Genomic DNA, 72,089 nt, shown 5'->3' with positions numbered 1-72,089 from the left:
AAAATTTAGGTTTTTCCCTTTTCTTTCCTTTTCCCTTCTATATTTAGAATTTGAGCTTCAGAGAAGTGAAATATAACTCAAAGATCAATGAATTAAATATTCTTATTACCCATTTGAACTGATTCAGTATATCAGAATTGGGAGAAGCCTGAGAAATCCTTGGTTGCTTTTATTATTGTTTTAGGCCTTTTGATTTTATAAGCTTTGGATTTTTATCTGCAGTTTGGATACAAAAATCAACTTAGCCTCATTATTGCCATGTGAAATGCCATATGTGTTTTCCTTCCCTGCGCTTCATTTTTCTGCATTCCTAGTGTATGATGAATCTTGTTCTCAGTTTACAGGTATGTGGACTATTTCGGGTCATGTCCAGGCATTTAACATTCTAAAAAAGGCAGCAGTGTCTTAAAGGGCCTCTTCATGATCAGAAAATCTTTGAAATTTCAGACCCATACAAAAATGAAAGTTATTCTCACTCAAATTGCTTCATATTGTACTCATTTATTTGAAGTTGACATTTGTCTCTAATAGCATTATTTGTTAATTGAGTATTTTCCTTAAATTGAGAAAAATATGCCTGATAGTTCCCAGCTAAAAGAACATGTTTAAATAATATCTATATTATATCATGAGCATTAAAAGTATTATTTCTGTTTAGCTAATCCATTATTATATGACTTTTAAAAATTATTAGTGATATATTGCTCTTCAATATGTATTGACATTTTCCAACTGTAAAGTGGTAGTTTTTTTTCTTTTTAATGATGCTAAGAAGTTCAATATTTTTTGTGCATGTTTGTATGAAGTTTGGGAGAAGGCAATGGCACCCCACTCCAGTACTTTGCCTGGAAATTCCCATGGATGGAGGAGCCTGGTGGGCTGCAGTCCATGAGGTTGGTAAGAGTTGGACACGATTGAGCGACTTAATTTTCACCTTTCACTTTCATGCATTGGAGAAGGAAATGGCAACCCACTCCAGTATTCTTGCCTGGAGAATCCCAGGGACAGAGGAGCCTGGTAGGAGGCCGTCTATGTGGTCACACAGAGTTGGACATGACTGAAGCGACTTAGCAGCAGCAGCAGTAGCAGTAAGAAGTTTATTTACACATTCTGTGTAAATTGGTACTTGGCTGGAGAGGTGTGCTGAGGCAGTAGGAAGAAAAAATACATCTAGATCAATAATACTCTGATCCTTGTGAAGTCTGTCTGGTAAACTAATGCATGTTAAAAATATTACCATCAGTCTTGTATAACCTTTAAGCAGAAAAAGGATCTAACCGCTGAAGGACAGAAAAATTGATGAAGTAAATATACTTCAAGTTACTAAATCCTTCATTTTAAAAGACTGAGCTGTTGGTCATACCATTACATAGCTCTGTAACACTCTTAAAAAATAAACTTATAAGACCGTGGGTATTCAGTAAATGCCTGTACACTCTGCATTGCCCTAGATGTTCTAGAGTTCACTGCACAGCTAACGGTCTGCCCACAGTGAAGTTAAAGTCTATTTGGTGAGGTAAGAATTATACATTATATATATACACAACTTCCATATATAAATGGTATTATTTATGTAATGGTATGTAAATATCATTATATATGGCAGTTTAGAAGGAAATGGCAACCCACTCCAGTGTTCTTGCCTGGAGAATCCCAGGGATGGGGGAGCCTGGTGGGCTGCCGTCTATGGGGTCGCACAGAGTCGGACACGATTGAAGCGACTTAGCAGCAGTAGCAGCAGCATTTGATACTAAATGTGACACATTTATTTGGTACGGAAAAACAGAGAATAGAGCTGCATGTAAGTAAAGGATATATGTTGCATACAAAGTACAAAAGAAGGTACAATAAAAGGATATTTTCATTATCATCAGTGGGAGTAAATTGTTACAGAGAGATAATAAATTTTGGATTTTCAAGTAGTCCTGCCTGAGAAATATTTGTTCATCTTGGTGCTGAATCATAGGATATTTTAACACTGAGGTGAGATCACTGTGCCTTAGTTGCAATTCACCAAGCATTGCTATTTCTCGGTTTCTTTATTACCTTTGAAAGGGAGATGATAATGCCTACAGCACTGAATTATTTTCAGAAACAATTAGGTAATATGTTGAAAATTTCTAGTAAAACATATGGTAATTCTGCTACTCAATAAATGACTTATTATTATTTTGTGTATAATTTTGAATCCAGAGAAAACTCTAAACTGGAAAGATACCTGCACTCCAATGCTCACAGCAGCACTATTCACAGTAGCCAAGACATGGAAGCAACCTAAATATCCAGCAACAAAAGAATGGGAAAGGAGATGTAGTGTGTGTGTGTGTGTGTGTGTGTGTGTATGCAATAGAAAATTACTCAGCTATAAAAAAGAATGAAATAATGCCATTTGCATTTGCAGCAACATGGATGTACCTAGAGATTCAAACAAAGTTAAGTAAGTCTGACAGAGAAAGGCAAAAATGATATGATATAACTCATATGTGGGAGCTTCCCAGGTGGCATTAGTGGTAAGAAACTGGCTTGCCAATGCAGGAGATGTAAGAGATGTGAGTTTGATCCCTGGGAAGATACTGTGGAGAAGAAAATGGCAACCTACTACAGTATTCCTGCCTGGGGAATCCCCTGGACAGAGGAGCCTGGAGGGCTACAGTCCATAGGGTTGCAAAGAATTGGACATGGATGAAGTGACTTAGCACACTCACATGTGTACTCTAAAAAATGATACAAATGAACTTATTTACAAAACAGAAATAGATTCATAAACATAGACAACAAACTTATTATGGTTACCAAAGGGGACAATGGAGGTGGGGGGACAGATAAATTAGGAGATTGAGATCAACACATATTAACATATGTGTATATATATCAGTTCAGTTCAGTTCAGTCGCTCAGTCATGTCCGACTCTGCGACCCCATGAATTGCAGCATGCCAGGCCTCCCTGTCCATCACCAACTCCCGGAGTTCACTCAGACTCATGTCCATCGAGTTGGCAATGCCGTCCAGCCATCTCATCCTCTGTCGTCCCCTTCTCCTCCTGCCCCCAATCCCTCCCAGCATCAGAGTCTTTTCCAATGAGTCAACTCTTCACATGAGGTGCCCAAAGTACTGGAGTTTCAGCCTTAGCATTATTCCTTCCAAAGAAATCCCAGGGCTGATCTCCTTCAGAATGGACTGTTTGGATCTCCTTGCAGTCCAAGGGACTCTCAAGAGTCTTCTCCAACACCACAGTTCAAAAGCATCAATTCTTTGGCGCTCAGCCTTCTTCACAGTCCAACTCTCACATCCATACATGACCACTGGGAAAACTATAGCTTTGACTAGACAAGGATAGCCTTTGCCTTTGTTGATAAAGTAATGTCTCTGATTTTGAATATGCTATCTAGGTTGGTCATAACTTTCCTTCCAAGGAGTAAGCGTCTTTTAATTTCATGGCTGCAGTCACCATCTGCAGTGATTTTGGAGCCCAGAAAAATAAAGTCTGACACTGTTTCCACTGTTTCCCCATCTATTTCCCATGAAGTGATGGGACCAGATGCCATGATCTTAGTTTTCTGAATGTTGAGTTTTAAGCCAACTTTTTCACTCTCCTCTTTTACCTTCATCAAGAGGCTTTTTAGTTCCTCTTCACTTTCTGCCATAAGGGTGGTGTCATCTGCGTATCTGAGGTGACTGATAGTTCTCCCGGCAATCTTGATTCCAGCTTGTGCTGCTTCCAGCCCAGCGTTTCTCATGATGTACTCTGCATAGAAGTTAAATAAGCAGGGTGACAATATACAGCCTTGACGTACTCCTTTTCCTATTTGGACCAGTCTGTTGTTCCATGTCCAGTTCTAACTGTTGCTTCCTGACCTGCATACAGATTTCTCAAGAGGCAGATCAGGTGGTCTGGTATTCCCATCTCTTTCAGAATTTTCCACAGTTAATTGTGATCCACACAGTCAAAGTCTTTGGCATAGTCAATAAAGCAGAAATAGATGTTTTTATATAATATAATTTTTGAAAAATAATAAGCCACATGATGAGGGTTGTGGGATCTTAGTTCCCAGACCAGGGACGGAATCCAGGGCCTCAGCAGTGAAAGTGCACAGTCTTAACCACTAGACCACTAGGGAATTTCTCAGGAACCACTGATTCTGTGGGCTCCCTCCTGGTGACCCAAGTTTTGAGTTTGGGAATATATGTGAGACCTCCTACATAGTCTGAGAGATAAGTTGGAGAGGCTTCAGAAACTGAAACTGATCTCAGGTTCTAGGAAATGTGGGTGCGGGTGGAGCAGAACAAATTCAGTATAGAGACATATTGAGATCTGAGTTGTTTTTTTTTTTTTTTACTGTTCATTTTTTTTTTTTTAAACAGGTTTTAAATTTTATTTTATTTTTAAACTTTACAATATTGTATTAGTTTTGCCTAATATCGAAATGAATCCGCCACAGGTATACCCGCATTCCCCATTCTGAATCCTCCTCCCTCCTCCCTCCCCTACCTTCCCTCTGGGTCATCCCAGTGCACCAGCCCCAAGCATCCAGTACCGTGCATCTGAGTTTTAAACATAAAACGATAATATTGGTTAGCCAGTTGAAATTATGGGTAATGCTTTATTATCTTTTCTGAAAATTCTGTAAACATTTCCAAAATGGAAAAGTATTTTTAAAAGAATGCTAGTAATAACATTAGGCAAATTGTTTGAATAATTCATGTATGTTAACAAATTTTCTTCTATATGTGGAGCTATATATACATCTATAATACAACTGTGTATGTATTACATATTTCACAAGGAAGTTCAAGATATATAACTATAGCATTCAAGATATATAACTATACAACTAAGGCAAAAGATTGGCAAAAATAATTTCATAAAAGAGAAATGTAAAACTTGTGACTAACCCAGATTTCCCCATAAAAGTAGCAATTAGGTGAGGATTAGAGTCATCATTTCACATATAACTATTACTTAGACCTAGAGGATTGGACCTTTTAAGTATAAAAAGGAAATAAAATTCTCAACAGGGAGAGGCCAGTATATACATATTTTTTTCTGTGACAATGAGAGGCTGAAACTAGTTGTTGAGCTGGTTGGGAACAGAAATTAAATGCTAGAAAAACAGCAGCAAAAAGAATATATAGTAACCTTTACTTCTCCTCCCCTAAAGAAATTATTCAAGTGTATTTTATAATTATCTTGACTTTAGCTTTCTCTAAAATTATTACCTAGTGACAGGCAAACAATAACAGCATCATTTTATATAGCACTAAATGTTAGGAAAGAGAAATTTGACTATAACCTAGATGCTTCAGGGAGATGAGGCAGATAATGTCCACAGAGGTGTGAGACCAACTTAGCAAATGTTTTCCCAGTTAAAGTAGAATAAAAGTGCTTATTTACCTCAGTGAAGTTAAGCCATAAATCCAGTAATAGCAATTTTGTGAATTGTTAAAACTGTGTCCAATTTTGAAAAAACGTGCTTTAGCAAGCCCTCCTGCTTTCATTCTTGTTAAAGAAGACATGTGTGCTCTCATACATGCCAACAACAACAACAACAACAACAAAAAAAAACGCCATCCATTTCAAGAGCAAAAAAATGCATGGAATTTAAACTCAGTATAAAGAATGTGTTCTGGCCCTAGGATTGGAAAACTATTAATGATGGGGAGATGTATTGACAAGGGTGAAGGTAAACCTGGAAATGGTGGTAATTCTCTATTCTCTGTGTGTGTGTTTGTGTATACAGTTGTCTACAATAATTACCTATTTTCCAGACTCTCAGAGGAAAAATAAAACAAACGATACACCAATAAAGCTGGCTCCAACAATTTCAGCTTGGATTATGCAGTAATTATAATTTCTGTGGATGGATGTGATATGTCTCCCAAAGAATAGCCTCCAAACCCATGTAGCCAACTTTTCGGAAATCACTGTTATGCCCCATAAGATATCAGCCATTAATACCTGGCCAGGTATCCTTCTGCCATTCCTTTGGGGTATACAGTACAGTAATGCTGAGTATACTCATTGATTCTACCTCTTTAAACCCTGTTTGTTACAAGCTCATCACACTTCTGGTTGACTCTGAAAATTGGCAGCTATGCTTGGGTTTGGTGATGGTAGGAAAGAGTGCTTAAGCACTTCTAAACAGCAAAGTGTGTGCTAAATAATGCTCTGGTGTCATGCAAAATCTATGTGTAACTGGAGTATTAACAAAAAAGCAGCAAACAAGCTGTTCTGAACCAAGTAATAATTTAGCTTTTTTATTTACAGATGTAATCAATAATACAAGAGATATAAAGGATGTGGTATGCTTTTCAGCTTGCATACATTGGTAATGAAGAATGCTATGCTACATGTAATAGAGCTTGAACATAAAAGTTCAAGTATCAGACCTCTTAGATTGCTTGACCCCAAATATAACTGAGTATTACATAAGAGAATATATATATTTTAATACTATAGTGGTTGGCAGCCATTGGAAAATCAAGATTTTTTTTGACATATTAAAATAATTTTAACAGCATATTAATTATATTAGGTCTTCTATACTCAGTGGCATCATATAGCACTTACACGTATATTGTTCAGAGATATCAAAACCAATTAACAGAGAGGTTAAATAATTTGCCTAAGATTTTGCAGCCAGTGTGCAGTAGACAAGGCTTAGGGCTCAGAGCTTCTCATCCAAGAGTATGACCCTAAACTCGGTCTCTGATCTTTGGGGCAAAAGAAGAAAGGGACTCAGTGTTTAAGACCCTTTTTGGATGTGGGGATGCTTTGAATCCATTTTATCTCAGGTGGGTGAACTTATCTAGTCCCAGTGTTGCCATAGCCCTCGTGCTTTATGTGCATTGTGACAAACATCATATCAATCATGGTTGTGGAGAAGGGAATGACATTTTGGAATAGCAGATACAGTAAAATATGTGAACATGCAAAATTTAAATAATGTTATTTTAAATTCTTCATTTCATATATACAGTTACCTCAAGACTCAAGGCAAATCTGCTCTTTCATCATGAAACCCATGGATGGATGATTGCTCAGTCCTTCAAAGTACAACCTAGGGGCATCTCTTCTAAAGAGAAAGGGACGCATGCCCTTTTTTTCTTCAAAGGTGCTAATCCAGGGCTACTTTGTCTGGAACATCGACTCCACTTTCTAGACAAAGTGACCTTGTATCATCCAGGTTACTGTATTCTCCATTTTTAGCATAGGTAAAGAATTCTTTCTGGAAGTCATGTATGTTTTTTAGGTCTCTGTTCCTTCAATTCTGAAGTATAAAAGAGCTGAGGCTATTTTTTATGAATTTCCAAGTTTTCCCTAGTAATTACATCTATGCTGACTTTCTTAAAAAATGGTCTTTCATTTCCAAACTCCAAGGACAATTTTAGTAGCTAATTTTTACTCTCTCTACCTAGCTTTTATCTAAATTTTACTCTATCTATACATGTGTGCATGCTTTTTAGGTTCTGTAACCATAATGTTTCTCTCATTCTTGCTCACTAAAAAATATGCATCTTTTAACAAAGCAGGAGGCATAACCTTCCCAAGACTTCAGATGACACTACAAAGCTATAGTAACCAAAACAGCATGCTGGCACCAAAACAGACATATGGATCAATGGAACAGAATAGAGAGCTCAGAAATAAACCCCCACACATACAGCCAATTAATCTTCAACAAAGGAAGCAAGAATATACTATGGGGAAAAGACAGTCTCTTCAGCAGGTGGTATTGGGAGAGCTGGACAGCCATAGGTAAATCAATGAAATTAGAACACACTTTCACACCACACATGAAAATAAACTCAGAAGGGTTAAAGACTTAGTATAAGATATGCCACCATAAAACTCATAGAAGAGAGCACAGGCAAAATATTCTCTGACATAAAGTGTACCAATGTTTTCTTAGGTCAGTCTCCCAAGACAATAGAAATAAAGGCAAAAATATACACATGGACCTAATAAAATTTATAAGCTTTTGCACAGCAAAGGAAGCTATAAACAAAATGCAAAGACAACCTATGGACTGGGAGAAAATACTTGCAAACACAATGTAATCAATAAGTGCTTAATTTCCAAAACATGAATAGCTCATAGAACTCAATAGCAAAAAAGCAAACAACTCAATCAAAAAATGGCAGAACACCTATATAGACAGTTATCCAAAGAAGACATACAAATGACTAAAAGGCACATGAAAAAATGCTCAACATCACTAATTGTTAGAGAAATGCAAATCAAAAATACAATGAGGTACCACGTGACACTGGTCAGAATGGCCATCATTGAAAAGTCTACAAATAATGAATTCTGGAGAGGATATGGATTAAAGGGAACCCTCCCACACTGTTGGTGGGAATACAAGTTTGTGCAGACACCATGGAAAACATACAGAGATTCCTCAGAAAACTGAAAATAGAATTACCATACGATCCATCAGTCCCACTCCTGGGCATATATCCAGACAAAACTAAAATTAAAAATATACAGGAGCCCCAATGTTCATAGCAATACTTTTCACAATGGCCCAAATATGGAAACAACCTAGATGTCTATCAGCAGGTGAATGGATAAAGATGTGGTATTTTTTTTTTTTTCTAATTTTCCTTCCCCTGGCTTCTTAGGTATATCTATCAGGGAATCCCCAAAGGTCTCAGTGGTAAAGAAACAGCCTGCAATTCAGGAGACACTGGTCTGATATTCATGGTTCAGGAAGACCCCCTAGAGATGGAAATGGCAACTTACTCCAGTATTCTTGCCTGGGAAATCCCATAGACAGAGGAGCCTGGTGGGCTGTAGTCCATGGGGTTGCAAGAGTCAGAAATGACTTAGTGACTAAAGCACCACCACCACCAGATACCTATCATTTAAAAGTGGACATTTTATCTCTAAATACATGGGGTTTTTAAAGCAAAAATAAAATAAAATAAAATGTAAACTGTTTTAAAGGAAATATTATACATATGCTGAGATAATCTAATTTCCTGGTTTCATAAAGAAATGCAGAGTTGCATTAAGGTTATGTTATTTAGTCAATAAATATTTAGTTAAAAAAAAGATGTGGTATGTATACAATATATATTAATTCAATGGAGTACTACTCAGCCATAAAGAAAAACAAAATATACCATTTACAGCAACACTAAGTGAAGTGAGAAAGAGAAAGACAGATACCATATATCACTTGTATGTGGGATCTAAACTGTGGCACAAATGAACCTATCTATAAAACAGAAACAGACTCACACACAGAAGTCAAACCTGTGTTTGCCACGGGGGCGGGGGAAAGGAGAGGGACGGACTGGCTGCAAGCATTACATTTACGGTGGATAGGCCACAAGTCCTACTGGACAGCACAGGGAACGGTGTTCAATATCCCGTGATAAACCTCGATGGGAAAGAATATGAAAAAACATGTGTTCAACTGAATCGTTTTGCTCTGCATCCAAAACTAACACATAACACTAGTGGAAAGCACATTTTGGCCAGGTTTACTCAGCTTCAGGCAGGTTCATAATTCAGTTGAAATATATGGGGCAGAGGCATCCAAGGAAAGTCTAAGTGGTAAAAAATGGCCTCCAGGTTAAAAATTGATAATTCATATATTTTTAATCTATATGACTTAATGTGAGATGTTAATGGTGTAAACAATTTACAGAGTAATTTATTGAGGTGATATTCAGACTTATTTTCCATTTCCATGGGTTCCTATTTCACTTATTTTCATTCAAAGAAGATAAAACACAAACCAGCGTGATTGATATTGGGTATAAATTTCCTCCAATATGTCTGAATTTCACATTCTCATCTTTGTAATAACAGTGATTCAGATTCCAACAACATTTCTGTGTGTGGCACTGCATTAAATGCATTCAGTTTTACCCAAAGTTTAAAAAAATCTGTTTATAATATGCTTTATAAATGATTGAGTTAGAAAATGTACTCATTTGTAATCTGACTGGGGGGTATTAACTGCTGTCTCTCTCTCTCTCTCTCTATATATATATATATATATATATATAAAACACAAGGAGAAGTGACAGGAGGAATTGCAGTCTAAGCAGCTTTTATATTTAGATATATTATAGATCTACTCTATTATATGCTTGTAGAATAGCAAAACAGAGAAGGCAATGGCACCCCACTCCAGTACTCTTGCCTGAAAAATCCCATGGACAGAGGAGCCTGGTAGGCTGCAGTCCACGGGGTTGCTAAGAGTTGGACACAACTGAGTGATTTCACTTTCACTTTTCACTTTCATGCATTGGAGAAGGAAATGGCAACCCACTCCAGTGTTCTTGCCTGGAGAATCCCAGGGATGGGGGAGCCTGGTGGGCTGCCGTCTATGGGGTCGCACAGAGTCAGACACAACTGAAGTGACTTAGCAGCAGCAGAATAGCGAAGACCAAATATATTGTCCATTATGATCCAATTTTTGCCCACAAATTCAACTCCTCTCATAGACTTTTTCCTTTAATGCCAGTTTCAGCATCAGCAAAGGCCTTTCCAAAAGGACGGCACATCTGTCTGTCCTTAGCACCAAGCACTTTCAGTTCTTTTTTTCAGGAGAGGTTCCCCTGTTCTGGCAGCTGATTCTTCCCTTGTTTATTGTTTCTAAAGCAGGTCTCATAGGCATTTTTTTGGGCAGCATCATTTTTATTTCCTTCTTGGAACTTATTCCAGGTTGTATTGATCCCCATTATTGTTTTAACTGATTTATGTGTCGACCATCTGGTGATGTCCATGTGAAGAGTCTTCTCTTGTGTTGTTGGGATAGGGTGTTTGCTATGACCAGTGAGTTCTCTTGGTAGAACTCTATTAGCCTTTGCCCTGCTTCATTCTGTACTCCAAGGCCCAATTTGCCTGTTATTCCAGGTGTTTCTTGACTTCCTACTTTTGCATTCCAGTCTCCTATAATGAAAAGGATATCTTTTGGGGGTGTTAGTTCTAGAAGGTCTTGTAGATCTTCATAGAACTGTTCAGCTTCTTCAGTGTTACTGGTCAGGGCATAGACTTGGATTACCATGACACTGAATGGTTTACCTTGGAAACCAACAGAGATCATTCTGTCATTTTTGAGATTGCATCCAAGTACTGCTTTTTGGACTCTCTTGTTGACTACGATGGCTACTCCATTTCTTGTAAGGGATTCCTGCCCACAGTAGTAGATATAATGGTCATCTGAGTTAAATTCACCCATTCCAGTCCATTTTAGTTTGCTGATTCCTAGAATGTCGATGTTCACTCTTGTCATCTCCTGTTTGACCACTTCCATTTGGCCTTGATTCATGGACCTGACATTCCAGGTTCCTATGCAATATTGCTCTTTACAGCATCGAACCCTGCTTCTATCACCAGTCCCATTTACAGCTGGGTATTGTTTTTGCTTTGGCTCCATCCTGTCATTCTTTCTGGAGTTATTTCTCCACTGATCTCCAGTAGCATATTGGGCACCTACAGACCTGGGGAGTTCATCTTTCAGTGTCCTTTCTTTTTGCCTTTTCATACTGTTCATGGGGTTCTCAAGGCAAGAATATTGAAGTGGTTTGCCATTCCCTTCTCCAGTGGACCACATTCTGTCAGACCTCTCCACCATGACACAGCTATCTTGCATGGCCCCACATGGCATGGCTTAGTTACATTGAGTTAGACAAGGCTGTGGTCTGAGTGGTCAGATTGGCTAGTTCTGTGATTGTGGTTTCAGTCTGTCTGCCCTCTGATCTGCTCTTTCAGTGCCTACTGTCTTACTTGGGTTTCTTTTACCTTAAACAAGATCGGGAGCTGACTGTGGCTCGGATCATGAACTCCTTATTGCCAAATACAGACTGAAATTGAAGAAAGTGGAGAAAACCACTAGACCATTCAGGTGTGACCTTAATCAAACCCCTTATGACTATACAGTGGAAGTGAGAAATAGAGATAAGGGACTAGATCTGATAGAGTGCCTGATGAACTATGGATGGAAGTTCGTGACATTGTACAGGAGACAGGAATCAAGACCATCACCAAGAAAGCAGAAATGCAAAAAAGCAAAATGGCTATCTGAGAAGACCTTATAAATAGCTGTGAAAAGAAGGGAAGCAAAAAACAAAGGAGAAAAGGAAAGATATACACATTTGAATGCAGAGTTAGCAATCAGTGCAAAGAAATAGAGGAAAACAATAGAATGGGAAAGACTAGAGATCGCCTCAAGAAAATTAGAGATACCAAGGGAACATTTCATGCAAAGATGGGCTCAATAAAGGACAGAAATGGTATGGACCTAACAGAAGCAGAAGATATTAAGAAGAGGTGGCAAGAATACACAAAAGAACTGTACAAAAAAGATCTTCACGACCCAGATAATCATGATGGTGTGACCACTGACCTAGAGCCAGACATCCTGGAATGTGAAGACAAGTGGGCCTTAGGAAGCATCCCTATGAACAAAGCTAGTGGAGGTGATGGAGTTCCTGTTGAGCTATTTCAAATCCTGAAAGATTACGCTGTGGAAGTGCTGCACTCAATATGCCAACAAATTTGGAAAACTCAGCAGTGGCCACAGGACTGGAAAAGGTCAGTTTTCATTCCAATCCCAAAGAAAGGCAATGCCAAAGGATGCTCAAACTACCGCACAATTGCACTCATCTCACACTCTAGTAAAGTAGTGCTTAAAATTCTCCAAGCCAGGCTTCAGCAATATGTGAACTGTGAACTTCCTGATGTTCAAGCTGGTTTTAGAAAAGGCCGAGGAACGAGAGATCAAATGCCAACATCTCCTGGATCATCGAAAAAGCAAGAGAGCTCCAGAAAGGCATCTATTTCTGTTTTATTGACTATGCCAAAGCCTTTGACTGTGTAGATCACAATAAACTGTGGAAAATTCTTAAAAAGATTGTAACACCAGACCACCTGACCTGTCTCTTGAGAAACCTGTATGCAGGTTAGGAAGCAACAGTTAGAACTGGACATGGAACAACAGACTGGTTCCAAATAGGAAAAGGAGTACCTCAAGGCTGTATATTATCACCATGCTTATTTAACTTCTATGCAGAGTACATTATGAGAAACGCTGGGCTGGAAGAAGCCCAAGCTGGAATCAAGATTGCCGGGAGAAATATCAATCACCTCAGCTATGCAGATGACACCACCCTTATGGCAGAAAGTGAAGAAGAACTAAAGAGCCTCTTGATAAAAGTGAAAGAGGAGAGTGAAAAAGTTGGCTTAAAGCTCAACATTGAGAAAATGAAGATCATGGCATCTGGTCCCATCATTTCGTGGGAAATAGATGGGGAAACAGTGGAAACAGTGTCAGACTTTATTTTTGGGGGCTCCAAAATCACTGCAGATGGTGACTGCAGACATGAAATAAAGAAAGGAAAGTTATGACCAACCTAGACAGCATATTGAAAAGCAGAGACATTACTTTGCCAACAAAGGTCCGTCTAGTCAAGGCTATGGTTTTTCCAATGGTCATGTATGGATGTGAGAGTTGGACTGTGAAGAAAGCTGAGTGCTGAAGAATTGATGCTTTTGAACTATGGTGTTGGAGAAGACTCTTGAGAGTCCCTTGGACTGCAAGGAGATCCAATCAGTCCATCCTAAAAGACATCAGTCCTGGGTGTTCCTTGGAAGAACTGATGTTGAAGCTGAAACTCCAGTACTTTGGCCACCTGATGCAAAGAGCTAACTCATTTGAAAAGACCCTGATGGTGGGAAAGATTGAGGGCAGGAGGAAAAGGGGATGACAAAGGATGAGATGGTTGGATGGTATCACCAACTCTATGGACATGGGTTTGGGTGGTCGCTGGTAGTTGGTGATGGACTAGAGGCCTGGTGTGCTGCAGTTCATGAGGTCACAAAGAGTTGGATATGACTGAGCGACTGAACTGAACTGATTGTTTTAACTACATATCAACTGTTTCCCCATTTATTATGTAAGTTCTTTAAGCAGAGTCACCTGGTACATCTTGTTCATTTCATATTTAATATAGTGCCAAGTGTTCAGAATTTTTTTAAATCAAGGAATGAAAGGGCACACTTATTTCACAATAACCATTTTCTCTTGTTTTGTATTTGTGGAAACATGAGTACAAATTTCCCAAATACTTTAGGTTCTAAGCTTGAAATATATACATTTTATGAGACTCTAAACAGATCTATCTTAGTTTCTTTTATCTTAGAGCCCTTATTTGCATTTACTGTATAATATTTCTAGAGCATTTCAGGTTTTAGTAACAGATATTTAAAAACCATTAGAAACATTGTTGCTAATATCTATACTTATTAAAATTTATGTTCAGTTGGCTACTTTAAAAATTGTGGAAATCCATAGGGTATACCATAGAAAGCATACCATAAAATAACTATGGTATGTGTAAATACACAAAAATACCAACATAACTGCATAGGAAAAGAATTTAGAAGGAAATGTGCAAAATATTTACGGTGTTTACCAAAAGGTAATAGGATAATAGGCAATTTTCATTTTCTTCTTCATATTTTTCAATATTTCCAATCTACATACAATAAAATGAATGCATTGTTTTTATACTAAAAAACAAATATCCATAAAACCGCTGAACAATTAGGAAAATAAATTGCCTTTAAGAGCAAGACAAAGCTGCAGAGAAGAGAATGATTAATTTCTCTCATAACTACTTCTTTATAGAGTTTTATGTTCCTGGGACTGCTGCAGGATGTGCTCAGTATTCCAAAAGTAATATAATCTAGGTTCTACCTTTAACTGTGTAAGTCATGTTTAATTAACTGTAACGGAAGATGGAGTGTTGTAAATTAGCACAAAGAATATGAGATACAGAGATGGGAGATTCTTTCCTGGGATGCAATTAGAGAGTGCTTCTTGGGCATGGCCCCAGGACCTTCAAGAATGTTGACCCTGAGGGGAAGACCTTCTTGATCAAGGGTCTAACATCCAGACAAGTGGCCAGGCAGGCAGAGATCATGTGTTGGTAAGGGGAAAGAGGCAGAGACATTTGAAAAAAAAAAAGATGTATTATAAAGAAAAACAAGTTCAACCAATGAAAAACATGGAAAGATCCATATGTCCAGCTCATGGAGCCACTAGAAGCGTGATCAGGAGAGTAAAACTGCAGTCACTCTGAATTTTGATATGGGAGAAAACGCCCAGCTTGGCAGGGCATTGGATGAGTTGGGTTTGGGATAACCTTGTGTCTCACTTGAGAGATGTGCACTAAACTGTGAAATACATAAGTATAAAACTCAGGAAATAGATTTGGGCTGGATGTAAATACATGTATTGTCTTTAGAAAGAGCTGATTGAAGTCAGTGGACTGACTGATATCCTCTATGGAGTTAATTTAGAGTAAGGACTGAAGCTCTAGTATCTGGGCATTTTAACAGCCAAATAGAATGGGAAAAAGGGAAGCATGTAGAAGGTTCCTATAAAAGTTAGTGCTAATGAGGGTCAGATATGGCACCATGGCAGTGAATTGGAAGAGAACAGAAAGATTATTAGGGACAGCTCTCTTGCTGTTTTACCTTTCTGTTTTGAAACCAAGTAAGATTAGTTAATATAAGTAGTGTTATTTTATACAGACCAGGAATTTTCAAACCTTGGTACTTGTCAGAATCGTTTACATGGCTGTCTAAAATTTAATATACGTGACATATATTAATTGAGTGAATGAATAAACGAATGCTTCACATACATCTTGAATTATTATTACCAATTCCTTTTTCATTTTCATTAAATTATGGTATTAGAGAACAAAAATTATTGCTCTATTAGAAATAATAAAATCCAGTATACCTTTTGGGCCATAATTAATACACTTGATTTTAACATTTACAAAGAAAGAACACCATTTTAATTCATAAGTAGTTAGAGAGATTGAAAATGTACTGAATGTATACAACTTAAAGTTCTTAGTGGCATTTATCTGGCACTTTCCTTTCCTGTGCTGGCAAACTGACATTTTATTAGCAATTATATAGCCATGATGTCATAGTCAATTCACTGTTGAATCAAATTTGCCTGTCTTTGTATTTCCCAAATTTTACACCTGGCCATGGGTATTTTCATTGTACAAAATGCAAAAGCATAGTGACTCCTTGTCTTTCTAAATATACTAGCCACAAAATTAGCTGGTTTTTCAAAAATTCTTTTCACCACTAGTCATTGAGTCCCCTTTTCACACCTTCCCACTGCATTTTAAAACTCATGTTTACTTAAAGGGGAAAAAAAAGCAATGACCTCTGCAAAAGATTTTCCCACAACTCAATTGTTAATGATTATTTTTCCAAAATATATCAAGAAAAATGTTTCTTTGAAACTAGTAAGTCTGTGCCAATAGTTAATAAAAATTCATCAAGTTCAACATCTGTATATGATTCTATAAGCATGAAGTGAAGTGAAGTGAAGTGAAGTCGCTCAGTCGTGTCCAACTCTTTGCGACCCCATGGACTGTAGCCCACCAGGCTCCTCCATACATGGGATTCTCCAGGCAAGAATACTGGAGTGGGCTGCCATTTCCTTCTCCAGGGGATCTTCCCAACCCAGGTCTCCTGCATTGCAAGCAGACGCTTCAACCTCTGAGCCACCAGAGAAGCATATAAGCATAGTCATACTTAAATCAGCATAGCAAAACTGTCAGATGGGTAATTCTAAAATCCGAAATATTAAATTTGCATGTGTTTATTTTTCACTTACAACGTAAACACACTTTGATATGTAATTAGTAATGGCTAGAATCAGATTGCTTCACATTTGCTACGCTAGTATTTGATTTCAATTTTTTTCTTTCATACTCATTAGTATTAAAAAATACTATTGTGCTTATGACATACTTATTATTACTATTTTATTTCACTCCTAAAGGTTATGTGTTATATGTTTTAATATCATGGATTTGCTATTGAATTTTTAGAAGAAGAGCTATGAAATTGGCAAAGAGAGCCTTAAAGAGAAGAATTTTAAGTTTGAAGCACCTGAAATTATTAATACTATTAAGTTATATACATAGGAGACAAGTAGGAAACAAGGTTTCAGCGTCCTGAATTCCCTGCCCCTTTTCCTTCACTCTGCTACCTAGAGAAGGTGAGCTAGCTGAGGAGTTATGTAGTTGCCTTCGGAGTTTCCTTCTACCTAGGTTCCCTATAGCAAATCATACTTCAGACTTCTTATCTCCCTTCCTTCCTTCCCTCCTCCCCTCCCTTCCTTTCTCTCTCTATCTCTCTTACACACATGTGTTCATCTAATTTAACCTATGAGTTGTATGTTAAAGATTAAAAGACTGACAAAGTTTCTTAACCAGTTTTACATTATAAATGAGGAAACTACGTAGCTTGCTTCTGTCTATACCACAGTGGCCTTAAGATTTGAATTTAGGGATATGAGATTCCAAACCAAATATTTCAATATACAATGCTTCCATTTTTTTCCACCTTTCCCAATTAAATACCTCCTCCAAAAAGTTTTCTTTATCATTCCAGTTGGAATTTCTCTCTCCACTATGATACTTGGATTGTAATTGTCTTATAGTCCTAAACTTTCCTTATTATTATGTATATAGGTTTAGTGGGCAGCCAGCTAGATTAGACTGATGACTGAGTGACTGAATTGAGCAACTCAATGAGATTAGAAGTTCCTTAAAATCATAACTCCTGGGAAGAGGGGCTTTCCAGGTGGTGCTAGTGAAAAATAACCTGCCTGCCCATGCAGGAGGCATAAGAGACACAGTTCAATCTCTGGGACTGTGTCTGGAAGATCCCTTAGAGTAGGAAATGGCAACCCGCTCCAGTATTCTTACCTGGGAAGTCCTATGGACAGAGGAGCCTGGTGTCCTGCAGTCCATGGGGTCATAAAAAAGTTGGACATGACTTAGCGACTGAACAGCAACAACTGAATCTAAAGTACTGTCACAATTAGAATTGTCCTGAGAAGCTTTTTCTACTTGAACTTACTGGGATAAAATACAGATTTGTTTCCCTTAGGGAACGTTTGACAGATTTAAAAAAATTTTTGATCTTTGTTAATTATCCCATTTTCCTTCTTCTATAGTTAGCTACTGATAGTTCAACCAAAATAACATAGTTAAGAAACTCTAATATTAAAGTAAGAGATTGACACTTCATATCAAACAACAAGGATTTATTGTACAGGACAGGGAACTATAGCCTATTGATATAATGAAAAAGAATATGTAATATGTATAACTGAATCACTTTGCTATATACCTGAAACTAACACAGTATTATAAATCAACCATACTTCAATAAAACGAAACAAAAACTTTATATCAATGCCTTATTTTTAAAATAATTTCTGACAATGTATCTGAACAATGTATCTGAATAGTCATATTCATATAGCCACTGCAGTGGTGAATTAGCATGTTTCAATTTAACACTTAAATAAATAAACATATAAATTATAAATGTCTTTTTATCAAATTAAGTTTTTATTTGTAAATACTGTAGAGAATATGTATACATATATATGTGTATATATATAACTTAATCCTAACTTTATAGAAGCAGACTGACTAGGACATTTCAATTTGCGTTTTTAGCGTTTTAATCCAGAAATATAAGGAAGGAATTTTTCAATATGAAAACTTTTCAAACGAGATTATGATAAAGATGTGACATGATAAACAGTAGCTGATTATATCTTAATAGATATATGTCATTGAATGTCTGTCATTTAAAAAATAATGCATGTGCATGTCTAAATTAAACAGCTCTGCATAAATATGTGAATTTGGCTCAATTAAAACAGATGATGACGTAGCAAAATTTTATCAGCCTAATGTCATTTCTTTCCGTTCATGGCAACTATGACCTTGGCACACATACTTGCTGCTCATGAAGATACAACCAAGATCATTAAAACAGTAGCAAAGCCAACTAGGAGAAGAAAATATGTGCTATTAATAAGGTATTCCTGGGTAGAGTGCTTTACAGGGAAGGAAGAGCAAATGCAATTGAACCACTACTTTCTGAAATGCCCTTTTCCCAAAAGAAACCAGCAGGCAGGGCAAGATCGGCTGGGGTGGTGGTGGTGGTAGATGAGTGGTGGGAGAGAAGGGAGTTTGGAGGGTAGTAGAGAATGGGGAGGAAGAGCGGAAAGAAGACGTGGCGGAAGCTAGGCTAGAGAAGACAATTTCAAGGAACGGGAGATTTTAGTGGGAAGGAAGATTATGGGAGAATAGGGGACTAGAAAAAGAAAGTTACGGAGACCCGTATGTAGGCAGTAGTGGTATACCTAGAAAGTGTTAAAAACCGTAAGAATAAAATAGCAGTGCTTATTTTTTGATAGATTCATTAGGCATAGTATTCTAAATAACACATTTGAATATTATCTTTGAAGTAAACATCATGTTAATAATGTCATTCCTGAACTGACTAAGATGTAAGAGCATTGATTTGTACCAAGAGCATTTGATCTTGCAGAAGTGATTTTTTTCCATATTCTATGTCCTTTTAAACATGCTATACATTTTAAAGGATGACAGAAGAGCAGAAATAATTTTTAAATGTAAATATTTTTTACAATTGGGAATTAGAAAATGTTTAGACTTTTTAGTCCAGATTTTGGGTTTGTGAGACATTACACATATTAGATATAAAAATGAATAAATACTTTTATTTGGCGATTATGAATCTAATAACCAATCAATAATTATAACTTGTAATAAATAACCTTGAAATATATAATAAATCCATGGATTGGGGGCAGGAGGAGAAGGGGATGACAGAGGATGAGATGGCTGGATGGCATCACTGACTCGATGGACGTGAGTCTGAGTGAACTCCGGGAGTTGGTGATGGACAGGGAGACCTGGCGTCCTGCGATTCATGGGGTCGCAAAGAGTCGAATACGACTGAGTGACTGATCTGATCTGATCTGATCTGATCTATCATCTTCCTGAAAATATGAATTCTATAAGTTAGTTGAAGTGATTCCTAACTAGGAAGCAGAATATTTGATAGTCTTCTGTTTTTATCTTCCTGTTGGACAAGACAGGACCAGTGCAGTCTTGGTGAGTTCTTGGATTAGGTTTGCCAGACTTAGCAAATAGAATATGGGACACTCAGTGTATTTTAGACTTCAAATAAACCTACACATTTTTTAATATAAGTATATTCTAAATATTTCATATGGCAGACCTATGCTAAAAGTATCTATTATTTTCTCAAATTTAATTTGGTATCTTGCATTTTATCTGTCAACTGTATTTTGGGCAAATTACTTAATTTGCATTTCATGGGGCCCTCATCATAGAGCAGTGTGGGGTTTTCTGCTGATTGATCAAAAGCACAATTACATTTCTTTTCTGTGAATATGGAAAAAATTAAGGGAAAAGAGGAACTTATTTAGGAATGTCAACTTAAAGAAACAGTTTACTATTTGTGTGCCCCAGGTTCATGACTGGACACTGAGCATTCGAAGATACTTGCATCTTCTGATAAGTCATATACTCTGAGTTTGAAAGCCTAGATTCTGTGTTTTGAAAATGGACACTCAAATATATATTCCATTAAGTCTATTTTGGAATATTTAAAGTAATAATTATAATAGATTGCATTTATGAAGTATCACCCAGGAAACTAAGTATTTTAAACTATATTAACTAATGTAAGCCTCACAAAAATCTTAACATTAAGTACTTTAATTTTTTAGGCAAGAAAACTCAAGGACAGAAGAATCGATCAACTTGTCAAAAATTACACAGTCAGTAAGAGGTAGAGCTGGAATTTGAACTCAGACTAGTTTAGTTTAATTTTTCTCTTGACCACTACTCTATTCTATGTCTGAGCCTTGAGATAAAATTCTCATAGACATTTCATGAGATTTTTCTATGAAAAATAGACATGAAAGCTACCCTTGGCTTTCACATTTCATAATTAATTACAGGGATTTGCTTATCAGGACAGAAAAAGGAGTAGAAAGGATGTAACCATAGAGTGAGGCCAACAGACTGCTGAAGCTCAATACTTATCCCTGTTCCCCTACACCCTTCATGTTTCCCGACCTGTGAACGCAAGGAAGGAACTTGAAAGATCACAAAAGGGCCTCTACTTCATCTCGTGCTATGGGTTTGAAATCAGGCCTGTGAAACTGGTCAAAAGCACAGAATGCTAAATAAGTCATCTCCCTTTCATTGACGTTCCTTAGGTGATCCAAGAGCCAGCATGCTGCTTGTCTGCTTTCAGTTCCTTCTAGACTTAGACAGTGACTTCCTGCCCCAGGCAGTGGCTCGGAGTCAGCCTCTGAAAGAGTGCCATTTCTCAAGCTGTTGCCCTGCAAGGCCAAATTATAGATCCATCAGAGGAAATGGCAAAAATAACCTTCCTACACACATGAGACAGCAGGACCTGTACGGAGTATTTCAAGTAACTTGGCTACTTTATGAAAAATACAACTATTTCTCTTAATGGATCATGGTCAAAAGTAACATGGACCCATAAAACAAAGCCTTTAAGACAAGAATATGTATTTTCAGATAAGCTGTATCAAGTTTGTGTTTTTGCCTTTTCTTAGAGTTTGGATGAAACTGTTGAATAGCTTCCTGGAAAACATGAACATGCAGAATTGTCTACGAGGTGGCATCCAGAATAAGAACTAAGCTTCCTATTTGCATTAAAATAATAATCAAAAAAAATTTAGACCCTATCATCTCATGGCAAATAGATGGGGAAACAACAGAAACAGTGATATACTTTATGTTTTTGGGCTCCAAAATCACTGCAGATGGTGACTGTAGCCCTGAAATTAAAAGACATTTGCTCCTTGGAAGAAAAGCTATGACCAACCTAGACAGCATATTACAAAGCAGAGACAATTTACTTTGCTGACAAAGGTCCATCTAGTCAAAGCTATGGTTTTTCCAGTACTCATGTATAGATGCGAGAGTTGGACTATAAAGAAAACTGAGAGCTGAAGAATTGATGCTTTTGAACCATGATGTTGAAGAAGACTCTTGAGAGTCCCTTGGACTGCAAGGAGATCCAACCAGTCAATCCTAAAGGAAATAAGTCCTGAATATTCGTTGGAAGGACTGATGCTGAAGCTGAAACTCCAATATTTTGTCCATCTGATGCGAAGAATTGACTCATTGGAAAAGACCCTGATGCTGGGAAAAATTGAAGGTGGGAGTAGAAGGGGACGACAGAGGATGAGATGGCTGGAAGGCATCACTGACTTGATTGACGTGAGTTTGAGCAAGCTTCGGGAGTTGGCAAGAGACATGGAAGCCTGGCAGTCCTGGAGTCGCAAAGAATTTGAGACTACTGAGTGACTGAACTGATACTGTAAAAGTTTTACTAAAATATTGCTTTATTTTAATATGCCCAGGTGATAGCTTACTTGCACATATAATTTAAAATTTTCAAGTTACAGAATTAATGACTCTCTTTCAATTTCTTTTCCCCCTAAAGTGATTTATTTCTACAGTACATCTACACTTACCCCTGCCTATTTGAATTGAGTATACGGAATGATTATATACAAAAGTAAGAGAATAATTTTGGATATTACCTTCAAACTTTGAATTTCAGTATTTCCCAGGTTCATGAAGAATATCAAAGAAAAGGAAAAACATGAGAAATAGTGTAAAATGCCATTTTGATTAATTTTCACAGTTTTCTTTTAATAAGATTTAAGTTAAGTCTCCTTAGAACACTTTAGAGAATTAATTTCCAGTTTGCTCACATAGCACCATCCTGTAGGGTCATTGAGGACATGTATCAACAACCATGGGCTTTCCTAGTGGCTCAGACCATAAAGAATGTGACTACAATGCAAGAGACCTGGGTTCTATCCCTGGGTTGGGAAGATGCCCTGGAGAGGAGAATTGCTACCCACTCTAGTATTCTTGCCTGGAGAATTCAATGGACAGAGAAACCTGGCAGTCTACAATCCATGGGGTCATAAAGAGTCAGACATGACTGAATGACACACACACACACACACACACACATCAACAACCATTAGTAAATAGAACATTCTGCCTTAAAAATTATAATATTCAAATACTCAGTGGCTTAAAATGGAGCTTAAAAATTATAACTAATTTAAACAAGTAGCTTCAGATAATATATTTGTTTGTGTACCTTTTATATATTAAACACTGCCTAAATGCTATATAGGAGAAGGCAATGACAACCCACTCCAGTACTCTTGCTGGAAAATCCCATGGGCGGAGGAGCCTGGTAGGCTGTAGTCCATGGGGTTGCTAAGAGTAGAAAACCACTGACTGACTTCACCTTCACTTTTCACTTTCATGCATTGGAGAAGGAAATGGCAACCCACTCCAGTGTTCTTGCCTGGAGAATCCCAGGGACGGGGGAACCTGGTGGGCTGCCGTCTATGGGGTCGCACAGAGTCAGACACGACTGAAGCGACTTAGCAGCAGTAGCAGCAGCAAATGCTATATATATATATATATACACACGTACATACATACACACACACATGTATACACACATATGTATATACACATCTATACACACATATGTGTGTGTATATATATATATATATATATATATATATATATATGTCATGTGTAATCATCAAAGCATCTTTTCCAGTTGAATACTCTTCCAGATTATCTTCATTTTGTAGGTGAGAAAACTTAGGTTCATTCGGTTGAGAACATGCTCAAGCCCATTTGATACAAGTGGCTTAAATGGGATTTAAAACTCAGACTTATCTCATTTCAAGCATCATCTAGAAAGGATTATTATTAAAGGTATGAGTTGAATATACAATTTGAAATATTAGTTTACATTCAAGAAAGTTGAGAAAAGTACAAGTTAGTAAATGGTCTCTTTGAAACTCAGTGGTATTTATTTTTAAAATCTTTAAAGTTTCTGAAGAAAATATCCTCATTATTGAGACAAAGCAACAGTGTAGGCTCATACAACAAACCTGGAAGACAATCCTCCATATTCCATGCAATCTGGATAAACTGTGAAAAGATCCCCAGATTTGATACATAATCTTTTGCCTTAAAAGGTATAATTAAAAGTAAAAACCCTAAGAATTTTTACTAATATATAAGGTTTATATATATCTAATCTATAAAGATATATAATGTGTCAGAGGATGGTTACAACATGGGAAAATATATATATATATATATATATATATATACACACACACACACAGTTATGTGGAGGAGAGAAATTTAGACATAGAGAGAATAAACATATGGTTTGGAAAAAAATAAAGGGATAAAAAATTACTCTCAGGCTTCTTCTCAAAATATTTGCAACAACAAAATTTCCACAGGATTTTGAGAAAAAGAGACTTCATATTTCATCCAAGAAATTTAAGTTCTATGGAGCGTTCTTTCTATGTGGGTTTGCCTATTACATGAATTGCTTTAGTTGACTGGGGTACAAAATCCAGAGTCACTCTTTATTATCTCTGAAACAACCACAAACCAGAGAGGCTTAAGTACACTTTTGAAAATGTAGGATTCACTAAAACCTATGCAGACGTATCAGTGAGCCAAGATGTGTTATTTTTAGTACAGCCCAAATATTCTCTACAAATGATACGACTGGACTGAAAACTATTTTTTTCATTCCTGGGTAGACATTTTGACTCTTTATTGATTTATGCGAATTGAGACTTTGGGAGTCTTTTTTCAGTACCAGCCAAATCTAGGGCAAATTTAGAAAGTTAACCTCAGTCTCTTCTAAAAAAAAAAAAAAAAAAATTAGAAAGATGTTGGCATCAACGTAGAGCTGAGTACAGAGCCCAGAAATGGAAGGAAGCAAATTAGAGCTGTCAATAGACAGTGGAACTCCCTAGTAAGCCCCAAACTTGCAATATGTTAGGGCCACTCTTCATAATGCCTTTGAGAGACTTGGATCTGTACCCATGCAGAAGTGCCGGCAGATAATGGCCCCAGGAAATTAGGTTAATTTGTGAAGAACATCCTCTGTTCTTCAAAATAGTGAACAAGTGCTAAGACAGGCATCGAGCAACTCCCCAGGCGGAAGCTAAGGAATGCTGCTGTTGGGTCAAAGTTGGGAAGTTTTGGAGCCATAGGAGTATGGAGCGGAAGGCTGCTGTGGCTAAGATGATCTCAGGCCTTAAAACAAAGTGCAATATTCCATCTCCAAAGAGGACCAGGAGAGGGGCAGAGGGGTCAGTCAGAAGGATGAAGAACTAGAGGACTAACCTTCTAGTATAGACAGCCTTCTCCCAGAAGAAGGAAGTGTATACATTTCCTAGTATTCAGACTCACTCATGATTGTGCCCAGGAAGAATGCCATACAAACAATAGGGCTGAGTTTTACATAAAATGTACCTGAATTATTTAGACAGAGGGGCTGTCCTTGAAACATATCCTGTAGCATTACAAATATGGGCATTTGTCTTTGGTAAATGAAAGTATGCCCCCTTTCTATAATGCTTGAAGAAAGATATTAGGAGGAACAAAGTATTCTTTGGCAGGGACATATTTCTATCAGGGAACAGGATTCCCATCTAGGAAGCATTAGTGCCATAGATAAAATTTATGCTTTTTCTGTTTTTTGGTGAAACTAATGCCAGCTACTTTAATATGCAGCTGGGATATAAAATCTGCAAAGTGCTAGTTACATCTGCACATTTGCTAATGGAAAAAGTAGGAATTTTCAAGCCACAAACTCAGGTGTGCAAAGATATAACTACCTTTCTTTTTTTAAAACCTAACTGAATTTTTACTTTGAGCTATTATTATGTTGGGAGGCAGAAAACTTAATTTTTTCAAGTCTAGGTAGACTCGGCTACCCAGAATATCATCAATCATTTCAAGCTTAAATTCGCTCAATTCCAGATTCCACTTTCCTAGGGGAACATTCCAGGCACATACATACCATCATGACTTGGAGCCAGCATCAGCTTTGTGGCTACCATCCTTCATCGTGGTGATGTAGTCACTGAGTTGTAACTTATCCTCTCTAGCCTTATGGATGGTCTTCTTTCTCACTCCTGCTAAGAGGGATGTGTTCCTATGGCTGTAGGGTATGCACATGCATCTGTCTTTCCCAGCCTGACCACAGAGCTCCACCATGGAACTCCAGGGTCAGGGAGACTTGATGGGGCCTCTTCAGGCCCTCCCTGTCCAAACATGTCCCTACGATACATTTTTTCTTAACAAAGCAGTAGACACTCTCTTGAGAATGTTATTTCCAAAATTCATTTCAGAAGAGGATAGTTTCTATTTTCAGAATCACTGACATTTAACTGGAGTTTCTTTCACATGCGTTGCCCTCAAACTTACTTCAGAAATGGGAGAAAGATTAAAGAATCCCTTTCTCAGGAATGCACCCCAACTTGAATCCTCTTCCGGTTGTCACTCACTCCTGTATTGGCTCAGACCAATAAGCTTCAAACAGCTCAACTGCATAGTTTTGTTTTTGGGGAAAATACCAAGAGATTAAAAAAGGGAATTGATATAACTGAGAAGAAAAATATCTTAGTTATTATATGAAAATGTTATTCTGTGTTCTACAACATTACGTGTGTCTTTTCTCAAACTTAATGTTTTTCTGCAGTGTTAGTGAGATGGGTTCCATAGACTCCCCTGATTCCTTTGCTTTGCTTTACTTTTCTTCTCTTTTCTTTCTTCTCTATCACTTTCTGTCTTATTTTCTTTCTTCATGAAAATAATTCCTTAAAAATTGAATTGTACATTATAACTTTCCAGTGTGTGAAAATTATTGCTGTACAACTTTTGATTTACACAATGAAATATCTCTGTCAGGGATTTCTTATCTGCTGTTGCTTATTTTCAATGGTAAATTGTAGTTTGAAATGACACAGGGCCTGAAGAACTATGGACTGAGGTTCATAAAACTATACTGGAAATGGTGATCAAAACTGTCCCCTAAAAAAGAAATGCAAGAAGGCAAAGTGTTTTCTGAGGAGGACTTACAAATAGCTGAGAAAAGAAGAGAAGAGAAAGGCAAAGGAGAAAGGGAAAGATATTCCCAACTGAATACAGAGTTCCAGAGAATAGGAAGGAGAGATAAGAAAGCCTTCTCAAATAAACAATGCAAAGAAATAGAGGAATGCAATAGAATGGGAAAGACTAGAGATCTCTTAAAGAAAATTGGAGATACCAAGGAAAACTTTCAAGCAAAGATAGGCACAATAAATAACAAAAATAGCAAGGCCATAACAGAAGCAGAAGAGATTAAGAAAAGGTGGCAAGAATACTCAGAAGAACTGTACAAAAAAAGCACTTAATGACTCAGATAACCATGAATATGTGGTCATTCACCTAAAGCCAGATATCCTGGACTGTGAAGTCAAGCGGGCCTTAGGAAGCATCACTACGAACAAATTGGTGGAAGTGATGGAATTACAACTGAACTATTTCAAATCCTAAAAGATAATGCTGTGAAAGTGCTGCACTCAATATGTCAGCAAATTTGGAAAACTTAGCAGTGGCCACAGGACCGGAAAATGTCAGCTTTCATTCCAATCCCAAAGAAAGGCAATTCCAAAGAATTTTAAAATGACTGTACAATTGCACTTATTTCATATGCCAGCAAGAATATGCTCAAAATCCTTCAAGCTAGACTTCAGTAGTATATGAACTAAGAACTTCAAGATGTACAAACTGGATTTAGAAAAGGCAGAGGAACAAGAGATCAAATTGCCAACATATGCTAGATTATAGAAAAAGCAAGGAGATTCCAAGGAAAAAAATCTACTTCTGTTTCGCTGACTATGCTAAAGACTTTGACTGTGTGGATTACAACAAACTGGAATATTCTTAATGAGATGGGAATACCAGATCACATTACCTGTCTCCTGAGAAACCTGTATACAGGACAAGAAGCAACAGTTAGAACTAGACATGGAACAATGGAGAGATTCAAAATTAGGAAAGGAGTACATCAAGGCTGTATATTGTCACCCTGCTATTTAACTTATATGCAGAGTATGTCATGTGAAATGCTGGGTGGATGAAGCACAGGTTGGAATCAAGATTGCCAGTAGAAATATCAACAACCTCAGATATGCAGTTGATACCACTTTAATGACAGAAAGTGAAGAGGAACTAAAGAGCCCCCTGAGGAAGGTGAAAGAGGAAAGTGGAACAGCTGGCTTAAAACTCAGCATTCAAAACATGAAGATCATGGCATCTGGTCCTATCACTTCATGGGAAAAAAACGGGGAAAATGTGGAAACAGTATCAGATTTCATTTCTTGAGTTCTAAAACCACTGTGGACAGTAACTGCAGCCACAAGATGCATGTTCCTTGGAAGAATAACCTAGACAGTGTATTAAAAAGCAGAAACATCACTTTGCCAACAAAGGTCTGTATAATCAAGGATATGGTTTTTCCAGTAGTCTTGTACAGATGTGAGAATTGGACATAAAAAAGGCTGAGCACCAAAGAATTGATGCCTTCCAGGTGTGGTGCTGGTGAAGAGCAATATCAAATCAGTCAATCCTAAAGGAAATCAATCCTTTGAATATTTGAATATCCTTGAATATTTATAAATATAAATAATCCTTGAATATTTGTTAGAAGGACTGATGCTGAAGCTGAAGCTCTAATACTTGGCCACCTGATGCAAAGAGCCAACATATTGGAAAAGAGCCTGATGCTGGAATAGACTGAGGGCAAAAGGCTCAGAGGGTGGCAGAGGATGAGATGGTTTGATGGCATCACTGACTCAATGTGCACAAACTTGGGTAAACTCTGGGAGATGGTGAGGAACAGGGAGGCCTGGCATGCTGCAGTCATGGGGTCGCAAAGAGTCAGACACAACTTAGTGACTGAACAACTACAAATGAGAAAACGAAGTTCTATGAAACAATCAGAGTGCTATGAGGACCTATGTCAAGAGAAAATGCTCCTTGAAGAAGTAACTTTTCCACTCATATCGAAAGAGTAGGCTTTGTTACATGTGTATTCTCAAAATTCAAGATTAACTTTTTAAAGACTGAAAATAGAATGTGAAACATCTATGTTTGGAATGGATACATGCATTTTGTTAAAACTAGAAGATGGAAAAGGGGGAAAATAAAACAACAGTGGAATACTAATGAAAAGATTTACCCAGCTCATTGACCTTGCAGTTTACATTTTGAAGATTTCTCAGGTTGCAGTGCAGAGCACAGAGGGTAGGTTTATAAGAATGGACATTGTAAGGAGAGCCGGTAGGGTACCAAGATGAGAGTGGTTGCGCATTGCACTGATATCAGAGAAGACAAAGAAACAGCAGTGGAGAGATGGACTCTACTCTGAGCAGTGGAGCATATAAAGGATGAAGGCAAGAGAGGTGTCAAGGTGGACTACCAAAAATTGTCCTGCAGACAATCTACTGAGGGAGGAAATATTGCAAATGGTACGAACAATGAAAGATTAATGCCCAACATACATAAGCAGCTCACCCAGCTCCACATCAAAAATAAATAAATAAACCCAGTTAAAAAATGAGAAGAACTGAATAGACATTTTTCCAAGGAGAGAATTTAGAAGGCCAACAAGCATATGAGATGATGGTCAACATCACTAATCATCAGGGCAATGTAAATCAGAACTGCAAGATACCATTCCATACCCATGAGAATGGCTGTCATCAAAAAGAATGCAAGCAACAAGAGTTAGAAAAGGAACATTTTTACATTGTTGGCGGGAATGCAAACTGGTATAGCAATCATGGAAGTGTCTCCAAAAGGTAAAAATAGAACTCATATGATCCAGCAATCCCACTTCTGGGTATATACACCCCAAAAACAAAAACACAATTTCAAAATGCCCCAATGTTCATTGCTTTATTATTTATAACTGCCAAGATATGAAAGAAACCTAAAGGCAAGCAACATAAGGCATCCCTCAACAGATGAATGGGTAAAGACTTTACAGACAGACACACACACACAGTGGAATGCTGCTCAACCATAAAACAGAATGAAATTTTGCCACTTGCAGCGACAAGGATGGACTTGGAGCCACTATGCTAAGTGAAGTGAGATAAATAAAGACAAATACGGCATGATATCACTTTAATGTGGAATCTAAAAAAAATACAAAAAACTGGTGAATATAACAAAAAAAGAAGCAGGTTCACAGATACAGAGAACAAACCAGTGGTTACCAGTAGAGAGAGGGAAGAGAGAGGGACAAGACAATTAAGAGGCACGATTATGTATAAAATAGGCTACAAGGATGGAATGGGGAATAGAGTCAATATTTTAAAATAACTATAAATGGAGTATAATCTTTAAAAATTGTGAATCACTCTATTGTACACCTGTAACTTATATGGGTTTCTCAGGTGACACCAGTGAAAATGAATTTGCCTGCCAATGCAGGAGATGTGAGAGACACAGGTTCAATCCCTGGGCCGGGAAGATCCCCTGGAGAAAGGCATGGCAACCCACTCCAGTATTCTTGCCTGGAGAATCCCATGGACAGAGGGGCCTGGCGGGCTACAGTCCACAGATTTGCAAAACACTGAAGCCACTTACATGCACAGCTTATATAATATTGTACAGAACTATACTTCAATAAAAATAAATTAGGAAAATAAAATGAATTTTATGTTGTCTATGGAAAAAAAAGAACTGTCTTGCAGAAAGATGCCCACAAATCCACAGATTGAAGTGACTTAGCATGCACAACTTATATAATATTGTACAGAACTATACCTCAATAAAAATAAATACAAAAGCAAATACATAAAAATAATCAGAAAAATAAAATGAATTTTATGTTGTCTATGAATAAAAGAACTCTCTTCCAGAAAGATTCCCACAAATCCATGCTACTTCAGAGAGCAAAGTATGAAATGAAGAAAATCGTTATAGCAACTTACACAATACCTATATTGTACAGCTTCAATCAGCAGAGTTCAAAATACCAACCACATAACACTTACCACAAAGCACTAAGTTACTTGTATTCTATGATGTGCCCACTGTAAAGCAAAGACTTCAAATCTTTTTTTTTTTTTTACACCATTCAAATTACTTCATGCTATCTTCCTTAAGAGAAAATATAACTTGAAACCATAACTGAGTCAGTTCAACTGCTTCTTGGAGGAAGGCCTGGCACAATGTTTGAATTCTCCAGCATAAGGATACTTTCCAGAATGCCAAGTTGGGGTTGATTGCCAAGGTTCTGCAGCATGCCTCAATGAACATAAATCACCATGTCTCACCAGTGAAGGCTCAGATCATAGTGCTGAAAATATGTTTCTTCACAAGATGCCAGGTGGCCCAGCAGCCGCCGTCCTGCCTATTCATGAACCACTTTAGTGCAGAATAGAACAAGGTACATATTGACGAAGACATCGTTGCTGTTATTATTGGAGTCATGACACTCTACAACTTCTATCTGATGATTTGTAAGTTCTGTGACTCATAAGCTTTTGATGAGGAACAGTTTAGACCCTTAATTATAAAGTCATTTACATGGAATTTTTGGCTAAATGCATACAGCTACATTATAGCTGCCAATCTTGAAAAATCCTTGATTCTGCAGATTCCAAGACGATATTGCTTTCTCAATGAGACCTACCCCATTTAACCTTTTAAAAAGTGCAGCCTTCCCTCCATGCTCTGCTTTTCCTATTTTTTTTCCATAGTACTGATCACTTTCTAATATACCATATACCTTGCTTGTTACACTCATTGTTTGTTGTCTGTTGTCCTGCATTAAGAGGGAAGGACAGATATCTTATTTTTGTTTACTGCTGCTGCTGCTGCTAAGTCGCTTCAGTCGTGTCCAACTCTATGCGACCCCATCGACGTCAGCCCACCAGGCTCCTCTGTCCCTGGGATTCTCCAGGCAAGAATACTGGAGTGGGTTGCCATTTCCTTCTCCAATGCATGAAAGTGAAAGTGAAGTCGCTCAGTCGTGTCCAACTCCTAGGGACCCCATGGACTGCAGCCCACCAGGCTCCTCCATCCATGGGATTCCCAGGCAAGAGTACTGGAGTGGGTTGCCATTATGTCCCAAATGTCTGGCACATATTTGGTGCTCATCAATTACCTGCCGAATGAGTGAATTTTTGGTAGATGAAATTGCAGGATTAACTCTGTGGAGTATAATTACATTACTTCCTTGGTGAAAAATACTTTCACGACATTCCGCCACCTATGGGATTTGGTCCAACACTTTAGATCTGTCACTGGGCTGTAAACTGTATCTTCCAGTTCCTATCTTTCCCTTATAGTCACCCAGTGTCTAATCATAGCAAGGTAATAGCCATGTTCTTTCACATAGCATTGCCCCTACCAAGCAAGTCTTTCTCTCTGTATTATTATATGGCAAAAATAAGGCATAACAAACTACCTCAAAACCCAGTATAGTGGTTTACAGAAACACACAGTTTTGTTTTCCTTTTATGCATTGTGTGGGCAACTTGGTGTTAGGCAAGACTCAGCTGGGATCTACCAGGGTTTGCTCCAAGCTATAGATTAGAAATTAGGTCAGCTCCAGGTGTTTCCTCATTCTCCTAAGCCAGCAGTTACCCAGAGTATGGTCTCCTCCTGGAAAATTACTGTCTATAAGTTGTTGCCCTAGATCACAGCAGCACATTTAAAGACTCTGCTTGCATCACGACCACTAAGTTCATAAGGCAAAAACAAAGCATATGGTCAAACCCAGTATCAATGTGGGAGAGAAATATGCTCTACCCAAAGCGGGAGAAGTAGAGAAGTGAATGTTTTATGATTAACCATCAGATCTTACACATTCTTACTTTTTGATCTATCCATCAAGACCCAGAACAAGTGTTGACTACTCTATGAACTTTCGCCAGTTCAGTAGGCAGTCAGATTTCCCATTCTCATGATTCCAGTGTACTCTGCTATACCTATGTCATTATAGTTTACAGGTCTGACTCCCCTATTGGACTTTATGCTTCTAAAGAGCAGAAGCAGTTTATTAAGATTTATTTTCCTAGTATCTACCATGGCTGCATGCTAAGTTGCTTCAGTCATGTCTGACTCATTGTGACCCTGTGGACCACAGCCCACCAGGTTTCTCTGTCCACAGGATTCTTCAGGCAAGAATACTGGAGTAGGTTTCCATGCCCTCCTCTAGGGGATCTTCCCGACCCAGGGATCAAACTGGTGTCTCCAGCATCTCCTGCACTGGCAGGCAGGTTCTTTACCACTAGTGCCACCTGGGAAGCACAGATATCTACCAAGGAACCCAGAAAATTATAACCTAAGAATGTTAGTTGCCTATAAATGGAGTGGATGGTCCCATTAAAAAAATCAACCTATGTAGATTCCATTACTAATTTCCTGTTCAAATAGGGTGGTTTCATATCATTCTTGCTGCACTGCATGCAGCATATCTAGGAAGTGTTCCCATTTAAAACTGGGTAGAAGCAGATTATTTGAAATTTTAAATCTCACTGTGAAAACATTGTATTGTATGCTAAAGTGTTCAATATAATTCTCCAAATGCTTTTCTACAGGAAGGAATGAAAATATTCCTGGCCAAGGATTTATATTGAATAATTAGGGCCTCAGCAGAAAGGAATTCTTGACAGTCAGAATAAAGTATTCTTAGTTTTCTCTCAAACTTGTACCACAAAAACACTCAGTGTTTTTATTGTACATATAGGGTCAATTGACAAATGCCTGGATTTGTTTTAGAGGAGTCTCCATTTATTCATCTATCCATCTTTTTATTCATATGACTTTACTTTTTTTCAACTAAGCTTTGTCTCATGTAACTGCACTCACAACCCAGTTTAGAACTCATAGTTTATCATTTCTATTATACCCTTGCCAATATCCCCCAATACTATTTTCCTTGACTTTTTATTGAATTCATTTAAACGGAGGCTGGATGAACTCAAGTACTAATTTCCATTGTACCTCTTTGAAGCAGCTAAACATCACTTTGTTGAACTAGAAGTGTCAACTCCCATTCCATCTATCTCCAAAGCCAACCTGCCAGACTTTTAAGCCAGACTTTTAAGATCTATATGTCCAATATCCAATTAATTTTTAAACCACCTTGTATAATGGCTGTCAAGCAATTTTTATCTATGGAGAAAATGATGTGACCTTGGGATTATAATCTATAACATCACTAGGGCACTGCTTATCTTTATCAACTGAATGCCTGATAATTATAAAAATGAGTACTAGTTGATAGGATTTTATATGTAATTTCTTCTGAGTAATCAGGTTTTCAAATTTTTATGGTAAAATTTTAGTTTCTTTCCTTCCAAAAGAGCCAGACATGTAGATAGGAGTTATCAGATTCAAAATTGGTAAATAAGAAATCAATCACTTTTTTGATGCAAAGAATGACAAATAAATTTCTAACATAGGAATTGTAAATATTTTCAGAGCCAGAAGATGCCATGCAGGCAAGATGTAAAAAAATAGTAATGGCTGAAACTGAATAACTAAAGTGTTCCCATCTCACCTACAAGCATTCCAGTTCAACAGATCATATCAGCCTACTAATTCTGGTTCAGAGAATTTGACTCTATGAAGTACAGGAGCCCTGAACAATAGGAAATCTCTTACAAGAAGTCAATAAGCATATGAATGTAGTTTGAGACAAGCCCTCCTGCACCGTATGTTTAGTATTGGTTTATCAATGCTAAGATTTCCCACATTAGAGACTCATCTGCTTAAGGTTTTTTATCTTATGCTACAAATATATATGATAATGGAAGGGAGAATTAGTCATGATTCCTTGCATTATAAGAGACCCAATTAAAATTCCCATAAACAAAAAGCATACTTTTGTCTTGTAGATGCTTTAGAAATTCACTAAACAAGGGAAAGAAAAGAAAAAGAAAAAAGTGTTAAAACCAGATTCAGGGACTCCATTTGGGGATTCAATGCTATCAGGAAATTCTCTCTTGCTTTCTGTCTTCTTATTTTTCCCCATCTTCTCTTTCCATTTATCTTTCATTTTCTTTACATGTTAGCCCCATTCTCTTCTGCAGACAAGTCTTAACAATGTCCAGCAACCTCACCTTATCAGTACTCAAGAAAGAGAGTGATTTTTCCCCCTATTATCCATGTATTAACAATAGGAAATCTCTTATAAGAAGTCAACAAGTATATAAGAAAGCTTGCTAGGAGACAAAAGAACAATACTGACAGTCTACCACATATAGATGCTTATCAAGCAGGTGCATCTCAATGTGCGTAAGTAGATTAATTAAAGCCTTTCTTAAGAAAAGGGAAAACAGAGTCCCTAAAGACAGGAGACAGAACCATTATACTAGTCAAGACTATTGACACTGCAGTTAGAGTTCCTAAGCTAGAATCCTAGGGCTACATGTGCTAGATTTTGTGACCTTGGGTAACTTCCTTAAACTTCCTAAAGTTCAATTTTTCCTACTTTAAAATGGGATTAACTCTTAAAATCTGTATCTTCTTCCTGTAAAATTGAAATAATGTCAGGATTCTTGTCACTTAACAGAATGTGCATGCTCAGTAGCTTTAGTCATGTCTGACTCTTTGCTATCCGCTCCTCTGTCCGTGGGATCCTCCTCTACCCGTGGGATCCTCCTCTGTCCATGGGATCCTTGGGCTCCTCTTCTCCAGGCAAGAATACTGGAGTGGGTTGCCATTTCCTTCTCCAGGGGATCTTCCCGACCCAGGGATTGAACCTGCATCTTTTATGGCTCCTGCATTGGCTGGCAGGTTCTTTACCACTAGTGCCACCTGGGAAGCCCCATAATACTAGAGTGGGTTGTAATTTCCTCCTATAGGGGATCTTCCAAACCCAGGGATCAAACCCGTGTTTCCTACATTCACAGACAGATTCTTTACCGCTGAGCTATGAGAGAAGCCCTTAACACAGAATAGGCACTCAATAAACATTGGATAAATGATTGAGTCAATGAATGGATAAGCAAAGAGTGCTTAGTATCATAAGATTATTTCAAAGATTTTGCTTAGCACAGAGGGCATGTGTTAGATCTTCAATAAACATTATTCATAAAGCTATAATGATCTGACCAAGTGAAAGGAGAATGAAAGAAGATCCCACTAGGAGGCCAGGGTAAAAGAAACGGAAAACTAAGGCTTGACGGTAAAGGGATGGATTTTATAGTATTGTTCCTTTCAGGTTAACTGCAATGAATAGAGGCATACTCATGTATTCATCTAATTTTTAAAGTCATCTGTGTAACTATAGTATAGCTCATATGCCAAAACATTTTTGTTTTGTTTGTTCAGTCATTAAGTCATGTCCAATTCTATGCAACCACGCATGGACTGCAGCCTGCCAGGCTCTCTGTCTATGGGGGTTTTCCAGGCAAGAATACTAGAGTGGACTGACATTTCCTTCTCCAGGGGATCTTCTTGGACTGGGGTTTGAACCCATGTCTTTTACTTTGGCTGGTGGATTCTTTATCACTGACCCACCAAGGAAGCCCCTGCCAAAACATGTAGTTATCAAAATGATAGTTGTATTTGTTCTTAGCTACATATTGCCAATCAAGCTGTAATTCCCATATGTTAGCTGTGTTGATGTCATACCAAATAGTGAAGAAAGTTAAAAAATATTCAGAGGAACTTCTGGATATTCCCAAACATCTGGTTATTTGTCATCACGAGCACAAAATAGCCATATATTTTCATCAAAAGCTTTGAGATTAAGCAGCAGTATATAATGAATATCTAAAAGGAATTTTCTTTTTATTGATAATTTCTCTCTAGTGATTATGATGGTTTCAGTTTCACAGAATTCTATGTTTGTTTTATTGCTGGATATAAAAACATCATGTATTGTAAATATATGCCATAAAGTTTGCCAGACAGTTGGGATTAATTTATGTTGCTCTATCTGTGTGCCTTCTGTGACATTCATTTCATTCAAGATGGCGTCCATGGAGGAACAGCCAGGTTATCAACTCACTGTGGTGACTGTGAATTGCTACTGTGACAGGAGCTCTATAAATATTAATATCAGCTTCTTAATACCTGACTTAATATTAATTGAGATAAATATATAACCCTAAGGACAAACATAATGCTAAATGAGGTCATAAATGCAACAATTATGGATTGTTTGTTTGCCTTGGATATTCCTCCTTGGTGAAACAATTAAATGCTACATTTTCCTACTAAGATTTCAGTTTATAGTTCTCAATTAATAAAGTCCTTAGAAAATACAATTATTTTTTCACAAAAACATGCACACTTCAACATGGATATATAATAAATTTTGAGTAAATACATTTGATTATTGGATCCATATGAAAACTTATTTGTGCCCTTCCTGGGCTTGCTCAGTCCTGACTTTCTCTCTTTCTCTGCTAAGCTCTGTGTCACAGAGACTGAATCCTACAAACTGCATTTCCCAGCCATCTGACTAAGCTGGCTTTTCTTGCATTTAGCCAGTGGAAGTTCCTGGCAATAGTTTGGAGGATGGCAGGAAAGGAGAGGGTAGCATGAGGCACCATCTCTGACAGCTGTATATTTGCTGTGGCTCCAGCTTCTATTTGGAAAAATGTTTATCACTATTCCAACTTCCATTGGGTAGCTCCAGGACTTTAGTAAAATCTTTTCCTCTCTCACTCCTTCCAGCCTGGGACTGAAGGTAGTCTTTTTTTTTATTGCTAATCTCTTGATTACCTCACCAACTCTGATTTATTTATCATCAATTTGCTACATTAATTTCTCTCTGTTTTAAAAGGTTTCTACTTTCCTACCTAGACCTAGACTGAAACACCAATTATCATTTGCCTAGTTGTTAAGTAGAGAATAAATCATTTCTAATCAACTAACTAATATGTATTCAGAGTAGTCAGTGATTCTGATCATTAAAAACAATTCCTTGGACCAACCTAGTTAGATGAAAATGGGGAAGTAAGACTTGTAAATGCCAGCACATGGCCTGTAGCCACAATCATGGTTCTACTAAGGGATTATGCTCCCCAGATTTAACCAGAAAGCACTGGATAAAATTGCAATGGCAGAAGGTAATGTGTATACGTGTATAAAGTAGATGAAGTGTGTGGTTTGGGGAAAGGCACTCTAACTCACATCCTCAGGGATGAATAAACCAAATAATGACCTAATGAAACCCAAAGGACATTCTTTTCCCAAGATTTTGCATAAATCAAGTCAAGGGGGGAAAAAGTTTAAGTGGCAAATTCCCAGGAAGGAGGAAGGCTGGAGTGAGGAAGAAACTAAATGTGAGAACTTTGAACGCATTTGTATTCCTCCAGTCCCTTCTATAGTTCCTTGAATGGGCACTGTCTAGACTGGTATGTTCTACTTAAATCTGTTTAATTGTGCCATTTAATTTCCTTATCCTTCCAGTCCTTCTGATTTTTGATATAATAATTGATAATTTCTCTCCTTTATGTAGAGAAGTTGTTATCCTATTAATATTTTGAAAATACTCTTCAGATGACTAGCTAAACTGACAGAATAAACAAGGAGACAGCTCTAGGTTGTCATGATTTAGTTAATTTACCAAACATTTATTTTCCCCTTGATAAGACACAAGTGTAATAAATATCATTTCTCGGGAAAATGCAGACATAGTTCAAAAATGGTGGCAGATATGCTAAACACACAACTCTTTTAAGCTAGACATGTAATTACTAGCAACTGTTCCTGGTTTAATATTTTAGAAAACATGTATTTATATTTATTGAACCTGACCTATGCAACAGTTATGAGGAGATTAGAGTGTGTACCTTTAGAGCAATAAGTAACATGTCTGGAACATGGGAAATAAAGAAGAGGAGAAATATGTAATGGAATCAAGATTTAGGCAGGGATCAGGTAATGTAGAGCTCATAACTGACTACAAGTCTTTGTCTATGTTCTGAGGGATTGGCAAGCCCACTGGAACATTTTAAGCAAGGCAATGATATGATCTGTTTTTTTTTTTTTAAAGATCATTTTGATTATTGTGTGATAAGTGAATTAAAGAGAAGCATGAAAGCATTTACTAGACATTTGCAATAAATCCAGGTGAAAAAAGATGGTGATTCAGACTAGGATGAGAGCAGAGGGTATGGTGAGAAGTAGTTAGATTGTTGTATGGATCAAACAGACATGTAAAACTTATGCCAGAGTACATGGAATAATAATGATGATGATGATAATAGCAGTCATAACAATAATGTGTGTGTGTGTGTGTTAGTCACTAAGTTAGTTGTGCCTGACTCTTTGCCATTCCATGGACTGTAGCCTGCCAGGCTCCTCTGTCCTTGGGATTCTCCAGGCAAGAATACTAGAGTGCGTTGCCATTCCCTCCTCCAGAGGATCTTCCCGACCCAGGAATCAAACCTGGATCTCTCACATTGCAGGCAGATTCTTTACTGACTGAGCTTCCAGAAAAGTCCATAGTAATAATAATACCTAGCAATCATGTTAGCTTTCAGAATTTGAATTTTTCTTCATCTCTCCACTTCAATTCATTGTACTATGAACATTTGATTTGTATCTCATTGATATCATTTCCTAGATCATTAAAGTTTGCAGCTTCTAATTTAAGAAATAATACTTTTATCTCCTATTCCTCGATGTCCATTAAGATAATGTTAAAAGAATCAAAATGGTAATCCTACAAGCACAAACATAATAGAAAATGGGACATCAGGAGATCAAAGTTTCTGAATCACCTCTGCTGCTGCTGCTGCTGCTGCTGCTAACACCTCTAGAAGATGGCAAACAAACGAACTGATGAAACCCAGAGAGGGCTACAGCCCAGAGCTCCTGACAAGTAACCTCAGAGGGTTGGAGAGAGAAGGGGTCTAAAAGCAAAGAAAAACCTGCTTCCTATTTATGCAGTCATCCTCCTCTATCCCTCACCCAGAAGCTAGGCTTTAACAACCAATAAATACATACAACAAAACCAACAATCAAAGGACAATTATTTTTTAAATAACCTGAGCTGCCTAGAGAGAAATGAGGCAACTAGTATATTCTGGCATTAAGGAAGTCTAGTCATGACTGGCGTCCAGTTCTGTTGGCCATTTGGCAAAAGCTGCCTGTTAATAAAATCCATTTTGAATAGCATGAGTGGTATCAGCCCGCATTTTATTGTATCACTTTGAAATATGAAAGGAAATGGAGGTAATGCAAGAAATGGAAGGGTAATTTATTCTTAGAAAGATTTATGTATGTATGTGTGCATGTATATACTTCATAAAAGAATCACATGACTTGTCAAAGTGTGGATCACAGGAAAATAAATAATTACACAAAACTTAATGTACTTCTGACAAAAGATAAGAAAGATAAAGTTAGAGGAAGATAAAGTCAAAGGAATTCCTCAAATACATATTAATAATGTATAACCATGAGAAATATGAGAGAAAAGATAAAAATTATATAGTATCCATTTAAGACAGTACTGAACTAATTAGAACTCTGAGAAGGGAGCACAAGAGGAAGACTAGAGGAAAAATATTAAAAAACAAACAAAAGCCAAAAAATGTTTCTGGAGTTAAAGGAGATATATTCAAACAAAAGAAGCTTGACAAATATTGCACAAATTTGGGAAAAGTAATGTTTTTAGATGTGCCACTGCAAACTCATAGTAAATAGGAGTATTTCGTGTATCTAGTGCCACCTGAAAGAGCACCTCAAAACTTAGTGGCTTCAAACAAGCAGCATTCATTTTAATCACAAATCTGCAGTCTGGGCTGGCCTTAGGTCATCAGTCCATGGGGTCACAGAGAGTCAGACACTACTGAGCGACTGAAAACGGCAGCTCATACCTGTTCTGGTTGGCTACTGGGATAGCTCAAACGCTGGGGCTGAACTTCTTTGAAAGCTCACTCACATCCTGAAAGATTGGGAAAAGAAAAATCTAGCCTGAAAAGTTGGGTCTCCTATCTCCATGTGATCTCTTCAGGACAGCTAGACTTCTTCCTTGTTAGCTTAGGGTTCTCAGGGCACATTTCCTGCGAGAGTTCCCCAGGCTTGATCACCTTGTTTTTCTAATGAATCTTTATTTCAGAAGTTAGATTTGTAGAAAAAAAACAAAACTGCTAAGATAGCACGGAGAGCCCCATCTACCTTGCAACCAGCTTACCCTATTGTTGACATCCCGCATTGATCTGATACCATTGTCATAACTCATCAATCAATATTGGTACATTATTATTAACTAACCTCCATACTTTGTTCAAATTTCATTATTTTTTTCCTAGTGTCTTTTGAGATTACTGGTCAGGTATTTTGCAAAATGTCCTTCAATTTGCTTTTAGTAGATGTGTTTTCTCATGTTAACAGATTATGCTTGTTTCAGGAGGATAATCACAGAGATGAAATGCTCTTCTAAATAAAACATAGAATCACTGATGAAGTTAGTCTTATTCATTGGGCTAAAGTACTGTATGCTGGATTACCCTATTGTAAAGTTATACTTACCTCCTTTCTAGACTACATTATTTGGAAGCAAGTGAAAAAGCATAGCCCGTGCTTGAGGAGTGAGGAGTTATGTTCTACTTCTTTGAGGGAGTAGTAACTATATACATCATTTGGAATTCTTCTGTATGGAAGATTTATCTCTTCTCTCTCATTCAGTTTTCAATCAGATCTGTCTGGATTCGTCGATATTTATTTTATACTTTGTTATAATTCAATACTCCGTTATTAGTTATCTATCTCACTGCTCAAATTGTTTCAGCATCAGTCATTAGCAGTATGTCCTTTCTAACACAAGATGCTCTAGGCTAATCTTGTTTAGGTCCTAGTCCTAGATTCAGCCATTTCTCAAAACCTTCTAAATTTTATTGAAGAATGGGGTTGTAAACTAATATCTGGACAGTGAGTAAGCTCATGCTTTTTTAGGTCCTCCCAGTAAATTGAGGAAATACATGCATGTACATTAAAGCATGGACACATACACATGTCTATCTATTTATATATCCATCAGCATTTATATTAAGCTAAACCAGAGTCTAAATACTTTGGGTTTAATTCTAGCTTTCTCCTATTGTTTATCTGAACTTCTCATTGGCTCAGCTGGTAAAGAATCAGCCCACAATGAGGGAGACCTGGGTTCGATCCCTGGTTGGGAAGATCCCCTGGAGAAGGGAATAGCTACCCACTCCAGCCTTCTGGCCTGGAGAATTCCATGGACTGTATAGTCAATGGAGTCACAAAGAGTCGGACACAACTGAGCGATTTTTACTTTCTCACTCCAACAGTAAATACACCTGACTTCTATCATCTGCCATCTATTTACTTATTTTTTATTCCAGTATAGATATAAAATGGCTTCATAATTATTAATATGCACTTTTATGAGAAACAGTTTTACCAATTAGAGTGTAAAGTTTGCATACAGTTCCTTTGTGTTTAGTTTTACATTTTCCAGTCATTTCCAAAGTTATGTAGGTAGGCCATTACCTCTTTTTCTTCACTCCCTTCAGTTAGATTACATCATGTATTTGTAATATATTTAGATTCTTTTGTCACATTCTACATTCCATCCTGAGATCCTGTGGCCTTTTTTAAAATTTACATATATTAAAGTTTACTGTTTATGTTGTAAAGTTCTATGGGGTTTGACAGAAGTTTTGTCAAATGGCGTCCTGTATTTTCTCAGCTCTAAATTATCTTGTGTGCTTCATCTAGTCCTATTCAACCCCCTCCCTTCTCCATGCTCTGGCAACATAGATCTGTCTTCCACCTCTGTAGTCTTCCCTTCTCCAGTACATCATATACATGTAATAATACAGCATGCAGTCTTAAAAGACTGGTTTCTTTTACTTAGAAATATGCATTTAAGCTTCAAACATATTGTTCTATAAATGGACAGCTTTATTTCTTGATCATGAAGTATTCTATAATATAAACCTAGGACAATTTGTTTATCCATTATCCTATTGAAGGATGTCTTGATTGGTTCCAGTTTGAGTATCTATCACTTTTTTCAAGCTAGTCTGGGAAGTTAATAATGTCACCTATGCTATACACATTCTTCTCATCAAAAGCAAGTCACTAACATCAGCTTGTATCAAGTGGAGACGGATTAAATTCTACATCTTACAGAAAGAATATCAAAGTTGTGGATATGTTTTAAAATCACCTCAAAAAGTAAAGGAAAAAAAAATCCTATCTTCAGGGATTTTTTAATTCTCCAAACACAGTTGTAAATGTTGTATTTGTTTTCTATTACTGTGCAACAAATTCCCACACATTTAGTTGCTTAAAACAATACCAGTTTTTTAGTTCACCATTTATGATCTTGAAGTCTATAGGTCAGAAAACTAGCACAGTGTAATTAGGTTTTCTGCTTAGGGTCTCATACGAGACAGAAATCAAAGTGTCACTGTTGCAAGACTAAGTTCTAATCTGACTTCCATGCGAAATAATCCCCTTCTAGGATCATTCAAGATTTTGGCTAGATTTGTTTCCTTATACCCATAGTACTAAGGTTTTCTTGCTAACTGTCAGCAAGGCACTGTTCTCAGTTCCTGGAGGATAACCCCTCTCATTGATGTTTCACAGCACAGCTATTTATCTTTCCAAGTCAACAGATTTTAATCTCTTTGACTTCTTTCTCTGACTCCTCTGTATATAAAATTAATACCCAAATTTAAAGGACTCATGTAGACCTCTTCCTTTCTTAAAGTCCATGGTGTCATATAATACAATCTAATGATAGGACTACAGTCCATGATATTTACACTGTGAAGATTATCCAAAGTCTGCACACAAGGAAGTAGGAATTTGGGGTCATCTTATAATTCTGCCTACCATAACCATGGTCAAATTTAAAATAGATGACATATTTGCCCACTTACTGGAGTTTCATGATGGAGAATTCATTTGAGCATGCTTTCTTGAGTGGCAGAGTAGAAATCTATTTGAAATAAAGTACTGCAGTATGCATGGGGCACAGTGCATATAATTAAAATAATATCAAAACTATATTTGTTTTCCACTTTTAGGCTGAACTGTCAGATAAAGCTTGGAAGCTTTGTCATAATGGCAGAATAGAATCTAAAGTGGAAGTGAAAGTCACTCAGTCATGTCTGACTCTTTCCAACCCCATGGACTATACAGTCCATAGCATTCTCTAGGCCAGAGTACTGGAGTGGGTAGCCTTCCCCTTCTCCAGGGTATCTTCCCAAACCAGGGATCGAACCCAGGTCTCCTGCATTGCAGGTGGATTCTTTACCAACTGAACTATCAAGAAGCCTAAAATAGAATCTAAATGTCACCAATATTGGCAATGCAAAAGTCAAAGTATAGTTCGTCAAGTTAGTGGACAGAAAGATGATAAGTGAAGGAATCATTATGGGTATTACTATACTTGGGACTTCCCTGTATATAGATTGGCAGGCTCAGAAAAGAATCTGTCTGCCAATGCAGGAGACATGGGTTCAAACCCAGGGTCAGGAAGATCCTCTGGAGAAGCAAATAGCAACGTACTCCAGTATTCTTGCCTGGGAAATCCTATGGACAGAGGAGCCTGATGGGCTACAGTCCGTGGGTTGCAAAAGAGTCAGACATGACTTAGAAACTAAACATCAATAGCAATTATTATATTTATCTAGTAATCAAGGGGTTCAAACACTGTGTTTGAAAAACAATTACACCCAGGAATTCGTGTGTGTATATATATATATATATATCATAGAGATGCCACCAGAATGCTACTAGAGCTCATCAATAAATTCAGGATACAAAATTAATATAGAGAAATAGCTTACATTTCTATACATTTATTCTAACAATGAATGATCAGAAAGAGAGTGAAAAAGCTCGCTTAAAATTCACCATTCAAAAAACTAAGATCATGGCATCTGGTCTCATCACCTCATGGCAAATAGAAGGGTTAAAAGTGGAAACAGTGGCAGATTTTATTTTCTTGGGCTCCAAAATCATTGTGGATGGTGACTGCAGCCATGAAATTAAAAAACACTCACTCCCTAGAAGTAAAACTATGACAAACCTAGACAGCAGAGACATGACTTTGTCAACAAAGTGCATATAGTCAAAGCTATAGTTTTTCCAGTAGTCATGTATGGATCTGAGAGTTGGACAACAAAGAAGGCTAAGCATTAGAGAACTGATGGTTTTGAACTGTGGTGCCAGAAAAGACTCTTGAGAATCTTTTGGATGGCAGGGAGATCAAAACAGTCAATCCTAAAGGAAATTAATCCTGTATATCCATTAGAAGGACTGATATTGAAGCTGAAGCTCCAATACTTTGGTCACTTGATGTGAACAGCTGACTCATTGGAAAAGACCCTGATATTGGAAAAGATTGAGCCCAAGAGGAGAAGAGAGTGACATAGGATGAGATGGTTGGATGGCATCACTGACTCAATGGATATAAGTTTGAGCAAACTCAGGGAGATAGTAAAGGACATGGAAGTCTGGCATGCTGCAGTTCATGGAGTCTCAAGGAGTTGGGCATGACTTAATGACTGAACAACAATCTGAAAAAGAAATTGAGAAAACAATCCCATTTGCTGTCACATCAAAAGAATGAAATACCTAGGAATAAACCTATCTAAGGAGGTAAAAGACTTGTGTTTACAAAATTATACAGATGGAAAAATATGCCCTCTTCTTGGATTGGAAGAATCAATATTGTTAAAATGATCATACTAATCAAGGCAATGTAAAGGTTCAAAGCAATCCCTATCAAAATGCTAATGGCATTTTTCACAGAACCAGAACCAATAACTTTTAAACTTGTATGGAAGCACAAAAGAGTCTAAATAACTAAAACAATCTTCAGGAAGAACAGACATATAGGAATTAGGCTCCCTAACTTCAGGTCTTACTACAAAGCTACACTAATCAAAACAGTATGGTATTGGTACAAAAGCAGTCACACAGATCAATGGAACAGGATAGATAAATGCATGCTGCTGCTGCTGCTGCTGCTAAGTCGCTTCAGTCGTGTCCGACTCTGTGCAACCCCAGAGATGGCAGCCCACCAGGCTCCCTCGTCCCTGGGATTCTCCAGGCAAGAACACTGGAGTGGGTTGCCATTTCCTTTTCCAATGCACGAAAGTGAAAAGTGAAAGGGAAGTTGCTCAGTCGTGTCTGACTCCTAGTGACCCCATGGACTGCAGCCTACCGGGCTCCTCCGTCCATGGGATTTTCCAGGCAAGAGTACCAGAGTGGGGTGCCATTGCCTTCTCCAAATAAATGCATGCAGTTATGGTCAATTAATCTAGGACAAAGGAGACAAGAATATGCAATAGAGAAAAGACAGTCTTTTCAATAAGTAGTGCTGGGAAAACTGTATAGCTACATGTAAACGAATAAAATTAGAACACTCCTTACCATCATGTAAAAAAAATAAACTCAAAGTGGATTAAAGACCTAAATCTAAGACTGGATGCTGTAAAACTTCTAAAGGAAAACATAGGCAGAACACTCTTTGACATAAATCACAGCATTATTTTTCTGAATCCATCTCCTAACACAAAGGAAACAAAAGCAATTAAACAAAGGGGCCTAATGAAACCTTAAAGTTTTTGCACAGAAAAAGAAACCATCAACCAAGGGAAAAGACAGTCTACTGAATGGGAGAAAGTATTTGCAAATGATATGACTGATGAGGGATTAATAGCCAACGTATGTAAACAGCTCATGCAGCTCAACATTAGAAAAAGAAAAACAGCCTGATTTAAAAATGGGTAGAGTAACTGAATGGACAGTTTTCCAAAGAGGAAATGCAGATGGCCAACAGGCACAGGAAAAGATGTTCCACAATGCTAATCATCAGGGGAATGCAAATCAAAATCACAATGAGATATCACCTCTCACCGTCAGAATGGCTATAATCAAAAAGAACCCAAATTACAAGTGTTGGTGAAGATGTGGAGAAAAGGGAACTCTGTATACACTGTTGCTACGAATGTGAACTGAGGTACGTAAAGTGGAATGTAAACTGTGGAAAACGCTATGGAGTTTTCTCAGGAAAAGAAAAATAGAACTACTAAATGACCCAGCCATTCCACTCCTCGGTATCCTGACTATATATCTGAAAACAAAAACAGTGATTCAAAAGATACATGCACCTCAGTGTTCATAGCAGCATTATGTATAATTGCCAAGATATGAAGGAAACCTAGATGTTCGTCAACAGATGAACGTGAAAAGAAGATGTGGTATATGCAATGGAATATTAGTCATAAAAAGAACAAAATTTTGCCATTTGCAGCAACATGGATGGACTTAGAGGTCATTATGTCAAGTGAAATACATGAAATAAATACAAACACCGTATGATATTGCTTATATGTGAAATCTAAAGAATTCAACAAACCAGTGAATATAACAAAAAAAAAAAAAAGAGTCACAGATGTAGAGAACAAACTAGTAGTTTCCAGTGGGGAGAGGGAAGGAAGGAAAGGCAATATAGAAGTAGGGAAGTAAGAGCTACAAATTTGTAGCTGTAAAATAAGCTACAAGGATATATTGTACAGCACTGGAATATAGTCAATATTTTATAATAACTATAAATGAGTATAACCTTTAAAACTGTGAATCACTGTATTGTACATATATAAGATACAATATTGTATAGCAACTATGCTTCAATTAAAAATGAAGTAAATAAATATAGTATTCTAGTCATTACCAAAAAAATAAAAAGTTATTTTATTGAGAAGAGCTGAAAATAAAGCAAATTTTAAGTAGGCTATCTCTTTAAAGGCATGGTATAACAAGCAATAAATTACACCTACTGTGGATAAATTGAGAAATATTAATATGAATATATAATTTAGGGAAAATGGAGAGAACTAAGTTTATCTGAGCATGGAAATCACTAATTATGCTTCTGGTGTTTGTGACTGAGGTGGGGAAAGGTAAGGTAGGGACTATCGCTTTTAATATGCTTATAATATGATAAAGTTTTAATATTTGCATATTACCGTGATAGAAAAATTTTTAAATAAGCTACTAAATGAAAAATATTTGTATATGGAAGTCCTCCATTTTAAGTTGATCAAGACTCATTAATCATCATTTTATTATTATTGTATTACTACTGCTGTTAGTACTGCTTAAATTAGTATTGCTTACATCTATATAAATTATCAGTACTGCTTAAATCTATATAAATATTCCAAACTGCATTATTAATAAAATTATTTCACAATGTTTCGAAAGCTATGGCAGAAGTTTTACAATTCCATGCTAAAGTTTAGAGATAGTATAGAAACAATAGGCCTTCCCAGGTGTCTCAGTGGTGAAGAATCCACCTGTCAATGCAGGAGACCCAAGAGATGTGAGTTCAATTTCTGACTCCAGGAGAAACCCTAGAGAAAGAAATGGCAACCCACTCCAGTGTTCTTGCCTAGAAAATTCCATGGACAGAGGAGCCTGGCGGGTTACAGTCAATGGGGTCACAGAGAGTTGGATGATGATTGAGTGACTGAGCAGAGCACATAGAAACATTATTGATAGAATCTCCTTGAAGAGCCCACCTTATGTCTTATTAAAAAAAAATTAAACAAAGACTAATGAACAATAACTTGTCTTTAATGAATCTATGCAACTTTCCAGAACTCAAAAACTGTCCTCTGAGGACAAGTTTGTAGAAAAAAAAAAAAATAGTGTTTAGTTCAATTTCATGGTGAAAAATTGCCTTTATATTTGCTCATCTTCAAGATTTATGATAATTTTCTTGTCCTGTAGTTTCCTTAGAGATTCTAAGCAGTGGTTCAGTTATCTCATGTGTGAATTTCCCCCAGACTTCAATAATTTACCAGAACACCATTTGTCCTATCAGAGATTACATTTAGTCCAACAGACTGTGCTTTTTAATATCCTTAAGGACTTCCGTTCTTTCTTATTAATGCTATTTTCCACTTTTTAATATGAAGACCATCCTTATTCATATGGGAAATGGAGTAAAAATATGAGAAAAGTAGTTTCATTTTTTCTTTGACATTTACTAATATGATTGGCTATAAGCAATGAATCAACACTTTGCTGCACATCCAAACGTATATGAAATGCAAACTCTACAAAACTATTTCACTGAGTTAGAGGGTGCCACATGATTTGAAATCATTATTTTAATAAAATTATGGGCTATGAGTTACTATTCATTGGAGGGTATTTTATTAAAAACCATTAATAATAAAATCAGTGCATCATCAAATTAACAATTTTTATGTGTATCATTAATTTGGTTAATACTCAAACTGTTCTTTCTAAGACTATATGATTATGGGAAATAAAAACATAATAAAAGTTCTCATGGGAATTAGAAAACTGGTCCAAGTTAACCTATTATAGTTTTGTTTTTACAAGTGTTTTTGCTGTTTGGAGAAGTATAATATGTCACTCATTTTGAGCAAACCTAAACCCATGTTAACCTCCAAATGGAAATGAAGTGTTCTCTCTTAAGGATGTCGGTTTAAACTATATCTCAGCACTGTAAATTGAAGTTTTTTTTCTGATTATTTAACTTGAAGTGCCTAGTAATATTTGTAACAATATTCATAACAAAACTATCCTCTATGACATGTGTCTCATTCACCAGATACTATGCTAAGTGCTTTTCATATATTGTGTTTAATTTAGCACCCTATGAGTACGTGTTATCCTTTTTAAGTACATCAGAAAACTTGGATTTGAGGTATTAAACACTGTGCCTTAGGATGTTAAGTTCAGCAATTGACTTTTTTTTTTTTTAAAGCACACTGTTAATAATTATAACTGTCCCCACTTAATATACCAACATGTAGTTTGACCTAGATTTAGTGACAAAAAGGCAAATTAATTTATATTATATTTGGTTAAGGAATAGAAGGTAAGCAATCCATGAATGAAGTTGAACTTTTCCACTTAATTATATCTGATAAAAAAAATCACAGCTTCATTCTGTCTTAGGTAAAATGATTGACCACCAGGCTTTCCTGGTGGCTCAGACAGTAAAGAATTTGCCTGCAATGCGAGAAACCTAGGTTCAATCCCTGGGTTGGGAAGATCCCCTGGAGAAGGGAAAGATTACCCTTCTAGTATTTTTGCCGGGAGAATTCCATGGACAGAGGAGTCTGGCAGGCTACAGTCCATGGGGTAGCAGAGTCGATACAACTGAGCAACTTTCACTGTAATCTTTCTGACATCTAATACATAGATCCAAAATGATCACATTAATGATTATTAAGTTATAATTGTTTTATATTTGAAACATCTGTAAATAATTTCAGGGCATTTCTAAGTCAAAGGTTATGCACAAAAGGATTGAAAATTGATTATCTCTACAGCATCTCCTAATAAAATGCAAATTCAGTTAATAATTAAGATTTATTAATAGTTTTGAGATTTAAACTCCCTCAAATATTCCTTCAAAGCCTTGAAATCTTAGATTATGAATAATGTGGTGGCTAAGTTTTAAACTGATTACCCATTTTCTTAAAGGTAGGTCCCTTCTTTTTCTCTAAATCTCTTCAAAATTTGCCTTTGGAAACCCCACTTATCATTCAGTTTACAGATGATTCTTGTGATGGATAGTTCAGTAACACAAATATCTTTAGAGGCATTGCTTGCATGGATGCACATTTTAAATCCTAACCTCATGTTCTTTCAAGCACTGTGTTTTCTTTTAGAAGACTAGGTACAGAAAAGTTCTATTCAAGCATTTCAATAACACAATATATCTTTAAGAAAAAACTCACCTTTTAGAGATTTCTTTTCTCTCCTCTCTCACTGAATCTTCCCATAATATCCATCTTTCCTCCACTTTCCATCTAAATCACTCAATCACCTATATTAAAAAACAAACAAACAATGACTAGATTTTTCCAGGCAGAAGAAGAAGAGCCCTTGCTTTCCTCCAAAGGGCAGATGCTAAGTTTTCCATCTTTGCTCCTAGGCCACCAAGAGTTCCATTACCTTTAGTATTGGGTACACAAACACAGTCAGGGGCAGGAGAGTATCTGACCTATGGAAACTTTAACATAATGTGTGAAAAATCAAACCGCTCTGCCTCATAGCTGCTTCTCAAAAACAGAAAGTTGCATAGTCCTGTCTGGCTCTTTGAGATCCCATGGATGATAGCCCGCCAGGCTCCTCTGTCCATGGAATTCTCCAGGGAAGAGTCCTGGAGTGAGTTGCCATTTCCTTCTCCAGGGGATCTTCCTGACCCAGGGATTGAACCTGGGTCTCCTGCATTGCAGGCAGATTCTTAACCAACTGAGCTACTAGGGAAGCCCTGCTCCATGTACGGGTTGGCCAAAAGTTTGTTTGGCTTTTTTCATACCATCTTACAGAAAAATTTACATCAACTTTTTTTGACCAACCTAATATTTGGTATTACTCTTCTATAGTTTTAATTGATGTTAATATCTATACTACAGTTTACATAATAAGCACTTAGAATAAGAATGTCATACATGTGCTCAGTTGCTCAGTCATATCCGACTCTTTGCAACCCCACGAACTGTAGCCCTCCAGGCTCCTTTGTCCATGGGATTTTCCAGGCAGGGATACTGGAATAGGTTGCTATTTCCTTCTCCAAGGCATGAAGAGCATATATTTTCTTTTAAAATATAGAGTATTTAATAAGTGTGCTGCAGCTGCTGCTAAGATGCTTCAGTCATGTCCGACTCTGTGACGCCATAGGTGGTAGCCCACCAGGCTCCACCGTCCCTGGGATTCTCCAGGCAAGATCACTGGAGTGGGTTGCCATTGCCTTCTCCATAATAAGTGTGCATTCAGCAATTATTGAATTGAGCTATTGATAAACTGAGCAAACTTTTTCATGATTATTTCAATTTCCATAACTCTTGGTTACAATTTTTTCTATTGAAAAAAATTTACTCTACTTAGAATACAACTACTTCAGGATATTTACATGATAAGCACCTAACAACTCAGTTTATACTGATTCATTTAAAAGTACTGAAAGAGATTTGCCAAGAGCTGATCTAGCGGGAACACTTCCTTCCATATTAGAACATTGTTGTAGGCAACACAGATGGCATTCTTTTCAGCCCCCAAAACTTTTACTTTAGAAATGTACCTGTGCTATGAAGAAATCATTCTTTCAGCATTGCTTCTAGCTTCCATTCCCCAAAGCATCAAGTACAAATGCTGTTTTTATTTCCTACAAACAGAAAGTGATTTGTTTTACATGATTGCCAGGAGCAAGATAAAAATTTATCTTGCAAAGCAAGTTTTAGTTCAGGTGCCAAATGTAAAGCAAATGCAATCATTTTTCACTACAGATACTTTCAAACAAATTTGGAATAGAAAACATTCTAGTGTTCCCCAAAATGTGCACATACAAAAAAAGTATTAGATACTCAGTGCCCTAGAAGGAGGTCATTTTTCTTATCTGTCAAATAGATTAAAGACTGTGGACTCTATTTTATGGGTTTTTATAGAAATTAACACATGGACAACAAAACAGACTGGACATAGACATCTAGTTGGCAGACATAAGAATTTTAAGGAGAAGAAATGACAACGGGGAGATTATCAGACTATAAATTTCTGGTGTAGAGAGAAGAATTTATTAATTACATGCAATTCATCAGGCAGATATTTTTAAGCCCCTGTTAATCTTGCATTTCTATAGCTGCTTCACCCCAGATGGAGAATCCTGAGATGCAGTTCTTCATGTGGATGCTAGGAGGATGATTCCTCAAGAATAACCAATTAGATGCACTCAATACCAAGCAGTATCAGGAATTCATCTTCTTGAATTTAATTTCTTCCCCCCTTGGAGCTTCCTCTCTTTTCCTCTTTCTTCTTCTGTGTGATTATACTAATTATTATCAGTATATAAAATTTGGTTTCAGTTTCTGTTTTTTAGGAACACTTAATTACACAAGAAGAACATGTCAGTGAGTATGAGAGAGTTGTGAATGACATAATAGGAGGGTTTAGAAGAAGAGTTCTTTCCCTAGGTTCAGTATCTAGGTTTGTCAGGAAAGTGACGAGGAGGTAACAGGGTTTTAGGTTTTATTTTGAAAGGTGGATATATAATTCTGACAGATGAAGGTGAGTATCACTGGCTAAATGATAGTTCAGGCAAAAGTGTGCCTAAGAGAGATTCTTTAAGAGAAAGCTGAAAGTAAGGGTAGTGAATCAGATCATTGAGAATCTTGAATATGACAGACACCCAATGCTGGATAATCATATGCTGTTCTTCCATGGTACCACACTTAAAATCATGTCAACAGGAAGCCAGAGCCACCTGGAACAAATAGATTATGAGAGTGGCTGTGGTTAAGAAAACACAAATTGTATTTTGCAAATTTCCTACAGAGAATTCTGGAATCTAGCCTCAGGTATTCTAATTCAGTAAGCCTGGGGAGGTGCCTCAAGCCTTCATTTCAATTAAGTTCTCAAATGCTGTTGATATGTCTGTTCAGGGACTGCACTTTGAGTAGCCTTGGTATAGAAGAGGTCCACACTTTCAATATACCAGTCCTAAATAGAAGCAACTCAGACCTGTGTGTTTCTAAATACAGACTATGTCATCTTTAGCCATCCTTGAAGTGCTTTCTGGGTATATGTGCATTTCAGATGGGTTGACATTTATATTTTATTGTGCACAACTCTGTAGCTGATGCTAATAGAAAAACATCACCAGCTAAATCTGAAATTAAGCTCTTGTAATTAACTCTTTCTACAGAGATCATTTTCCTGCAGAGATAAGGCAAAGAAAAGAAGTTTTGATGACAGGGAGCATCCATATACACATAAGAAAGATCATGCTATAAGAAAGTAATATGCTTGTGCTTAGTCACTCAGTCATGTCTGCCTCTTTGCGAACCCATGGACTGTAGCCCACCAGGCTCCTCTGTCCATGGAAATTTCCCAGGCAAGAACACTGGAGTGGGTTGTCATGTCCTTCTCCAAGGGATCTTCCCAACCCATGGATCGAACCTAGGTCTCCCACATTGAAGGTGGATTCTTTACTGTCTGAGCCACCAGGGGAGCCCCAAAATGTTTCTCACTACATGAGAAAGTAATGGGGACCCTCAGATATTACAGATAGACTTATCTTCCTGTTGTAACCTTCCTGACAGTCTGCACTGGATATACTTAGACAAGAGAGTGATCAGTCTTTGAGTAGCTTACAAACAAAAAGAAGTGGCAGAGTATTACAAATGTAATCTAGAGTTCACCCACTGATCTCTTTCATTTCTAGGTCCTTTTCTGAGTACTGCACCTCCAGAGGGAACAGGATGGGGTAAAGGAAGCCATGTGGTGTAAGGTATCATTAAGGGAACTTGGGATGTTTATTTTGCAAAAAAAGATCCATTGTATGAGTGGGTGTTGAACATAGCAAGTGCCATTTTCTTAAAAAGTTGCTATATAAGACCCCGGGAGGAAAATAAAATGAAAAAAGGATAATGAGGAAATGAAACAATCTGGATCCAATATTACAATAGCTGTCCACATGGAATATGCTGGTTGGAGAAAAAGAAAGCTCTCCATTACTAGAGTTGGTCAAAACTAGTCAGGGTAGCAGCCTATTAGTTAGAAATGCATTTTGTAAAGGTTTGGGAAATCCTTTGCTACTAATTCGAAGATGACAGGAAAAAGAGCTTTTTTTTCCTTATAGGATATTTGTGTGAATTTCAGGAGATCTGAATTTATAGGTGAATATTCTGTTTTGTTCAAAATAGTAGAGAGACCCCACAGATCAGTGATCTAAAGTTAGTATGGGAACAAAAAGAGCATTCTCCTGACAGGGCACTGAAGCTACATTCAACACAGCAGGGTCCCCATGAACACTTAAAGTCCTCAGTGGGAAGTGGTCATCTTATTGCAATCTGGGTGTGCTTGTAATTATCAGGTCTTTTCCATGCTGTGTCCTGGACTTTAAAGAGAAATTAGTTGATGGCCTAATGTGTGAGAACAGAAAAAGAAAGTCTTTTCTGTTGCGCTGAGTTAAGAATAAATGAAGCTTCATGTTTCCTGTTTTGTCTATTAACTTACAGTCAAAGAGTACTGTTAAGTTTTCTCAACCAGAATGTGAACTATTTAGAAAGGGTGTAATTGATGGCTTCATTAGAGTAAAATCATTTAACTTGGTGCTCTTGAGAATTCCTCATTTGATACTCTCAGTAGTATAGCTTTTGGTAGGGAATTATGGAAACTAGCATAGAAATCAAAAACTTTGTAACAGACTTGAAGTATATCTTTAATGGGCTAATCAAAGGCTGCTGAAAGAATTAATGAGCTTGAAGATATATGTCAACAATAAAGTGAAAGTCAAATGGAAAAAAATGAAGCAAAATATCCAAGGACTTTGGGACAATACAAAAAGGAATATAGTGATACCTTATTTTATTGTACTTCACTTTATTGCAGTTTACAGATCTTATATTTTTTACAAACTGAAGATCTGAGGCATTCCTGCAGGGAGCAAGTCTAGCAGTGCCATTTTTCCAACAGCATTTTCTCACTTCATGTCTCTATGTCACATTTTTGTAATTCTCTCAGTATTTCAATTTTTTCCATTATCATTATATTAATCATGGTGATCTGTGGTCAGCAGTCTTTGGTGTTACTATTAAAATAGTTTTGGGCCACCACAGACTATGTCCATTTAAGACTGCGAACTTAATCAATAAATGTTATGTGTGTTCTGACGGCTTCACCCACCAGCCATTTCCCCATCTAACTCCCTCTGCTTTGGCCTCCCTAGTCCCCGAGACATGACAGTATTGAAATCAAGCCAATTACTAACCCTACAATCGCCTGTAAGTGTTCAAGGGAAAGAAAGAGTTGAACATCTCTCACTTTAAATAAAAGCTAGAAATGATTACGCTTAGTGAGGTCACATGTCAAAAACTCAGATAGGCCAAAAGGTAGGCCTCTTGTACCAAACAGCCAAGTTGTGAAGCAAAGGTAACGTTCTTGAAGGAAATAAAAAGTGCTGACATAAGTGACAAAATTTTCTTTATTTGTTTTAGATTTAGGTATTTTATGTATTCTTAATTAAAAAAAAAAAAAAACACCCTTAATCTAGTCCTTATTGACTTCTTACTATACAATCCCTTATGTTCTGATACTATCACTACAGGAGGAAAACAGGCACTGTCTTTTTAACAGATTTTCTTACCATGGGTTTACAGGTAAATTGAATACTACAAAATAAACTAATTCAGTGGTCACCATGTACCTGGAAGTCTACTTATTATCTGGTTATCCATGGTCTCTAGATAATCAACAAAAGATATTAATTCATAGTTAATGAATATTTTTCACTCTAATGAAGCCTGTGTATAAAAGATTGAATTTGGACAAATTACATACATTTTTGCTTTGTTAAAGTGATGTAGATTTGTTAAATGGATACAATTCTGTAAATCTATATTTATGTGAAAATTTTTTTTGCCTTCTAGCAGATTCATTTATCTTTTAAAATAAATTTTTAAATTGCTCAGGTAGATTTCTTTTTGATTAGAAAACATATATAATGTGAAAGACATTTACTACCATGGTACAAGAAGAATAACAAACACAATCAAATATAGTGTTTTTTATGAAGCTATCAAAGAGCAGTGATGAACTAAACCGTAGGGAGAAAGTGCCCCTGTTAGACAAGCAAAGAGTAGCAACAGTTTTCATAACTAGGCTTGAGCAGCCAACCTCAATGCCAGAGGTCAGAGGAACAGATTTACCATCAATGGAAATACATTGAGAGACAAAGAGGAACCAAATGAGAATATGGCGAGCTAACAGAATGGATTGGAATTTGGAAAGTCACACATGTGAAAGGACATTTTCAGCCCCTACTTTCTTCACTTCATCAGGCCCCCAAGTAGTTTTCTAAGAAAGCCCCAGTGGATGGAGTCCTGATAGCTGAGAGAACCTGTCGAGTCTCCACATTTGCATGATGCTTGTATCCATGAATCCTGCTAGGGATGAAAACCAATTACCTGAAGCTTTGGCCTGATACCCTCCCGGCTCTAATACCAACAATGAAAAAGTACTTCCCACACCCTCAGCATCAATGGTGTGGGAAATGAGAGTAGGGCCAAGAGGGACAAACTCAGCTTAATGACAGGTCAGCCTCACCTCAGTTTGATTTTTGGAGGAATATGATAATCAATCACCATTCTAGCCACCAGACAAAGAAAAAGGCTTGCTTTCAGTATCTTGGAAAGGTAAAACAAATCTTAATAAAAATATATTAGTGCTCAATCTCTTCTCTTCTTCATAAACTGAGTAGAACGTAATTAAAAAAATGAGTTTTTTTAAAAAGTAAACATGTGACCCATAAACAAGAGGAAAAGTAGCCAACAGAAGCAGACCTACAGATAATCCAGACACTCCAATAACTTAAAAGCAACTATTAATATTTTATATGTTAAATAATTTATAGGAGAAGATGGATAAAATAAGTGAAAAAAGAAAAAAATTTCAGTAGAGAGGTGAAAACTTAAACAGAAGCTGTTTCATTAAGTTCTATTGTTTATTTTTTTAAATATTCTCTTTAGGTTTAATTATTTTGCTAACTTGCCTATGTTTATATCATTGATTTTAATCAGTTTTCCTAATATATTATGTAAGGCTAATAATTTTATTTTTTAATATTTATTTTCAATTGCTTGATGATTGGTTTATAACATTGGTTTGATTTCTGTCCTACACCAACATGAACAACCATAGGTGTACGTATGTCCCCTCCCTCTCACCTCCCACCCAGTTGCACCCCTCTAGACTATTACCAAGCCCCATTTTGAGTTCCCTGAGTCATACAGCAAATTCCATTGGCTATCTATTTATATATGTTACTGTATTTGCTTCCACAATACTCTCTCCATTTATCTCACCCTTTCCCTCTTCTTCCCTACCCTTGTCTGAAGTCTGTTCTCTATGTCTGTGTCTCCATTGCTGCTCTGCAAACAGATTCATCAGTACCATCCTTCTAGATTCCATATACATGAGTTTTATACGATATTTGTTTTTCTCTTTCTGACTTATTTCACTCCGTATAATAGGCTCTGGGTTCATCCACCTCATTAGAAATGACTCAAATGTGTTCCTTTTTATGGCTGATTATTATTCCATTGTATAAATGTACCACAGCTTCTTTACCTACTCATCTGTCAATCATCATTAAGGTTGCTTCCATGTCTTGGTTATTGTAAATAGTGCTTCAGTGAACATCGGGGTACATGTGTCTTTTTCAGTTTTGGTTTCTTCAGGTACATTAATAATTTTCTTTTTCTAGTGTCATTTATAATTTCTTTTTGATCCATAATGAAGTAAAAGTCACTCAGTCGTGTCTAACTCTTTGCGACTCCATGGACTGTCCATGGAATTCTCCAGGCCAGAATACTGGAGTGGGTAGCCTTTCCCTTCTCCGGGGGATTTTCCCAACCCAGGGATCAAACCCAGGTCTCCCGCATTGCAGGCGGATTCTTTACAAGCTGAGCCACAAGGGAAGCCCATAGGGTATCAGAAATAGGTTTCTTAATATTTAAGCTCAGTGATTTCTTTTCACATTTTAACTTATTTGCAGTATAGTCAAAGAACATGAACTGGATGATAATAATACTTTGAGATTTATTGAGATATTAAGATTTAATATTTGGTAACCATTCACAAATATTCTATGGGATCTTGAAAAATATGTTACACGTGAGTTTCTGCCATTTTTGAACGCAATGATTTGTATATATCAGCTATTTTGCTTTTGCTAATTTTTTGTTCAAATATTTTATAATCTTAATTTCTTCTTGATTTTTCTATCAGTGTAATAGAATCTCCCACTATGATTATGGATTTATCTATTTCTTCTTTTATTTCAGCTTATCAAATTTAATGTAACAATTATAAAATGAGAAGTAAATAATGATATATTTGGTTTAAATGTAACATTTTAATCACTTGCTATACATACTCTGTGTACTTATCATTTCATTTTTTGCCTTCCTTTGGATTGATTTTTATTAATCTACAACCTTCCCACTCTTAGCTCTGTAAATATTCACTCTTGCACTGTTGTTTAGTATTATTCTAGAAATTGCAATATACATCATACAATAACAAATAAGAGTATAATATAAAGCAGCACTTTCTTTCAAGACAATTTTTAGAGCAGTTTTTTAGGTGACAGCAAAATTGAGAGAAAAATATAGAGATTTCCCGTATACCCCTTGCCCTCTGTACCAACATTATCAAAAATCCCCCACCAGAGTGATATATTTTCTACAACTGATAAACTCACACTGACACATCACAATCACCTAAAGTTCATAGCTTACCTTATAGGTCACTCTCGGTGTTATACACTCTATAAGTTTGAAGATATAATAATATATATCCATTATCATAGTATCATTCAGAGTATTTCTACTACTTTAAAAAAATCCTCTGTGCTCTGTGTATGCATCCCTTTCAGTATCCTTCAGCCTCTGGCAACCACTGATTTTTTATTGTCTCCATAGTTTTACCTTTTTCAAAATGTAGTAGAAATTGTGCAGTGTATAATTAAAGTGGTACTTCTAATTCATCCAAGAAAGTGCAAAGTTGAATTCTTTAACTCAATTTTTATCCCTGCTGATCTGCCAGCTTTTGTGGTGTATTTTAACTGTATCATGGCAGACACTATAGTGTGTCATCCAGATCCCCCTTCACTGAAGGACTTTCTGCCCCATCTGCATGGCAGCCTTATGATGTTACCCTCTTCTAGGATTGCCTCAACTGCATGGAGCCACCTCACACCAGGTCACACTTCTTTCTGGGTCAGCCTTCATCTAATAACTGATGCGGGACAGTAAAGATCTAGCCAACTTGAGGCATCTCTGAAGGTTGATTTCTATTCCAAAGCTCTTTGTGGAGTAAAGCTATTCAAGTAATAAACAACTTGCAGCTTCCTTTCCAGATGTATGTTATCTTTTCCAGAGCATGGCTTTGGGGACATTATATGGAACTATTAATTTGGCTAATATGTTTTCTTTCATCCCTATTAGAAAAGAAGATAAGACACATTTCATACTTACATGGAAACAGATTTAAATTTTGCCCCAGAGTATGTTAATAATCTCCCTGTATTAGTTATAATATAGTCCAAGAAGCTCTGGAGTGAATGAATATTGTGTACAATATTACACCAATCTACTACATTGATAATATCATGGTAATTGAACTAGATGAGCCAAAAAGGGCTAGTATGTTGGAGGCCTTGGCAAGAAACCTTTTCCTAAGGTCTTCTACATTCTGTATGTCTTACCACCAAGATACTGACTGCCCATTGCTCTGGACTATCTTTTCAAGTATGTTTTACCCTCAATAACCTTGGAAAATAAAGATAGTATCTTTCTCAAGAGCAAAAGGCAGGCATAAGTGAAAAGGAAAGTCACTCAGTCATGTCTGACTCTTTGCAACCCCATGGACTTGAATTTTCTCTTAGTTTTCTTTTACATGAAAATACTTTGCTGTTGTTCCTTGGTCTCTAAGTTATGCCCAGCTCTTTTTACCCCATCGACTGTAGGTTGTCAGGGTGCTCTGTCCATGGAATTCTCCAGGCCAGAATACTGGAGTGGGTAGCCTTTCCCTTCTCCAGGGGATCTTTCCAACCCAGGGATCGAACCCAGGTGTCCCAAATTGCAGGCGAATTCCTTACCAGCTGAGCCACAGGGAAGCCCCAAGAATACTGGAGTGGGTAGCCTATCCCTTCTCTAGCAGATCTTCTCAACCCAGGAACCAAACTGGGGTCTCCTATATTGTAGGTGGATTCTTTACCAACTGAGCTATCAGCAAAGCCCAATAAAATATTTGGCTTCCCTCAACTCAGTGTTTCTTTCCTGTAACACAAATTACTGCTTGTATAGGTGTCCAGCTCGTGACCATTTTCATGTTACCTATGGAAACTGGAGTTTAGGAAGCCAGTGCAAAAATGGGGATACTCTGGTTACTGCTATTGCTATGAGTAATAAATTGCAAGTCATAGAGGTAATAAAAGGATTTTCATATATTCTGCCAGCAGAATATATTCATCAGACTGTTGCAGACTAACTAACTTGTAAGTAGTGCAAAATTCAAGACCTTACACTGTTCTTGACAGGATGGAAAATAAATGTTACCAAGATAATAGGTCCAGACTGTTACACAGGCAACCCTGTCAGTTGAGCCATGAGACCAGGCAGATAATATTATTTTAGAGATAACAATAGTGGAAGAGTGGCTCAGAGGTTAAAGCGTCTGCCTGCAGTGCAGGAGACCTGGATTCGATCCCTGGGTCTGGAAGATCCCCTGGAGAAGGAAATGGCAACCCACTCCAGTATTCTTGCCTGAAGAATCCCATGGATGGAGGAGCCTGGTGGGCTAGTCTATGGGGTTGCAAAGAGTCGGACACAACTGAGCGACTTTACTTCACTTTACAACATAGACCCATAGGTTTCAAAGCAAGGCCATGCCATCTGCTTAAGAGAATGCTATGCCTTTCATAATATGAGTCCTTATGTACAACACGGCCACTGTAGATGTAAAGTGTCTGACATGGGACACTGGTAGGCATGTGATCATAACTTCCTACTACGAGCCAGATTCTGTAAGAACCATCAAGTCATGCAATCTTGCATTAAGCAGATCTAGCAATGATCACTGTTATAAGGTAGAAACAGTACACCTGTGAATAAGAATAAGCAGGATTAGAGTATATAATCAAGTTGTATGGGAAGTTGTCAGACCCACATGCCATGCACTACTCTTGCATTTGTACCTCTCTCTCAGCTCACACCTGTGTTGTGTGAGGGATTTATTGCAAGGAAATGGCAGAGAAAGGAAACGTTTGAGCTTAGTTATGAATAAGTTGTCTCAGTATGTGAGTGGGAGCTGAAAATAGATGGCAGTCATACTGTACATCCACCCAAGAGTAGTTCTGAAAGACAATGGTGAAGAAGCATCCTGCTGAAGATCAGAGCTAGGGTTGTTTCATCTAGTCATCAAATCTATAGGAAAAGACAAGTTATCTGAGGTCAGAATATATTCAGATTCTGAGCTTGGATTAGATTAAAGTGAGAGGTACTTCAGGTACAAAGTTTAAGGAGTCACTTCTCAGGGTTGTGCACATGCTTAATCCTTGATTTACCATGATCTCTTCAGAAGATCAATAACCATTAGTTGGAAAGTTGACTACACTGAACCAATTAAAGATGTAGCTAATGTGCCAGTTTGAAGGTATTATTTTATGAGAATGGAATACACTCCAGGTATAGTATGCAATTTGATTTAAAATTCTACATGTACTTTCACCATGGTAGTGTTCCCAATATGAATAATTCTTAGGAATAGAGATCAGGAATTACCAGTAAGAGTGACCAGCTTGAGGGAACTTGTGCATAGACCTCTAAACTCTACTAGATTAGAAATCTCACTTTCCAAGGAGGGAAAAAGAATTGACAGTTGTAAGGGTCTGCTTCATCAGCTGAAAGAAACCATTGAGTTTAGCAGACATCCTAGCTGTAGATGAGGGATCTAAACTGGATAGTGAAGAAGAGGTATAATGAATATCAGTCCTGACCCTGAGATGCTGTCACAGTGAGAACTATTTTTCCACTATTTTTCTTTTATGTTTAACCCAGGAAAAGACATCCATCAGAACCTGATGGAAGTGTTCCAGAACATATGTGAAGAAGCGGATCAGAGTAACATAATGGGTGGACTGTGATGAATGCTATAATGTGCCGTCCAGATTCTTTTACAATGAGTATTTGCCAGCCTCTGGGAGTGCTGCTGGCAAATAGCCTTTAGATGTCAACCGTTTTAAGAATTGACTCAGCTGGAGAGAGCTCCTTTAACCAAAATTTCACCCCTTCCTAGGGCTGAACACATCAAATGATTGATCAATGTTAGAGTACAAAATCCTGGCTTGGTTCAATGTGAACTATTCTAGACCCAAAGCTCCCCAAAGGATCTTCCAAGATGGTAATTGAGACTGGATTCCTGCTTAATTTCTCCTTCTTTCCAATCCCTATTTCTTTTCTTCCCTCCCATGGCTATTAATCTCAAAGCTATCTTTAATAAACATCCTACATGCTAAATTCTGTCTCTGAATCAGCTTATTTTAAGAGTTATATCTCTAAAAACATTCTAGTTAATATTTTATATACCTATAGACAATTTTTATCTATGTCCACTCAGATATTTACTTTTTTACTTGCTCTTATTATTTCCATATTTCCTTCTGACTTTATTAATTTTTTTTGGCCTGAAGAACACTTCTTAAGTATATCTTTTGATAAAAGTATGTCAGTGACAATTTTTTTTCAGAATTTTTTTGGTTTGTTGGTTTAAATGTTCTAGTACAGTTTAATTTTGGAAAAGTATTCTCACAAGACACAGAGTTCTTGACTATTCTTTCAGCACACTCAAGATATCACTTTATAAGACTTACATCTTTATATTAAGAAAGCAGTTGTCAAAGTAATTATTGATCATTTGATTAAAACCTGTCCTTTGCCTTATATTTTAAGCAGTTTTACATTATGTTTTTGAATCTATAGTTTAATTTTTAAATTAACTTTAAACATTCTCTATCATTACTTCTTTGAAAATAGCTTCTCCTCAATTCTCTCTTCCTCCTAGGTCTCCCAATACACATATTTAAGACTTTGTCTTTTCCTTTTATCTTCTGTCTTTTCTTTACTTGTCTCTCTGCTTCATTTTGGGTATTTTGTTTTGAGTCTTGTCACTAACTAATTCCTTCTTCCACTGTGTCTAATCAGTTATCAAACTCATCCACTTAATTACTAATAATTGTTGTTTACACTTGTTCACTTCTAGAATTATTAGTTTTTTAATATAATTTCAATTTTTTTTCTAGAATTCTCTTTTTGTCCTTTCATTTTTTGAACATATCAAGCATGATTATTTTAACATTTGGATCTAATAATTTCATTATCTATGTAACCTATGGGTCTATTTCTATTGTCTTTTTATCTCCATAAATTTGCAATCATATTGTTTTACCTCCTTTCTTGTCAGGTAATTTCTGAATTAATTACCACAAATTGCATATAAAAGTTTGTAAATTTTATTTGAGACTATCACAATGTCACAATGTCTTTTTTCAGGAAAGATAAATGTTTACTTTGCACAGACAAGTAGAGATACTAGCTGTCTTTAATTCAATTTCAAAGATTGAGTTTATTACCTGGAAATCTTTTTCTCTGAATGCCTATTTACTTTTGTTCAACATTAATTCTAGAACTTATTCCTTTAGAATTCTGATCTCACACCTAGGGTTCTAATTACTAGGGTTCTAAATTCTTGATGATTTTACAATCTTATTTCTGTTGCTCTGACTCCATAAGATTGTTAAAGCTCTCACCTAAGCTGGAATGGGCAGATAGATGTTCCTAGGGAAAAACCATTTCCCAAGGCTGGGCTCAACCCTCTGGGTTTGATTCCTCTTGTAAATCTTGGCCCCTAAATATTCATTACATTGTTAGCAGTTTGCTAATCTCAAGCAAGTTAAAGAAAAATGTTATATCCAGTTTTTCCAGTTGTTTTCAGAGATTTGGTCTGATTACCTGGGCTGCCATTACCAGATCCAAGAGTCCAGTAATTATAACTTATTAAACAGACTTTCTAACATTATTCAAGATTCTGTTCTGTTCATTCATTTTTACATTTATTTCCATTTATTTTTATCCGTATGACTCTCTCCTGCAATTTAAGTTGCCTGGCCACAGCTAATGATATAGGAATATATAGATCATTTCCTGACACATTAGTTGCTACAATTTAATTAGAAGATAAACATCCTAACTTAAGCCTTTCTCCGGTTTTACAAATAAGGGTGAAAATGTGAAAAGACATAAAAGATGTTTCTGATTCAATAAAAATCTTAAAGGAACAATACTTAGTCAGATGATCACTACCCACCCTTCATATTCTGATCTTAAAAGTACTAAGGCCTCAAAGCCTAGGTAAGAATGAGACATTTATTTAGATGCTGTTTGTATATTATACACAGCCTACTTATATAGTCTAGTGTCTTAGGTTGAGATTACCAAAATTATATACTGAGATGAGGAATAATGCTATGACCAACCTAGACAGCATATTAAAAAGAAGAGACATTACTTTGTCAACAAAGGTCCGTATAGTCAAAGCTATGGTTTTTCCAGTAGAAATGTATGGATGTAAGAGTTGGAGTATAAAGAAGGCTGAGAGCTGAAGAACCGATGCTTTCGAACTGTGATATTGGAGAATACTCTTGAGAGTCCCTTGGACTGCAAGGAGATCCAACCAGTCAGTCCTAAAGGAAATCAGTCCTGAATATTCATTGGAAGGACTGATGCTAAAGGTGAAACTCCAATACTTTGTCCACCTGGTGCAAAGAATGGACACATTGGATAAGACCCTATGCTGGGAAAGATCGAAGGCAGGAGGAGAAGGGGATGACAGAGGATGAGATGGTTGGATGGCATCACTGACTCAATGCGGATGAGTTTGAGCAAGCTCCAGGAGCTGGTGATAAACAGAAAAGCTTGGCATGAGGCATGCAGTCCATGGGGTCTTAAAGAGTTGGACATGACTGAGTGACCGAACTAAACTGAACTGAATGTTAAGAAATGTTCTAAGGAAATAACAGTAAAGAATTCCCCAATTCTGGGCATAAAAGAGGGGAACCACTCTGGGGTATAAAATTTAACAAAGTCCCATCAAGAGGGTAATTCTGGCTTGGTCTTCCAGGGAATTGTGAAAGAAATGGAAGTCACATTTGAATTATATATATCAAAAGGGAATTTCCAAATGCCAAAGGAGACAAGGTAGCTGAAGACAAAAAGGAGAGCCAGATGGGAGGAGGAGGAGATACAAGGAAAATAAACACACCCTCAAGTAAACATTCCCTATTTTTTTTTCTTACTAAAAGTCTTGACAATAACTCTTAAGTGCTGTTGCAAACATGTTTATAAAAACTTTTGTTAAAGGTATCAGAAATATGCTAGACTGGTTCCCAAATATCATCTCAGAGGCTGTGCTATTATGTCATCCTTTTGGGCATTTTCCCCTCATTTGTCTTTTTAAGCACTAACTGTTGCTCTTCAAATAATCAACAATACATTGCTTTTCTGGGTTTTCTTAATAAACATTGACAACTAAAAATTGTGATATTTTCTGAGCAGCACAGTTATGTAGTACTGTGGTAACAATGTTAGTATATTTGTGCAATTTTCAAGAAAAAGCCAGACTGCAGTGGCAGGAACCCTAAATCAGATGTTTATAAATAAATTCAAAAGCTACTGAAGTAATCTTCATTAAGTTTTCCCCATCTAGTGAAAACAATTAACACTGATTTCTCATTGCAACATCAATTAATTAATTAATTAGAACTTACCATGCTTATATCGGAGAAGGTGATGGCATCCCACTCCAGTACTCTTGCCTGGAAAATCCCATGGACGGAGGAGCCTGGTAGGCTACAGTCTATGAGGTTGCGAAGAGTCAGACATGACTGAGTGACTTGACTTTAACTTTTCACTTTCACGCATTGGAGAAGGAAATAGCAATCCACTCCAGTGTTCTTGCCTGGAGAATCCCAGGAACGGGGGAGCCTGGTGGGCTGCCGTCTATGGGGTCACACAGAGTTGGACACAACTGAAGCAACTTAGCAGCAGCAGCATGCTTATATATTTTCAGTTGGAGTTTCAGGTTAAATAAAGAACTTTTAAGTTTTTGTTGGTGGATGTTTTACATGTATGAATGTTGAGAAACTATAAATATTAATTACATAGCTTTACCCTTTAAAATTCTAACTAAAATTTTTATCAGCTTTATTCCTGGTAAGGCTGGCCTGAACAATCTGGCTTAAATATGGGGGAAAAAATCTGATTTTTTGATGCCTCTGTACTTGAAATAACCCACAAGAGGGAGAATTTTTGTCAACAAAACAGATATTCCTTTTTTATATATGTATTCAGTTCAGTTCAGTCGCTTATTCGTGTCCTACTCCTTGAGACCCCATGAACTGTCCATCACTAACTCCCGGAGTTCACCCAAACCCATGTCCATCGAATTGGTGATGCCATCCAGCCATCTCATCCTCTGTCATCCCCTTCTCCTCTTGCCCCCAATCCCTCCCAGCATCAGAGTCTTTTCCAATGAGTCAACTCTTCCCATGAGGTGGCCAAAGTATTGGAGTTTCAGCTTTAGCATCATTCCTTCCAAAGAACACCCAGGACTGATCTCCTTTAGGATGGACTGGTTGGATCTCCTTGCAGTCCAAGGGACTCTCGAGAGTCTTCTCGAGAAGAACACCACAGTTCAAAAGCATCAGTTCTCTGGTGCTCAGCTTTCTTTACAGTCCAACTCTGACATCCATACATGACCACTGGAAAAACCATAGCCTTGACTAGACTGACCTTTGTTGGCAAAGTAATGTCTCTGCTTTTTAATATGCTGTCTAGGTTGGTTGTAATTTTCCTTTCAAGGAGTAAGCATCTTTTAATTTAATGGCTGCAATCACCATCTGCAGTGATTTTGGAGCCCAAAAATACAAAGTCAGCCACTGTTTCCATTGTTTCCCCATCTATTTCCTATGAAGTGAAGGGACCAGATGCCATGATCTTCGTTTTCTGAATGTTGAGCTTTAAGCCAACTTTTTCACTCTCCTCTTTCACTTTCATCAAGAGGCTCTTTAGTTCTTCACTTTCTGCCATAAGGGTGGTGTCATCTGCATATCTGAGGTTATTGATATTTCTCCTGGTAACCTTGATTACAGCTTGTGTTTCTTCCAGCCCAGAATTTCTCATGATGTACTCTGCATATAAGTTAAATAAGCAGGGCGACAATATAGAGCCTTGACGTATTCCTTTTCCTATTTGGAATCAGTCTGTTGTTCCATGTCCAGTTCTGTTTTTTCCTGACCTGCATACAGGTTTCTCAAGAGACAGGTCAGGTGGTCTGGTATTCCTATGTCTTTCAGAATTTTCCACAGTTTATTGTGAACCACACAGTCATATATATTATTTTTGAGAATATTTTCTATCATAGATTATTACAAGATATTGACTATAGTTCCCTGTGCTATACAGTAAACCTTTGTTGCTTATTGCATATCTATTTTTTAATTAGAAATCTAGTATTCTATTCATACTAAGTCAAACAAAGTGGAATCAAAATGCCATATATTTTTATTTAGGCAAAAATTCATCAGTTTTCTAAAATATATATATATATATATATATATATATATATAAAATACGGACTATTTATATATATGTATACAAAATCTTTTCTACTACACTTGTTAAAGGCCTGAGACAGAACATCATAAAAAAGAGATGGAGAAATTGGAAAACAAACTCAATTAAATGAGAGCACTGAATTTGAAAAAGAAAAAGTGAAACAAGCTATATAAAAGGTCATCATATAGTTAGTTGTTGTTAAACATGGCTGGCTCATTAGAAACATATATGGAACTTTGGAGAAAAAAATGCAGATATTCTGATCCTGTATCCCTACCTCATGTGCAAGGAACCTAGACAGCTGGAGAGGGTGAGAAGGCCTATAGATCCAGAAGTGGTAGGCATGCCTGGATACAGAAACACTTTATTGGCAAGAAAACATCTGGAGTTAAACAAAGGTTTCTTTCCATCTTTCAGTTGCATGAATCAGGTCAACTACTTTTCTTCTTCTGGGGGCAAAGCGAGTAAAAATAGCATGCTCATGTTCCATTTTTAAATGATGCACTGCCTTGCTTTATGGGCCAAGACAGGAGAGTGGAGACTAGACCTCCCTTCACTAAGAATTGTCACTGCACTAGTTGCCTCCTAAGAGTTTGTGATATCCTGAGAGAATGGATTCTATCACAGTCTACAGGAAGAGCATTTCCGAGAATAGCCTGAAAGGAATCTCCTTGGGGACAGAGGTCTTGTCTTAAGTAGCTGATTTAACCCGTAGTGCTTTGGGCAAAGCAGAGGCTCAATAAGAAACAATCATGAATTTTGGTTTGCTTTGTTCAATCTTGCTGAGGGCCATGGGATTTAAATGTAAATCTCTTAACATTTAACTGCCAGGAGAGAAAAAACAGGGAATCAGAAAACCATTCTGGTTTCCAATCTCAAACTTAAACGCTAGGTACGGGAAAGGTACCAGGAAAAACCCACTGGTGGCACTGTGGAGTCAGGCAACTCCTGAACAACGTTGGCAATCAATCAATTGATGTCCACCCACAAACTCAAGGCAGCAGTTTCCTTTGGTGGGATGATATGTAGATAAAATTCTAAATGAAAGCTCTAGTTATTTGTAATCAAAAAACCTGTGTAATTGGTCTCAAAGTACCATATATTATTTTGTGGGTTAAAATAAGTGCCTAAGACATGTGTGTGCACATATACACACACTCTCAAAGCAAATGCCAGTGTACACATTCCTATATTCTCTGACTACTCATCACCCTCACCAAGGTCATCCTACCTTACAGAAAAAAAAATGGTTAATTTTATAATTTTGTCTAAAGTTATATAATTAGAAGGAGATGGCAAGGCTGTACTTTTAAGCGTGTTTCATTGAAAACACAAGTGTTAAGACAAAATACTCATCCAAGTAAAAATGAATGATGTTTACTCTTTTAGAAATATATCAACCCAAAGCAAACTGCAAGGCTTGTTTTTCTAAGACCAATCAGCTGGTTAGTTTTGGGTTTTACTTTTCCTCTCTTTAACTTAATCTTTACAGCTTCACAGAATCCTTATTTTCCAGTCATTCTTTGGTGTTAATAATAGCAGGATGTATAGATTTATGTGTTGAGATATAGTACTTTCATGAGGGAATCTCTATGCTTTAGCATTTTGTCTTTTTAACCCTAGCATTCTCAGCAAGCAAAATAGTGTGAAAAAAAAAAAAAAAACAGTTAAGAATACACAAACTTTTAGTCACTGACAGTATTCGAACACCATTTAAAAATAAAAAAAATTCAATTCAGGGTTAATAAACCATCCTCTAGAAATACCTTCCACACTCTCCAAATACATTCGACTAGTAACAACCATGATTAGTGTAACAGGGACTCTTGTCTTAGTTTTGTTTTGGCTAATTTCTGGAAAACATCCACCATCAAAGACACTTCTGTATTTTTAATTTATGTTCAGAAAAGAGGGAAAAACACACAGTGCTCAGATTGGCCATGTTTTTAATTTATGAATATCTAAAGCATGTGAACAAGACATTACTGGATTATAATTTTGTTTTTTAAATGGCCACACCAACAGAAAACCACCTCAATGATATGAATATTTAACCGTCACTGATTTTTTAAAAATTAACCTCCCTGCCATTATGCTGAAGGGTCACAATCATCAATCTGCTAAAATGTTGGCACTTCCAAGTGCATCACATAAAGCTGTGTCCAGGCAGCCCTGAAGCCTGCCATCCTTCCACAAGCCTCAGGTGAACTGGATGTCCCAGCTGGTGGTGCTTCCTTTGGCCTTTCTGGTTCTATTCTTCCTCTGTCTTCCTCTTGCTCCCACTTTGATCGGAAACTACTTTTTCATTCCTCTCCTTTTTAGGCTTTATTAATGAAGTTCTGCTTCATTTTATAGTGCAAACAACTATTTTGTATAAAAAGTCCAAATAAACAGCGAAAAATTTGGATGGTAGTCTACAGAATAAAAGGGCAAATACTTTGGGAATATCAGATGCTTAATACAAGATGTAACAACTTAAGACTTAAAGTTTAGATTTTTACTTTTATTACATTATTAAAGGACTATTCATCATGGATCATATTAATATTCAAAATTAAATAATAACATAGACATAGAAAGCAACATGTCTCATATGTCTTAGAGGACTGATCATAAACAAAGCAAAGGGTATGTTGCTATTAAAAATGAGATTTATTTTAAACAATACAGCAGTACAGCAACAATTTACCATGATAAAAAATGAAATTATAATCAAACTCAATCAATAGAAGAATTACATTGGAAAGTATTACTGGTTGAATTGGGTCCCCGCCTCCCAAACTTATAATGTTGAAGCCCTAACCCCCAGTACTTAGAATGTTACTATATTAGATATAGGGACTTTAAAGAGATAATTAAATTCAAACGGGATCATTAGGGTGGGCCCTATTCCAGTAGGACTGATTTCCTTATAAGAAAGGAGGTTCGAGCACAGGGACACAGACAACATAGATAGAGGGACAACTCAGCGAGAAGGCGGCCATCTGCCAGACAAGGAGAGAGGTCTCAGAAGGAAACAAACCCACCAACACCTTGATCTCAGACTGCTAGCTTCCAGACTTACGCAAAAACAATTTGCTGTTGTTTAAGCATCCCAGTCTGTAGTATTCTATTGAGGTAGCTCCTGAAAACTCATGTACAGGTAATATGTGAGTTTATCTTTCAGGGGAAGGTTTTAGTTGAAAAGGACATAAAGTGAGTTTCATTTTCTTTCCTTTAGGCCTAAAGTGCTTAATAAGATAAACTCTACTCTTTAAAATATCAAGATGTCTTTCAAAGTTCCCATGGGAAAGATTATTTATTTCTGCCCATAATTTTTACTCACTTTAGAAAATAGATTTTTTTAGCATTCTAGCATTTGCTTTTGACTATCCAAATAGGATTTAAAGAGTGTTAACAAAACGAAAGAAGATTACTCATTACAGAGTGAGCCAAAAAAAAGGTGGGTGGGGAGCAGGATGAAGGACAAAAAGTGTGCAGTGAGCAGATTGAGTCAGCTCCTGTTTCTGATGCAAGGGTTCAGGTTCATGCGGAAGGGTAACCAGAGTCTTTGGTAATTCCCAGAGGTCCTGTGGCTGCTCAGGGGATGGCCAAGGTCCAGGGTGTGACTCACATACTACATCATGCTGATTAGCACTTTTACACTTGGATTTGTAATCCAAACAGTACTTGCCAGTTGACGTTTTTGAGCTAGGGAAATACCAGAGGTTGCTCTCTGAACGATTTTTTTTCCAATCATTCCCTAAATTTGAGTTTGTTTTGGTTCTTATTTTTCTATGTAAGGTATAGGCTCCACCGTAAGAAAACAAACAACAATAATCTCTGCCATCTGAATTTTATCCAAAATTTTACTAAAGATAAGAGAGTCTTTCAATAATAAAATAATACATATGTAATGGACTCTAAGGGTAATGTAAAGCTGCCCAATTTAAATTATACTCTATTTGACTTGATACTAAATAATATCTGTTTTGATCACATAAAATAGGGAGTTAATATATATAAATGCAGAATTTAAGTCCTTC

The sequence above is a fragment of the Bos mutus genome, chromosome 9 (genome assembly GCF_027580195.1).
Source record: "Bos mutus isolate GX-2022 chromosome 9, NWIPB_WYAK_1.1, whole genome shotgun sequence".
NCBI classification, from domain to species: Eukaryota; Metazoa; Chordata; class Mammalia; order Artiodactyla; family Bovidae; genus Bos; species Bos mutus.
The sequence above is the reverse complement of the archived record's forward strand: the minus strand, read 5'-3'. Positions refer to the sequence as shown.